Genomic DNA, 64,118 nt, shown 5'->3' with positions numbered 1-64,118 from the left:
TGGAGGAGGCCTTGGGCAGCTTGATCTAGTGGGTGGCATCCCTGTCCATGGCAGGGGTGTTGGAACTAGATGATCTTAGGGTTTCTTCCAACCCAAGCCATTCTATAATTCCATGATCTATAACCAGGAACTAACTTAGGAAAACAAACAAACAAACAAACAAAAAAACACTAAAGATTAAAAATTAAAAGATGTGAAAGAAATTACATAAAGGAATGAAGAGGAACATTTATTTATATATATATTAAAGAAACAGGCAAGCACAGAAATTAGAGGGAGTTTAGGGCAGAAAATAGGTGGTGTGGATGAAGTTCAAAGTTAAAGATTAGCCAAATTGTTTTAAGAAGAATATGGAAAAAAGATGAGAAGTTGAATTACTCTGTTAAGAAACAGATTTACTTCCAATGTAATCTGAGAAGTATTGTATACTTTAATTTTGCATTTCATTTAATTTTGTTTGCTTTGCAAAATTTCTCATATAAATTCAGCATCTCACCTGTTGGACATTTCTTCAGCCAACAATGGCTGGTAAGGTTGTGGCTGTTGAGATGTGATACTATTGCTATTACTCTGAGCTTTTCTCAGAGTAGGAATTTGTTCTGAAATGTATATCCAGGTGTCTTTCCATGTCATCAAACACCATCTGAAAAGGCGAAACACAATGACTAAAGTTTTAGGGAGAGTTTTTTTACAACAAGAATTAGGCAAAGCTGAAAATACCATACAAAGACAAGCAAAAAACTGATATGAATCAGGCAGATGCCATTCTTTATATGTAAACATATTTGGAAAACTGCTTTTCTGTTTCCTTCTTCACATTTTTTTTTTTCTTTTGGTGATGAACAGGTAAGGCAGGAAGGTCTGAATGAAGGGCAGATCCAGAGTTGTTATAGAAATTTACAGCAAGCACTTAGAACTACAGAGATAGTACGCTTTGAAGATATCTGGAAAAAATAATAAATCTTAAGTATCTGCTTTCCGTCTAAGGAAGATGAAGAAAAGTGACGAGTATCAATCAGGATAGAATGTTAACAATAAATGTGTTGAAGTTCTCAAATTTGGGGCTAAAACCTACAGCCTTCACCCACAGAATATCTTTTTAAAAGCCTGTCTCTTGACAGAGAACTGTAAACATTCTACTCCATTGTTTTTCATCTACAATAGCTATCCAGAAGAAAGTATAGACTGGAACGGTCTTACTGAGATGGAACAAATGTAAAATGAAAGGCATACATATTTATTTATTTATTTAATTAATTTTAATATCATAGCAGTTTTTCTTTCCTCTTTTGAAAGGATTGATTAGTCTTAAGATTGAACTATTCAGGCTCTGGAAGGGCAGATTCTTGTGCCATATTAATCATCTTGAAAGACTTTTCCAATGTAGATGATTCTATGACTATGTAAGTTAATAAAAAAATTTTTATCAACTGAGTGTTCAGTCCTGGCAGTATTTTAATACAAAACTTAGGATTGCAAGTAAATTAGATGACAAAAAGAAAAGAATATTCTTTGAGGAAAGTTGTCCAGAGAACTTTCAACCAAGAGAAAAATCTGTTCCCTTTTCTACTTTTTTTTTTTTGAGTGAAATTTGTTAGCCATGCACTTCTTCCTCTAACTTAAATCTTATCTCTTATCTCTTTGACCATTACCACTTGTTCTGCAAGTAGTTGGTTAAAACCCGGTTATTCTTTAAAAACACGATGGACGAAACCTATTTTAACAACCAAGGGAAGACTCAATCTTTACCAATATACAAGAGCAGGCAAAGGAGAGGGGATACCTGCATTTAACTTCCTCAAAATAGTTTAGTAGAACCATACAGTTGTTTTAATCTGTAGATCACAGAATAAGCTCTGATAGAAAATGCTAATGGAGTACTAAAGCAGGTCAAAATCCCAGTTCTTAACCTAAGAAACTTTCTAATGCTGGCTCCCAGTTAGATATTGCATTCCTTATAACAAGCAGTAAAACATCACCTCCAAAACTGTCATAATGCCTCAATTACATTGCATACAGACAATAAAATATTCTTAAAACTATATTAACATACGGTATTTCCTTTTTATGATCAACAGAGACATTGCAGTGTTCCATTTTCCCTCGACACAGTAGCAGAAATTCAGACTATTACTAGCTTCTGGTTAATATAATCTCTCCAGTTGTCTCTTTCCCTTACCTTTCTCAGGAGTTACTGTTATACTCTGCTATGCAAGATTTTATTTTAAGTATGGCATAGGTGTGTCTTATAACACATCATAGATCATAGAATCATAGAATGGCTTGGGTTGAAAGAAATCTTAAAGATCATCTAGTTCCAAACCCCCTGCCATGGACAGGAATGCCACCCAGTAGAACAGGTTGCCCAGTGTCTGGTGTCCAACAAGTGGTGACCACACCTGGTGACCATACATGGAAGTTTTGTACAAGGAAAGTTTTAAAAAGAAAAGATCCAAATACCACCAATCCAGAGAAATTTCAAACTTTTCAAACTTTTTTTTTTTAAATTACTCTTGATTTTGGTATTTAATCTGCACTGCTATAAGTAATAATTGAATTACTAGAAGTAATAATTGAAATAATTGCTAATTCTTCATAGGTATTAAACACAACTCAATGCATCATTTAAGGCATCTAAGGCCGGTATATACCAGGCAGTATATATCATTAAGCTTGACATTTTCAGTAATATTCACCAGCAGATTTCAAAAATACCTCAAATATACATGTGCATGGGATTATAAATCTTTGTTTTTGAAAAATGATAATAATAATGACTATTTAAATGCTACTTAGATTTCTTGTAAGGGCAAATAAAAACCAATATGAGAATAGTGGACATAAGGGATATAATAAACAATTATATCCCTTGTACAGTTAGTTTCAAGTTCTGATTGCTCATGAACACATTTTCCAGAGATGCTTATGTTAGTTTTATTTAATTTGGAAAAATAACAGAAGGATACAGAGCTTGTACTTTTACAGCAGACATATCAGTGTAACCATGTTACTACTGATACTAATTAAAGTATTTGGAAAGTGCTGTATTGTACTAATTAAAGTATTTGGAAAGTACTAAAAGAAATAGTTTCCTTCAATACACTGTTTCGTTATATTGCCCAGAAGGAACAAACTTTACTTTTCTTAGTCTTCTCTACACTTTACTTAATACTACCTAGGCAAACCAGCATTTCTTTATTTTTTCCTAAATCTTTTCTGGCAGTTTCTGTAGGCGTAGGTCTGGCCCTCTGGTTCACCATTCAGCAATGGCCCCTCCCAGGGAAGCTGGAAAGCAAACACAACTTTTATCTCTCTTTCATTGAGTTTGCTGGGCTGTGAAAGTAACTGTGGTTTAAAATGAAGAGTCTGTAAAGTATACTTCATTTAGTTTTCCGTTATATGTATTCTGATGGATTACACCCATTAGAAGTGTTGACTATTGTATTATTTTACAGTGTTCCAGGGAAAGATTAGAAAAGAAGATAACTGAAGCCCTGTACACACACTCTCGTAATTAAATTCAGTGGCAATATTTGGTAATAAATAAAGATGCTTCCTATTATATTGGAAGCTGAAGAAATTCCATATGGCTATTTGTCTCCTAGCTACAGTGGGGAATAAAGGAGTAAGAAACTTTTGGCCATCCTCAACTGATGTGCAGCCTTCAGACTGGAGTACAATAAAATAGGAGACCTCTTTGGAAATTGGGGACATAGCTCTGGTGAGGTAACACTGGAGAGGGAGATATGATTTTCTGGGAGAGAATGGGTGGAAAGAATGGACAGTGTTTTGAGAAGCTTAGAGGAATGAAAACATCCAGGAAACTGAGGCGAAAAACAAACAAACAAACAAACAAAAAACCTCTTGTGTGGGCAGGTTTAACCAGGGCAAACGTACATAGATTAAGCAAGGTGATAGGAAGCAGTGTATTCAAATGCAAGAATTAGGGGACAGGAAAACTTAGGGAAGAGAAAATAGGCCCTGCAGTTTTCACAGTGAAGCTTGTGAGAAATGCTTTCTGTTCTGGGGATAAATAGAATGGCAGGCATTATTTTGGAAGGAGGGAACAGGAGGTGGAGCCATAACCAGAGTTTAGTGGAGGCAGAAGGAGATTTTGTGATGATGAGCATCTGTTATTTACTGGCATTGGTCTTGACTTAATATGACTTAATATGACATGTATATGACATATATGACTTATGTTAACATGAGATAAGATACAGCCTTTCATAGGATTCTCCTGTACTATGGCACATTTTCTACTGCTAGATGAGGACATTATGAGGTTGTTAAATAAGACTTCACTGCTGATCATGTGAAAAGGTAAATGTATTCCAACATGTGGAAATAGGGTGAAACTTTTCAGGTTTCCAAGGAATCTTAGAAGAAAGCTGTGAAAGAAGGAACTCTGAATACTCTTCATTGATCTGGCAGTCAGGGAAAAGAATTATTTGTCACTGTGAATAATGGAACAAAATATGAAAATATGGTGGGGCTTTCAATATTGCAATCAAAAAGAGGATTAGCTTGATCAAACGTACTCTGAAGTGAACAAAAAAAAAAAAAGAAAAAAGAAAAAGAAAAGAAGAATAAATGAACGAATGGTAATGGGAAGGAAGGGCCTAGGCATTCATATAAAACAGAAGTCTGAAAAAAGTTGCAGTTGGAAATAAAAAAATACGGGTACAAGTGATTAAGACCAATGAGAAAAGTTTTCTGTATTAAATGCATGAGGAAACTGGAAATGCTTTTAGAATAGGTCCACTGTAGCTGGAGAAGTGGAAGTCTAGAACAAACAAGTGCTTCGTTTGCTAGTATCTTCCAGAGTGTAAGGATCTATGTTTTCTTCTGATGTGAATGCCTGATATCTAACCATTAGTTCTTCTTGAGAATATATGATTAAGCATCTGAGATTTTCTGTCTTTGAAAATGTTACAATTTATTTTCAAGTCATCTTTCAATCTTCATAAGTTTTATATATTAAACTTGTAAAAATTATCACTATGGCATTTTCCCAATCTTCAAATTATTTCTGTAACTCTTTTCTACACCCTTTAAATTTTTTCAACATTTTTTTTAAAACATAAACTCCGGAACTGACAGTTTTCTAGTATATGTCTCATCATGGTGATATACAGAGGTAAAGCCTGCTCTGTTTATCTAGCTGGAGAATGCTTTAGCCCATCCCACTGCAGCATTGTACTGAGAGTTGAAGTTGTTTGTCCACTGTGGACTATAAATCTTTTCAGAATTACTACTTCCTTGGATTTAGTCCTTCAGCATTCTTTATAGTCTATCTCCCTTGTCCACAGGGGTGGAATTCACTTGGCTTATCACTGCCAAGCTAATTATCCCAACCCAGCCTTGTTATGGCCCAAAGTAGACTTTAATTTAAACCCCTGTTGAAGACACTCTGTACAGCTGTGTGAGAGACAGAGAATAAGAACTCCTGGAAAGGGATTCATTTTACTCACTTGAATCAGCTAATTTAGGAATAAGATGAATTACTGAAAAAAATCTTGATGTCAACTGCACATATAAAACTCTTTTATATATGGGATACTAACTAATTGAATAGAATATCAACATAATAATCAGCAGAACTGCTAAAATATGCATTTTTCTCATTATTCAGGTATTGGAAGTCATTGCACACAATAACTCATATTTTGAAAATTCTCAGAATAACCTCAGAGGAGAATACAGTCATTAAGACTATAGAGAGAGTAAGATATTTTTTTTCTAGAAAAAAGTTTGACTTTTAGCTTTTTTTTTTTTGCCTTTTTTTTTTTTCAAATCTCACTTGAAAATAAGCCAATCTGTTATTACCAGTATTGAGGTATGCATCTACAAGACAATGTGTTTATATACAGTTTATATATTTATACAATAATATCAGATGGAGTTATCATGGATTGTGATGGTGACTATAAAATATTTAAAGGAAAGATTTTTTTGGTATTTAATCTAAAATGCAGGCTATTACAAGTATTCTGGATGGATCCATACAATATCAGTCATATCACATCAACACAGTAGAAGTACCTGCAATCAAGAATAGTCCCTGAGGTTCAAAAAACTTGAAGAAAAATGCATAGTTTAAAATAAGGAATATATTAGTGTGTGTCTAAAATTGACTGAATTTGGGAGAGTCTTATGAAGCTGAAAGCAGTGTTTTTCAATCCTTTATTTCCAATTTTTAATTAGGCATTTTTAATTTCTGTCTGATATTCTTATTTCCTCAGTGGCTGTATAAGAAAGAATGAATAGCCAGAAGAGCAAGAACTTAATTTGGACAGTGGCAGAGCATATATATCTTTGTAAATTTCATGCGTCTTTTCATGTCTGTTTTTCAAGACAGTTACAAGCAATATATAGACTTTCTTTAGCTAATTACAGAAGTCTTGTTAGTGACTTCTTGTGTATTGTTTTGGAGTTTTGTGGTCATATTTAAATAGAGGTATTCTCATACTGATCTTATTTCTGAATATTCTCTCATAAGGCCTTTAAACATCTTTCTTTTATATTACTCTGTTTCTACAAACTAGCTTGTGTAAATACTAATATTTCATAATCCTTATTTTTATGCATTACAGTTTATGTTTATGATGATATTTTTTTTAGTAAAATATAGACCTTTCCGTGTAATCAAGGTTTGTATTAGATAGAACAAACATTCTATTTGTTCACGTTTACTAAAACATACTACATTTTAATTATCAGGAAAGAAATATTCACCACTTATTCTGCAAGACTGCATATTAATTCCTGAAAACAAGTCTTAGCAGTTTTATTACAGTCCATTTCACATTACACATTGTATAGTATTTCAGTTTTCCCAGTTTAATTAGGGATGGTAATAAGTTTCTAATGCCCACTTAATTACTTGACCAGTTAACAATATGATTAATCAACTGTCTGTAATGCTCCACTACTTTACATAGACCCTTTTATAAAAGTCTCACTTAGCAAAGCAACTCGTAGAAGGGAATATCCCTGTCATAAGTTCTGTATATAAACTGCAGGAAAAAGAAAGCAAAGCCTTTACTGATCTGCTTGAAGAAGGACAGCCTTGGGGTAAAAAGTAATTAGACCTAGTGATAGATACTGAACCTTGGATGAGTGTATACAGTTTATTCTTGATGCTTACTACCTTTTAGAAATCTTGTAGTAGTAATGGTACAACTGTACTACTATGATGTTTTAAATTGTACAAGCTGCACAAGAGTTGTGTTCTATGAGTTGCCAGCTAGGGCCCATTTGAAATAGAAACCAAAATGATTTCATTTAATCTCTTCATAATTTCTGACAGAGCAATTAAAATAGAACACCACCATAGTGGCAGGACGCTTTTTACCTCCACAATCTCTATCTAACCTTCCTGCCTACTCCTGTTGCAGATGATACACATGCGTTGCTGAGATACCCAGGGCAAAAACGTTCTGAATCCTGTACCTCCTGGGAAGACATAAACAGGCATCCCTGAATCAAAGTATTTCCAGCTACACGTGGCTTCTGTTGCAGTTGCTTTTGGAGTATTTCAAAGACAAGGTGAAATGTGACTGGCTTCCAATGGTCCAGACTTTCTGAAATCAGCCCTGCTGTTCACTTGATGCCTTATAAAGCCATGGGATTCCTCCTGGAAATGGGTGTTGTTTCGTTCGTGTAAACTGGAGGTGATAGCAAGCGTGAGAAGCATGTCTTTTGAATATGTGCTATTAGTTAAAAATCATGTTTAAATTAGTGATTTGCTACTATTTAAAATCATTGAAATACCAATAGCAGTTCCCACAAAATCAGGGTTAGCCTGTTGCCCTCATGAGCTTTTCACAGGCATGCCCTGCATCTCAGTTGTGTTTTGCTTGACTGCTTTGTTTCCTTCTTCTGACTCCTAGAGTAGCCATAAATAACTCCTTTTAAAAGTCCTGAGCACACTGCTTTCGTGAAACACTGAGATGGAACTTTTCCTCTTCTGCCATCTACTCCCAGCTTTTAATGCTCTGATGAATATACAGAGAATTTGTTTTAAACTACAGATGGTTTTAGACATATGGTTTCAGTAACTGACAGCTTTTTCTACTACTCGTTCTTTTCCTTCCCTTTATGTTTTTTTTATTTTTTATTTTTTTAATTTTTATTTATTTATTTGCAACCCATCTTAACCAGCATAGTACCAAGTCTACACTTTCCTTCTGTTTCAGTAGGCTTTGACAGTCTTAATGGTAACATTTAATGTTATCAGGTATTCATGGTAGATTACTGAGAGGAATCACCTCATTAACAGCATCAGCCTTTTCTTAGCACATTTATATCTGTGTATGCGTGTGAGAAAGAAAGAGAGCAACTTATTTTTATTTTTTTTATTTTTATTTTAAATCACAGCATTATAAAAGATTTTGGATGTGCTGCAGCAAACTAACACATATGTCATAGAACTGTAGAATCATTTAGGTTGGAAAAGACCTTTAAGATCATCAATTACATCTACATAACACTACAAGTTCACTGCTAGACAATGTCCCTAAGCAACACATCCACGCACCTCTTAAATACCTCCAGGGTGGCAACTCCACCACCCATTCCAATGCCTAACCACCCTTTCCATAAAGAAATTTTTCCTGATATCCAATCTAAAGCTCCTCTGGTGCAGCTTGAGGCCATTGCCTCAAGCTATGTCACATGCTAACAATATCAAAAAGAAATAAAAAATTACTCTGTGTTCATGTGAATTGTACCACATTTAGGCACTGACAAGGAGGGATTATCTTCAACATCTGGAAGCTTATGGAAATAAAAGAAAGGTAAGACAGCAAATCTATCCCACAAGTTTTCTCTCTTTGATACCTGGTAAAATGTTTCATTTTATTTGCTGTAAATAACCATACTGTGAGTTAGTAGCAACAAGAAATAGCATTGTCTGCAGATAATTCTTTCCCATTACCGGGAAAAAAGATTATTTAGTATTTTTCCCTTCATGAAATATTCAGTCTTCTGGTAATTGGAAGAATTTAACTACAGTTTTCATAGATATGGGATCATAAAAGCAGTGAGAAAAACCTCCATAATTTTGATATGCTACTATATTGTATTAGAATTTGCTTATTGACAGTATTTCATGCATGGTTTAAGTACCATCACTACAAGACAGCAGTTCTGATTTGTGTCAGGACTGTAACCTCTGTACCCCAGCCACAGCTACTGAATAATGTATTAGGCACAGCAGGAGAATCTTATGTTTGTGACTTACTAGCCTGCAATTCAGTTTAGAGCACTAAGCCTAAGTCATTTTAATTATAGCTCACTGTCTCTTGCAGTTTTCAGGTGTTGAACTCCCATTGAATTAAGTCACCCTGATACTTTGAATTCATTCAGCTAGGGTAATTTTGCTGATTTGGACTTTTATGAAAAATCCATGTTTGCTCCTAAGGCATACGGATGCATTGGGGTTTTCATAGCCTGCTGCTACCTTTTCTTGGAAGCTGCAAAATATAGGACCAGTTCTGCCAGTAGCATTATGTAGAAGTGGAAGCAAAAAGGAAAAATGATAGGTTGAGCACAGTTGTTGTTTCTTGGGTCATGAGTCCAGGATCTGATATTTCTCCTAGAAGGAATTGCATGCACGAAAGAGAAAATATTACAGGTGGTGTATTCACATGTATCTCCTTGAACAGAATATAAGCCAGTTGTTTTTCTCTCTCCTTTGTCCTGAATTATTTCTGTGTAAATTCTGCAAGTCCCCAAAAAAGTAAGATTAGACTTGGAAGAAAATGGTATTTGTATAAATATTATGGCATAATAACATAAAATGTTTTAATGGAAGACAAAAGGTTTGCAGGGAGGGTAGAGTAGATTTTGTAAGGAGAGCAGTGGTGTATTGTATTATAGTAAGCTTAGAGACAAATAGTCAACAGACAAAAAAATCAGTAACAGAACCCCTATAAACTCAGAATCTAAAACAGCAGCATATATAGACTAGGGCTATTCCAGCAGTCATCTTGTTTGAATGATACTAGTGATCACCAAACATTTTGGAAAAGCAGTTCAAGAAATAAATAAATAAATAAATAAATTATAATGGTCATTCACAAAGATTTCCATATTACCATTCTGAAAGCAGTGAAGCAACAAAGCAAGGATAAAGAATACGGTTTGCAGGTAAGTAAAATCACATGAGCAAGGTTTTACAATCTAAATATATTAGAGATGGATTGCATTAAACAATTTTCATATAGGTCTGTGACTGAAAAATATGTCTCGGAAGGCTGGACAGGACTTCAGAAACAGGGTTGAGTTTTAAATATGGAGTCCTAGTTCTGTACCAGTTGTGAATTATTTCATTTTTCAGAAGAATCAACCCTTTATGGACATTTTAAAAAAGCTTGATAAAAATTCATATTCCTACAAAAGACATACAGTTTGTCTTCATCCCTGTTATTGAGGAGGGGACTTGCTGGAAATCTCATTCTCAAAACATCTCAGCAATTTCAATAGCATTCTCTAAGGCGGGGGAGAATAATTCTCCAAGGGAAGAAACAGCAGGTCTAGCATTGAGAAGGCAAGCAGCCAACCTGTTGATGAGTTTGTGTGAGGACAGTGTATACTTGCATCTAACACAAGGGGACTAATTAGCTCAAACAACCATATTTATCTTGGTCCATAATAGCTAGATATTTGTGTCAGGGGAAATGTTTTTTTCTGACTTGCAGGAGACAATAAATAATATTAATTAAACTGCTCTTGCTGCAGCCTGATCTAATAACTTCTACCAACTATTATTAAGTCCTTAGTCTGTGATCCTTAAATTATTTCCCTTGCTGGATCTATGTAATTTAACACACTATTTAAAACTACGCTGGGTACATGGTTGAGAGAATAGCTGCCCAACTAAACAGAGACAAAGGAATGATGTATACTAAATATAGGATTTCTGCCAGTTCATTTGGTCAGCTGTGGACATCAGTGTTTTTGAGAACAGGCAGAATAAAACATAAACATGCTTTAATAATGCACTAAAATGCTGTTAATAATTTGGGTAGTACATTAAAATATTACTAAACTCTTGAAGTTATAATCGTTGTTTATCTTTTACTGAATTATTTAAAATCTAATCTTTGAAAATGAAGCTGAATTGATCATCATATTCATTGTTTAGTGATTTCTAAGGGTAGCTTTTTGTTTGTTTTTCAGAATTCATTGCAACTCAGAAACCTTTTGAATTACATTTGTCTTCTGTAAAATACATTTCAAGAGTTATTTTTTCTTGATGAAGCAATCCATCATCAATACAATCTAATGGTATTTTTTCATTCATTTAGTTTTAGGCAGTATTTGATCATTAATGCTGTCTTGTGGCAATTTCTAAATGGTTAAAAGGCATATTCGTGTCAAGTAGAGTTTATCTGATCTTTGCATTTGAAATATCTGTCATAGCACTAACCTTGGGTTTGCACTTTTAGGCTGTACAGTTATATGCTGTATACAAAGCACTTGACAACATCACCTATGTCTTCCCTTTTGTCTGATCATTGTATTCGTTTATACATTTTCCATTTTATGTATCACTGACATATGAATGTTAAAATGATTGTGGCCTTTTTTTTCTGGATTACTAAAAGGATCATTATGCATTCAGTGTGACGGAAATTGCTTTCAGCCTAGGAGGTTTCAGCACATGATGATAAGCCATATTTTAAGGCCTAAACTGTATTCTTGATCCACAATATGCAAAATACACCATAGATTACACTGCTCTGTCTTCCACAGAAGCTGTTTTCAACTGTTCACAATGACTAGATGAAACGATGTCTGAATATAATGACAACATTAGATTCAGTTTTTTGATCTTTAACATTCATTGTCTTGGTCCATAGGGTTAATAAAGTATTAGTCACAGTAAAATATCTTGATGAGTATTCATATAACTGGAAATTCAATGAGAGTCTTGAATACTAGGAAGTGCCATCCATTTTCTTTTGAAATCATTGTTTAACAACTACATATGCTAGGTTTTAACTATAAAAAGATACCTTTTTCTTGAAAAGCAAAGTTTGAAAAAGAAATTGATGGATCTTAATACAACTGTGGTTTATTTTATTTAAGTTTTAGTCATTGTTTCAATTTAAATACTGTCTATCTTTAATCTGTTCTTTGAAGGGATATTTGTGAAATATCCTTGGAAAGATTTATTGTGCTAAAATATTAAGAAACTGAAGAGACAGACTGGAAGCAACTAAGTTTGTTGTATTAGCTTTTCAAGTCATCTGTCCATTCAATTTTACATTATATTACAAAAAAAAAAAAAAAACTCATTTTTTATACTCCACAGAATCTATTCGTTTGACCAAGTATGTCTTGACTTTTTGGTAATTGCTTTTGTTTAGCATAGAGTCATAGTTTTTTTGATTTCACATTATGCTCTGAATCCTCTTTCTGATAGACACTCACAAATCAGTAAGTTCTGTAGTTTTTTGTTTCTTTGTTTGTTTGTTTTTGTTTTTGATGGAGTTTGAATGGAAGGAGAATGAGAATGCTGTTGATTTTGAGTTTAACTTACTAACGCATTTTGCTCTCTGTGGAAATCTTGCTTGCTTGTAGGCAAGACCACCTTGTGGTTTGTTGCGAATTAGTTACTGTTTCTTGGAAGATGCACTGTGGCTCTCCAAGATTAAAAACATTTTAAGTGCCACATGTAGGTGTTCAAAGACATGCATGAGAAAAAAATCATTAAATATGATCCACTGTGAACTGTTTGGTAATGTACTCGACACGTTCCATGTCCCCCAAGATTTTCTAGCTGGCTTATTTGTGATGTGATGCTGACAATTAATTCCTTGAAACTAGCTGTGAGTTCTATGTATTTTCTTTGGTGAGGTGTGATATCTATATTTTGTGATCTCATGAAAATCAACAATTGTATACAATTTACCACATTACCAAATGAAAAAGAGATGACCCTTGTCCATGACACTGTAAAATAAATAAACTAATTAAAAAAAACAAAAAACCAAAACAAAATGAAAGAAAACAACAACAACAAAACCAAAACTATTACAGCTCTGGAATGGTGGCTGAAATGAAGGACACAAACACATTTAGTATGAACCAAGATGAATTTTGGAATGTAGAAATAAACAATTGCTCTTGTAATGCAGTTTATTTTTTATGGAAGAATTATCATTGTACAAAGCTGACAACTATCTTTAAAATACATGTCCTGGGTTATTGAATTACATGTTGGGAGCATATGCTCATGACATTTGTCTAGAATATGTATATTTTGCCATGTGGCCAAAATTAACTGCTTCAGGGGGAAAAAAAAAGGATTAAAAGCAAGAATTATAATTCTTTTTTTCTTCTTCTTCTTCTTCCTACCCCTCAACATTTTTAATGCACTCATCTAGAGAGCAGCTACACAAATAATTCATACAGCTTTTGTCATAAATGAAGTGGATGATGAATCACAAATGGTAGTGGGTTGCTGGAAGCAAACAGCAGAGCCTAGAATGAGTAAGAAAACTCCCAAAAAAATAAATAATAAGTAAAATTCCTAACATTTGTGAACATAGTAATTTATATGCTGATTCCCACTAAAGTGCATAATACCAGAATTGTGGTACTTATTGTATCCAAACCTAGGAGTCTAAGCTCTAAATTAAAGTTCTAAAGTCTAAGTTCTAGTCTAAGTTCTAAATTAAAGAGAAAAAAGTGGTTGGAGCAGATCTCATAAATGGAGATAGCTGAGTGTGAGGGGTAAGACAAGTCTCTCTAGATATGTTGTGCCTCTCTGTATCTTTGTTTTGCCTTCACAGAGCCTTTTTGTCACTAATCCCTGAATACGGAAATACTGGAAAAATGTGATCTCTGTTGAAGAAGGCAGAACTGCAAATTTGGAGGGAAATCTAAATGAAAAAAAAATGATAACATCGTCTGATTTTTAATAATATGCTGCTGCTTCTTTAGAAGAATCCTCAGTTGCTTAGTGTGACACAAATTTTATTACTTAGTAAGCTTAATAAGACTCCTCAAAACAGGTCTTTTTCTGTCTTCCACATACCCTTTCCCCAGTAATCAGAAAAGGTTTTTTTTTTTTTTTTTGATCAGACAAACTCTTAGTCATTGTTAAATGTATTCATTTTCATTTTCAGAAACCCTTTTTGTCTAGAGTCCCATAAGATAAAATGATATTTGAATCCTTTGGGTCAGAAGAGTGACATGTTTAAGCAGAAATTAAATCTTATAGGAGACCTAAGAGACCTTAAGTATCGTGATGAATCCTTCCCAAGGTGGGATATATAAATAAATACAAATTTCTGCTGTTCTTAAGAAAATGAAATCTGGCTTCATTTACATTGGAGAAATAAATTAATTCACTTTATATCTAATCATGATTGGTTTGTAAGTATTAGTTACTATTTGTTTATTGGTTGATTTTCCATGTGATTAAGAACTCTATAAGGTTCTTCTGGTCTACTTCTACTGCGGAGAGGGTGGGTGGCTGCTGGTGTGTTAAGATACAATATGGTGAGTTAAAATACACAATGACGAGCCTTTCAAAGCCTAAAGCATATCTAAGCTATGAAGTAAATTTAGATCTTATCCAAACAGTATAACTGCTTTTTCATTGCTTCTCAACCAATAACCACAACACAATAGAACAGTTGTATGCTGTATTGAATTAAAGACAGCCCAGTAGGTGAATCTACACACAAAATTTAATGAATTCATTCCCTTTTTGTAGCTCCTTTAAAACTTCAGTGATAACTCAAATGAACCTCCTCTTACTGTGTGATTTGGAAAATAACTATCCAGAGAGAAAGAAATTTAATGAATGTAGGTGACTGTGCTTCATGAAGTAGGTCATTCATGGACCTTTTTCTTTACATGGATTACATCATCCATATTTACAGATGAATAACTTCTATTACTACACAAAACTACAAAATTTGGGGAGTACAAAACTATCTGTTCTGTATTGGAAGAATTTTAAGAAACCTGTAAAAATTTTATTCATCTTTTAAGCATCTTTCAGGGATCTGATATAGTGGCATAAGACATTACATGAGAGGATTCAGCTACATGATAGGAATCTTCGAACAAAGCCCCTGGGTTTTAAAAGCTCCAAGACAGAAATGTAAAAAATGTTACTGGCTGTCTAGCTACTGGGTAATTTTAAACAGTAATTGAAAGAAGCAGAAATAACTAGGCCTAGTATATAGAGTGGGGGAAAAAAAAAAAAAAGAAAAAAAAAAAAAGGAAGTCCAGTCCTAGTGATGGATTTCATATTTTCCTTATAATTCAGTACCTTTCACCAGAATTATAAAATGTATAGAACATTATCGACCAGAGAGAGAAATAGAAATCTTGACTCTATAATGCTTTTTGTGATCAAAAATTTCTGTGTTAACTGTTGCTCACAATACCCAGGCTAAAATACTACATTTCAACGTACAGTCAACTTTCAGCTATCCATAGTCAATTTATCAAAGTTATGGCCGTGATGTAGGTGCAGAGGATGTTCACTGTCTAAAAAGCAGCAGCTTATAAGCAACTTCATGCTGTCTCCAAACAGCATGACTCCAGTGGTCCAGCTATGTTTCTACTGGGAAACACACGCAATAATATATGTTGTTAGACGTAAGAGGTTCCACGCAAAGCCAGCACAGAGAGCTATGAGATGCATTTCCAAAGGGGACCACTTTGTGGAAGTACCCCATTGTCTATATAGTGGTTGTGTTATATACACATGGTCTGGGTTCTTTTCAGCTTACTGACAGTCAGATATGTCCTGGAGGAGACACTTGTGCTTTTAAGAAACCTGTTATTATGCCCTTGAACTATGATTTTTGATCACCTGGGGTATCCCATATACGTCCAACCCCTTACCTCTCCAGATGCTGGATTTGATGATAAAATGTTTTTTAATGTATATTTGTATGTACACATTTACATATTGCACATAGGTATTTATATTTTGTGAATTACACAAACAGAGCAGCTGACACAGACAATGGCAGCCTTCATCCACGTCCACCAACTAACTCACTGGTGAGCATGCATTAATAGAATCATAGAATCACAGAATCATAGAGTGGTTTGGGTTGGAAAAGACCTTAAAGATAATCTAGTTCCAAACCTCTTGCCATGGGCAGGGACACCTCCCACTATAATATCATGTAGTATAATGTATTATATCATGGCGAGTACACAGACAGAATAAACAAATATGATCATGTATATTTTGGATTCATGACTGACTGCAGGAGGAAATAATTCTTAAAATGAGGATGTCAGTGTGTGACACAGTCCCATGTCAAGTTTGTCAACTTGTACAAAATGGTTCATCTACTTGGAACAGTTCTGCTGACACACACTCACAAACAGGCTATGAATAAAGGAATGGCCCCATTGTTCTTCTTAGTGTATAGCACAGGACTATGAAACATTTTGTTGCAATTGATTGGACTTGAAATATCTCTTCTGTCACTCCTACTATGCTGAAAACTGTGGATACATTGGAGAAAGAAAATACAGCATGAATGGCAGTAGTGAATAGAGCAGTTACAACATCACATCAAATAACAGATGCATTGCATAACTTGAAAATCATGTATGTATATATATATACATATATGAAATTCTGGGATTCATGAAGAGGTACTCATCTGAGATCAGACAGTGCTATTAAGCTGAGCAATCTTTTTAACATTAAGATAGACTCTCACCTTTGTACCGAGAGGGTTACATTGCTCAACATAGCAGAGTTTGTTTATTGTATTATATATTTTGAAGTTTGAAGCCAAATGTGGACTTCTGTGATATCTGACAGTTGTAAATAGGTCTACTTATGTATAAAAATGCTTAGACATTGGTTGTGTGAGTACTTATTACAAACATGAGCTAATTTTTGCATCTCTAGTACCAAGTTCAGCAATGTATGACCACATTTCAGTAACCATTGAAAATTCCCAGTTATTTTTTTATTCTCTGGATCTCTAAAACTAATAGGCACATTTAAATAACATATCTTTCATGTGAATTGTTTCTACATGAGAGGTTAAATCACTTGGCCTATGCAGCACTGGACTATCTGGTTTCTCCAGGTAGCTTCCAGTGCTAAATTTTTGCAAGTTGTTAATAATTTTAGCTGTGGTGTGGCAATTTCCATGTCTTGCAAGCCCTTATCTGCTGGAAACCAGATATATAAAAGATAAGTAAAAAATGAAAATCCTATAATATCTATTAATGATACTTACTATTTCTTTTGTACACAGGCACCAGCAATCCTTATACAGGTTATCATTGCAATGCACATGAGGTAAATACTACTGTGTTAGAGGCATCCATGTTGATACTGTGTTCAGATTCTTTGTTCCATTTCATGTCCTGAATTTAAAAGGTGAGCTGAAGATGTGCTATATGGCACAGCTATTGGGGTAGGATTACTACTGCTAAATGAGAAGGCTCTCAGCATTTCTGTAGAGTCCTTTTCTGGTGAGTCATTTAGCAAAGAAGATGTAAATACTAAATAGAGCTCACATACACGAAATCTATGTTTAAACAAAAATGTTTTGTCTAATGAAGAAATAACATCCTTTTTTGGAAGTACGGCTTTGCTGCTTTGTTTTATATACAATTAAAAATAAATAAATTGTATTTATTCTCACATTTAAAATTGTTATGCTTGTATTGGAAATTATATCCCAAAATTGTTAAATGATTGGCAATAATGCTATTTATTTTCTGTTACATTTTGAGTCTTGCCAAACACGAAATTATTTTTTCTTAAAAAAAAAAAAAAAAAAAAAAGAGCCTTATGACATTGGTTCATCACTGACATACAGCAGGTACCTTCTTGTATTTCTAAAATTAACTGCTCTGAAACACTTGATTGCAGTTCACATGGGAGACATAGTTTGCCCTCTATTTGTTAACATCTCTTTTCACAAAACAATAGACTTTTAAAACCACAGATTTTTTCTAGCTACATTTCTTATAAGCACATTCGATATAAGATTTAGTTTTCAGTTCTTCCTGTATTAATTATTCTTGTTGAAAATAAGAATGTAGAAATCTATGGCTTTTTTTTTTGTTCTTAGTAAGTTTGTTTTGTTCCTTACTAATCTCCACTGCTTCCAGTTGTTGAAGAATTTTCTTACGTATTTCTGGAATCACACCTTCCTGAATAAGTGAGCCACAGACTTACTATCTGAAAATCACCTTGTATTGTAGAGATTGTATGTTTGTTTGTTTGTTTGTCAAAAAACTCACCTTTTGTTAATCTCATTTCCAAACTGAGAAATTATAGACGAAGTAATTGAAGAGAATAAATTAGTAATAGGAAAGTCCATGAATCATAGTAGTTCATTTAGTCTGCCACAACACCAAACTTTTTCTGGAAATTTATTTATTTTGTGCCTCTCTACATTTGTCAAGTTTCTGTATACTTTCTTCTTCTTCTTCTTCTTCTTCTTCTTCTTCCTCTTCTTCTTCTCCATTTTTTTTTTAAAGTCTACCCACAATTGTTCTAAGACAGTATCCTGATGAGTCTTTCAGTAGGTTTCTTTAGTTTTACTTAAATCTAACAGAGGAGTAGAGTAGATCTGTGTTTGGTAATTCTGCATCTGTTACTCCCAATTATTTAACAGACCCAGATAATTTTGGCATCTGTAAGCTTCAGCTGTTTCTTAAGAACTTGTTATAACAGGTGACTGAAATAACTCAAAGCAGGAAATTTAATAAGGGAGTTATATTTATCATTTCTTCCTGACATGTTTTAGAGCAAGGAGTGTTGATACTGAAGGACTATGGACTCACACTGGCCCTCATCTAGTCTTGTATCACAGAAGTATATGGCTGAAGGTTGATGAAGAAGTCAATCATCTAGTCCACTGCTCTACCTCAAAATAAGATCAATTATATTTATGCAAACCTTGGTAGAGACTTACTCAGTCTATTCTGAGTAACCTAGTTGTTTCTGATAGACCTCCTATTCCATTCTCAACCTGCACCATCAGAATGTCTCCCCCAGTTCTGAAAGTTCTCCTTATTGTGGTTGAAGATCATTGTTTCTTAATTAGGATATGGAGAATAAGTTGTACTTCTCTTTGCTGCAGCTACTTAGTGTTTCAAGACTACAGTTGTATGCTCCCCAGTCTTCACGTTTTTACATTAACCAACCCCCAGCTTTTCTCACATATCATGTTACTTTAAACATCCACTCGGTCTCTCTGATCTTTTCTGCAGCTTCTCCACTAGTGTCATAATCTTCTTGAATTGATGTACCCCAAACTAGAAACTGTACTGCAACTCAGGCCATACCACCACTGCATATAGAGGAAGAACTACTTCACATTTTACAGGCAGTGTTCTTGTCTATTTCTTAATCTCTAATTGCAAACATTTGCAAGTTCTTCCCAGAACAGATAAACATATCTCTTTGCAGAAGCTGAGAAGTGATCTGCCTACAGTGTACTGTCACTCTCTACCTCTGACTGTCAGTTTGCTGACCATAGATTTAGTTCATTTTATAATTGGATCAACATTGTAAGGCTTCAGTATTCTCTTTAATCCTATGTTTTGGATCTGGAGAGAGGGTGTTTCGTTAAACTTGCTGAAGCAAAGCAAGAAGTGCTTCTCCTTCTTCCACCAGGTAATACATTCTACTATCAGGAACTCCAGAGTGTAATTATCTGTAAATCATTGTTTGCCCATGTTGATTTTTTTTTATTTTATTTAACTTTCAGCATTTAACTAGGTTTACATTAAACAAGTAATTGTATGCAAACACAAAAATATTCATAGTATTTCTTCATAAGCATTTTGATAAACAAATATTTATTTGCTACAGCAAGCATTGCAGATAATTGTCATACATATTCACAGGTATGAGCTTCTTACAATCATTTTATAAAGCTTATTTTTTTCATTGAGGCATGATAAGGAGGAATGAAAGGAGCAAAAACTGCAAATAGCAGAACATTTTATGTCAAATTATTGACATAGGGAATAATACTGTTATTCCAGTTCTCATTCAGAGGTGATGCGAATAACTGCACTCACAAATCTGTGATACAAAAAACCATACATGTTATAAGGACTATAGCAATGAAGTGTAAAAATCAAATAATGTCCCAGAGCTTGATAATCCCCAAAGAGGCAAGGATTCAAAAACTTTGTCTGATCTATTATTTAAAGTGAATTAATCAATCAATCCTTCTGGTTAATTTTTTTCACTTGCTTAATTCATATAACAATGATTATTACAAGCAATTTTTTAATAAACAGTGTTGTTATTTACAGTGTCATTTATACATCACTTCGGCTTCCATAATAGTTAGAGAAATCTAGTTCTTTATCAGCTTATCAATGCCTTACCACCTACTGAAATGAATTTCAGAAATATGATATACCGCAAACAACTTCTTCAAAGTGCAGAAAAAAAAAAAAAAAGTACATTCTATAAGCTGAATTCTTCACAGTGACCCAGAACTATATCTCTTCTCTGGAATTATAGCATATGTCATTTACAAAATGTCACAGCAGAAGATCTTCAGGAATACATAATGTTCCTACCATTTTAGGTAGTTGTTAGCTACAGCCTTAAATATATTTTTATTCTTTTATTTTATTATTTTATTTTATTTATTTTATTATTTTATTTTATTTTATTTTATTTTATTTTATTTTATTTTATTTTATTTTATTTTATTTTATTATGTATAATTGACAGCTGGTATTAAGGACATTCAGCTTCACAAAAACATAAAAAAAACCTCTGTCTTTTCTCTGGGATTCATGAGACAGAATGTCACTGACATCCACATATGTTTACAACACAACACTAATAGGTAATAATGAACAAGTAGCTGTACACTATGTGTCGGTACTTTTAAAAAATCACATTTGAACATGTTTAAACTGTATTAACTGTTTAAATTGTTTTAAAATTAATCAGATTGCACATTCATTTTCTCCTCTGGGGTCCCATTGCAACCAACAGAAATCTGTACTATCTTTTTTCATTATGACTATTCAAAAGTTGCATCTTACTTTTGTTTCCTTACCTCAGCTAACACGACAGATGAGCAGACTGTCATTCCCAATATGAATACTATTGCAACATATCCAACATATTAGCATAGGTAGCTTTAAAAGCTGATTGCTGGAATTTGTTTCACCAATTATTTGAAGGACATGTTGTAGAAATAAACCAAACCAAACACAAAGTTAATAATATCCTAAAGCCTGTATTTGTTGAATTTATACCCTACTTGTCATGCATCTTTTTATTAGCTAGGGATGAAGACATCAAATTTTTCACTGATAAAATATTCATTTGAAATTAATCATGGAACTTCCACTGCCTTCAAGGGGGTTTGGATTTGTCTTTAGTTTTGAGTATGGTGATGAAAGACTGCCAGCAGAGTTCTTCATTGTAGACCACATTGTTGACACTCTCTTATCATCCTACAATTAGAAATAAGTTTTGCTAACTTAGATTTACTGTTCTGGAGACATTTGCTACTCCGATCTGAAAACCTGAATGGGTTTGTGATTCCATACATGTAAATATTCATGAACACAGAAGGTGTGAGCTGAAATAGCAGTATGAATGACATATAACTGGCTTTCTTTTTTTTCTTCTTCCCCTAGTGTGACTAAAATGCAGAAATACCTGAAATACTGTTTTGATAATACTCTATTTGGAGCAGAGGTAATGTTTAAGCAAGTGGATTATTACTATTTTTACTTTCTTCTGTCGAGTTACTTGGAAGATAACTAGCTAGCACAAGAGAAGCTGCAGTTCTGCTAAAGCAATAAAAAATCTTTTGCACTTTTTCATCTGAGAATCTAAAAAGTTATTTACAAATGTTAATAAAATGAGTCTTTTAACACGGAAGTAACACTAGCTTTATTATCCCACTTTATAAGCAGGGAATATTGAGGTGATAAGGTCACACAAGATTTTGGGCAGAATCCTGAGTGAAAGCCCATATACTATGGCTGTTCTTTATCCACAGTATCATCAGTAACAGAGCTGCAGCAACTGTTTTAAACTAGAAACATTTTTTTTTCCCTCTCTCTAAAGGCTTTCCTTCTCCATACCTTCCATTTTAACAAATGTGTTCATTATCTGGAATTATGTCATGAATGATATATGTGAAGTTTTGCAGGCCAGATGTCCTTAGGTTTTTCAAGCTAAGTCAGTGCTACTTCATGCTTCTGGCATGTATATTTCTGTATTGATGTGGCAGTTCAGATTTTAAGCTTCAGATTACTAGAAAGTGTAAGCTAAGTGATAATAATAATAATAATAATAACCTCTAGCAAATTAGTTATAGACTATTTAATTTTGCTGTATATTTGTAGCAAAGCTACTAGAAAATAAAAGGAATTACTCTACGAGACTAATTTTGTGAAGACTTACTTAAACCCACCTCTCTTTAAAGGAACATTTATATAACACCTTAGGCGTGTCTGTAAGTCCCACTCATGAACAGCAATACTTTTTTTTAAAGCAGTAACCAAACTAATATTGCCTTCAGCAAAAAGAGGATTTTAGCATGAATACTACATTCCATGTGAGAGGGAAGCTCTAGATTAATTTCTCCTTTCTACCTCTTGCCACTAAATTATTTAAATATTTATATGAAATAAACTGCAGAAGACACAGCATTAGGCTTCTTAGCTTTGAGTGGAAGTATAAAATCACCCCCTGCCAACAGTGAGTGGACAGAAGACAGATTTTGACATTCCTCCAGAAAAAGTGTACAACTGCTATGCAGGGGACAGAATAACAACAGGTCCTCCTGCCTGAATTTGTGCAACGCATTGTTTAGGAAGAGTTTTCAGAATACAAACAGTAGCCTCAGCCCCAGAGATGCCAAAAATCTCTGCACTGTGAACCCTGCCAGGGCATAAATTTCTAGTTGCCTGCATTCATACAGATTTATATAGCAGTACTTTTGCTATACCAGCATCTGGGAAAATTAATTATGGGAATAGGGGCGGCTCACTTGTTTGTATGCAGTTAAGGTGTTACAAAAGAGGGGTTTTGTGGGGGGAAGCAGAGATAAATCAAGCTCAAAGGGGTGGTTGTGTCTAACATTACAGAAACTTTATGAAATGACAGCTCTTACTGAGGCTTATCACACTCTGTTCTTACTTCCTGAACCGTCTAGTGGGTATTTGAGTTGCAAGCTTTTGGGAAACTCCAAAGTTTTGTAGAGTAGCTACAGCACCACAAAATCTTGAACATAATGCAAACAAGAAAAAGTTCCTTTCATTGTTTGCAACAGCTTTTTATTTATTTATTTATTTATTTATTTATTTCCAATAGGCACCCACTCAACTTTTTATTAAGTTTCTGCACAATCTGAATATGAGTGCCAACCACTGAGAGGGAAGTGTTGGGTTTAGAATAAATTAAAAATGTTGTCAATCTTCAAAACTTGCCAAGCATCAGAAATACCTACAGTTTTTTTTTAAACACAGCTGAGGTACCAGAAGTATCTTGTAGATATCTAGGCATGAATATCATTTAAAATATACCTTTTACTTGTCAAAAAATCAATCACACACTAGTGTGATTGCTAGCAATGGCTAAAGAAATTCTTGTATTTTGACATCAAGCACAACAGTCAGTAACATGTAAGCTACAGATTTGTAAAGTTGTAATGGGTTGTCAAATGTATGGTATCATTCCTGCATCAGCAGATAAAATCCACAAAAATGTGAAAATTGCCTAAAATAAATCTATTAGATATACAACACTTTTCCTTAGTGGAAAAGATTTCTGACATTAAAGACCTATCACTTTTGTCCTGCAGCGAGAGAAACAAAACCACTGGCAAACAGGATTTTGATCACCTTGTCTGGAATATGGGAGTTCTCCATTTCCTAATTTACCTTACAAATATGCTAAGGTGTACAGCCTCTCTTTATAGCTTTATATGCGATTTCTTTCTTCATAACCTACAACACTGTTCCATTCCCTATAGTTTATGTTTTTCTGCTAGTTACAGTGAAAATCCCCTGCAGGAATATCTAACATGTTTTGGCAGAAACAGGAATAGTGTTTCCAATCTAGGCATGTTCTTGTTCTTGTTGCTGTAAATATATAACTTCCCGTCAGCAGATGAAGTGTTAGGAACACAGGAGGCTCAGACATCTTGCTCCACATTTCATCATTACTATTTGTCATGTGGTGGAGTGGCAAGTCATTGTAATGGTGATGACAGAACTGCCCAGGTTGTAGCTGCCAGTATCATGTCCAGTATGATATGAATCTCAAAAAAATTAGCTGCAGGAGTCTAGCAGTTCTGTAATGAATATGTACATACCCTAAGCCTTTCCAATGAATTTGTACATACATTCTTAGCAACAGAAGACACATTTCTGATCCATCTGCCAAAATTCAGCCATGCTTTTCAAAAAGAAGCAACAATATTTCCTCTCAGCTGATAAGATCAATATTTTTAACACGGCTGAAGGATGGCTGTTCTTATACCTTGTTCTTCGAAGTTACTCAGAAGTTTTATATAAAATCTCAAAAACAAAACAAAACAAACAACAACAACAAAACTCTTTGGGAAAGACATTCTGCATATAAAAGTGAAGTCTTCCTAAGCAACTGTACAATAGTGATTTTGTCAGCCTACATTTGTGGTGCTAGAGTTACTGCATAGAAAAGATTTCATTTCCAACGTCACTGCATACTCTGTGACCTCCTTTCTACCTTTATCAGGGTGTTTTTATGTCTTCAGATTCAGTAGGTATGCTTTCATATTTGGAAAGTTACTTTGGTGCTAGGAAATGTATTACTTCAAATGTATTATGTTATGTTTTCATATTTAATTTTGTTTCTCTTACTGAGAAGAGCAGAGATCATAAATTTTATTCTCTGTTGTCTGACAGATATTCCCAAAATTTTAACTGCTGAGGATTAAATAGAACAAATACAGTCAGTTAACCCTATCTCTTTATTAATATGGACTTTTTCCCAGCCCATTTTTTCCACTGGTAATGAAAAGTAAATCTTTACTTAAAAACAATAGAAATTTAAAAAATGTATTTCTCTGGACAAACTCACATGAGAAAATACAATACATTTTTAAAACCACAGAACATACAGACTATTTTCTATTGAATGCACAGCTGGCATAACATCTTGTGTGTTAAAGGTATAGTAAGACTCATGAAACGAAAATCATCTGAGATATAAGAAGCATATTTTCAATCAAACAGTAAGAAAAATTATTATAAGAGAATTTGAATGATAATCTGTCCAGGTGCTGATCCTGGTTTTAGTGCTCTTCCATTTTTTAAGGTATCTATTTCCACTGGGTGTTACTTTTTAACTGCTGCAAAATACATGATTGCAATTAATGTATTTTTAGAAATATGTAGGATTCTGTTGTTGTTTTTGAAAGTGGAACACTCAAATGGAAAATAGTATTTCTAGAATGCAGTTGAAAAAATATATATGTTGTATATTTTTGCTAATTGTCGAGCCATATAAGGTTTTATCAAAAATACCTTCTTTGACTCAGCCTTTAGTAGCATGACTAGCCTTTGGGAATCCCTGGTTCCAGAGACCAGAGAGAACGGCTGGAGCAAGGAAGATATAAACTTTATGTGAATAAGATCAGGTCAGGGAATACTTAAGAAAACTGGACACACAGGAGTGCATGGGTCCTGCTGGGATGCATCCATGAGAGCTGAGGGAGCTGGCTGATGTCATTGTAAGGCCACCTCAATAATCCTTGATTGACTGCTCCCTTGGTGACTGGAGGAAGTGCCTGATGAGAGCAAATGCACTCCTAAAATCAAGAAGGGCAAGAAGGAAGACCTGGGTACTTACAGGCCTGTCAGTCCCACTTTGATCACTGTGAAGGTGATGGAGCAGCTAACAGGAAACCACCTGAAGCATGAATGGCAAGAAAATCACCAGGAGGAATCAGCACGTATTCAAGGGAAAAACAATCTGATAAACTTTCACAATGAAAGACCAGCCTGACGGATGAAGAGAGAGCAGGGAATGTCATCTACCTGGACTTTAGTAAGGCCTTTGACACTGTCCCCCATTAGATCCCCTCACAGACTAGGTGCTGATGTGTGAACTGGATGGGCAGGCAGTGAGGTGAATTGAAAACTAGCTGAATAGCAGGGCCCAAAGGGTTGTGATCACTGATGTCACATCTAAATTGAGGCCAATAACTAATGGTGTAACCCAGGGGTTAATACCTAGTCTGGTCCTGTTTAACATCTTCATTAATGATCTGAACAATGGGCAGTGTACCCACAGAAAATCTGCAGATGACACAAAACTGTAAGGAGAAGATGATACTCTGGAGGGTCATGCTTTCATCCAGAGCGACCTTGGCAGTCTGGAGAAATGAAGTTCAAAAAGCAGAAGTGCTAAGTCCTGCACCTGAGGAGAAAAAACTCAAGGCACCAACACATGCTGGGGGTCACCCAGCTGGAAAGCATCCTGACAGAAAAGGACCTGGGGATTGTCCTTTTGAACATGAGCTAGCTGTTGTACATGACCCAGAAATGTGTACTTGCAGTGAAGAAGGCTAATGGTATCCTGGCTTGCATTAGGCAAGCTCTGCCAGGAGGTCAAGGGACAAGATCCTTCCCCTCTACTCAGTACTGGCGAGTCCACACCTAGATTAATGTGTCCAGTTCTGGGCTCCTTGGTACGAGACATGGACATGGAAAGTGTCCAATGAAGGGCCACAAAGATGTTAAAGGGAATGGAGCATCTCTCCAGTGAGAGAAGGAAGGGGCAGCTGGGACTGCTCAGCCTGAAAAAGGAGAAGGGTCACGGGGAATCTTATCAATGTATACAATTACCTGAAGGGACGGTATAAAGAAGATAAGAACCAGGGTCTTTTCAGTGGTGTCCAGTGACAGGAAAAGAGGCAATGGGCAAAAGCTGGAACACAGGAGGGATGCTCTGAACATCAAGAAACACTTCTTTACTGTGCAGTTTATGGAGCAATGGAACAGGTTATCCAGAGAGGTTGTGAAATGTCCCTCCTTGGAGATAATCAAAAGCTGTCTGGACATGGCCTTCAGCAATGGGCTCTAGGTATCTCTGCTTGAACAGGCGATGACCTTCAGTGGTCCTTTTCAATATAAACCATTCTGTGGTTCTGCGATTCTGTGATTTTTGATGTCACCCTGGTAGTACTGAAGGACCAGGGTGAAGTCATCTTCACAATACTCTTTAGGTCAAGCAATTGCCTGCTTGTTATGGCTGGTTAACCGAAACAAAGAAGTTCAGAGATCAGATCTACTTTTTCAAACACAGAATAGCTACAGTAATGGGCAGGTTTGGCTGAAGGTCCAAGAATCTTGCATGACTAGTTAAATTGTTAATATTTTTAGAAGCACTGTGTGGATGAACACTTACTTATTCTATGCTGCTGTTAAAGAGAAGACTATGCAAAGGCAAAATAATCTCACTGAATAGCACTTCTTTTATTATCAAAGCCTACCCAGTTACTGGTTCAGTTATTAATAACAACTTCCAGTAAATGTTTTAAACATTATACATATATATATTCATTACATTTTATAAATCAATGAATATAATGAATGTAATATATGTATTCATTATGTTATATATAATGAATACGTATATATATTCATTATGCTATAATGAATATATTTATTTATTTATTTATTATATTGCCTGATCTTGTTTTGCTGTCAGTATTGTTGGTATTCCTTGCTGTGTTACTGTAACAAAACAGCTTTATAGTCATCCATCATTGCTGTTGATCCCGTTCAAAACATATGAAATGTCTCTGTGAAAGCCTGAGAACTCTGTGTGAATGTATTGGGTTTACGTTGCAAGGTTTTGGTAGCAGGAGGCTGCAGGAGTGGCCTCTGTGAGAAGGATCCAGAAGCTGCCCCATGTTACATACGGGCCAGTTTCAAACAGCTCCAAAATGGACTCGCCGCTGCCCAGAGATGAGCTAATAAGCCATGTTGTTTGTGCCTTTGGGAGAGCAGATTTAAGAAAGGGGAAAAGAATGCCGGGCAACAGCAGCTGGGAGAGAGGAGTGAGAAACAGCCCTGCAGCCCCCCAGGTGAGTGCAGCAGGAGGGCAGGAGGTGCTCCAGGCAGGCAGCAGCAGTTCCCCTGCGGCCTGTGCAGGGAGAGGCCCCTGGTGGAGCAGGCTGTCCCCCTGCAGCCCATGGGTCCCACACGGAGCAGATCTCCACGCTGCAGCCCGTGGAGGAGCCCCCGGTGGAGCAGGTGGATGTGGCCTGGAGGAGGCTGCGGCCCATGGAGAGCCCCCGCAGGAGCAGGCCCCGGGCCGGAGCTGCAGCCCGTGGAGAGGAGCCCACGCAGGAGCAGGGGGTCTGGGGGGAGCTGCCGGCCACCCGGGGGGGACCCGTGCTGGAGCAGTTTGCTCCTGGGGGATGGATGGACCCCGCGGTACGGAGCCATGTGGGAGCAGTTCTTGAAGAGCTGCTGCCTGTGGGCAGCCCCCGAAGGCTCAGTTCGGGAAGGAGGCATCCCGTGGGAGGGACCCCACGGGGAGCAGGGGCAGAGAGTGACCGTGAGGGAGCGGTGGAGATAAAACACTATAGACTGACTGAAGCCCCCATTCCCTGTTCCCCAGCGCTGTTTGGGGGGAGGAGGCAGAAGAGGGTGGATGGGGGGAAGGTGTTTTGTTTGTTTGTTTGTTTGTTTGTTTCTCCCTCCTCTAGTTTGTTAGTAATACGTAATTATTTTTCTCTAATTCTTTCTTTGAGCCCTTTTCATCATACTTTCTCCCCCTTTCTTTTTGAGGAAGGTGAGTGAGAGAGTGGTTGTGGTGGAGCTCAGCTGCCCAGCTGAGTAAAACCACCAGAGTGAACAAACAGATTATATTTCCTTTAGGTACCACTTAGCACATGTATTTGTATATTCTGGAAACAGCTTTTTTTTTTTTTTTTTTTTTTTTTTAAGTTTCTGTTAAAGAAAGAAGGTGAGAGAGACACTTCTTACTCTTTTGAATTTTTCTCTGGTGATCCTGTATTTCTCAGCACTAAATGGCAATTAAAACCTTCTTACCCGTGTAACTGACTGATCATAATGCTTCCTAGATTATTATTCACATTATGTGCTGTCTCTCTATTAACCTACAGACAGAAGGACAGTCTGGCTCTTACCAGTAGTCACATCTGAATTAGTGGGTAGCAGCTGGAAAACTAGATTTCCAGGGCTGTGCTCATTGTGACAAATAATGAGTACTGTTCTTGTAATCTTTTCAATTTTTTGATATGTTTTTATGAAATATTTGAATATTCAGCAAAGTGCCTGCTGTATTCTATACACAATATTGATCTTTACTGAGGCTTTTTAGACTTGACTGGATATTCCAATGCTCCTTAATTCCTGCTGGAAGTACAGCTGTGGGATAACGTAGCTCCTAGTTTTGTGGCACACCTTACAGGTTTAGCAGAAAGAGTTGCAGATATGCTGCAGGGTTCCTGTTTCTCTGTGGCAAACTCCTTCCAAGAGAGAAGCAGCTTTGTTCAATTAGGACTTTGGAAACCTAGCTTCATTATGTCTTTAGTCTTTGGTATACAGTTAGTAGCTGGTATATCTTTAGCATTTTAGCATTAGGTTGGATACTAATTTAAACGCCTTTGTTTATGTGAGTTTGTTTGTCATGGTTTGACCCCAGCAGGCAGCTTAGCCCCACACAGATGTTTACTGACTCCTCCCCACTGGTAAAAGTGAGAAAACTCACAGCTTGAGATACAGACAGTTTAACAGGTAAAGTTAAAACAACACACACAACCAATGCAAAACAAGGAATCCATTTGCTGCTTCCCATTGGCAGGCAGGTGTCAGCCACTCCCAGGGCTCATCATGCGTAACAGTTTATTTGGAAGACAAACACAATCACTCCATCCCTGCTTCATCCTTCTTTATCCCAGCTTTTTATGCTGACCATGACATCACATGATACGGGACATCCCTCTGGCCAGTCTGGGCCAGCTGTCCTGGTTGTGTCCCCTCCCAGCTCCTGGTGCACCCCCAGCCTCTCGCTGGCAGGGCAGCACCAGAAATTGAAAAGTTGTCTATGGGCTCTATGTGATCACTGTTCTGCAACAACTAAACACACTCGTGTTATCAGCATTATTCTCATCCTAAATCCAAACATAGCACCATACCAGCTACTGTGAAGAAAATTAACTCTATCCCAGCTAAAATCAGTACACACACACAATTAGTGACGATGTTATATTCCATTAGGACTTTCCCCAGTCCAGGCTGCCTGGGTACTAAACACAAAATTTTATCTTTGTTTCTAGTTAACTTGCTTTCCAGATGTCCCCTACACCATGTGTTTACTTGGTACTATGCTCTAGGAGTGGTTGCCTTTGTATTTTTTGTTTGTTTGTTTGTTTGTTTTTTCCCTCTGTTCTTCCCCTATTAATGTCTTTATCTTGACCCACAAGTTATCTTACTTCTTCTCTTCCTGTTCTCTCTCCTTACATGCTGTGGGGGTGTGGAGCAAGCATCTCTCTGTGTGCTTAGCTGCTGGCCAGGGTCAATCCACCAAGAGCTGAAAATATACGAATAGTCATTAATATGTGAATGCACATATGTGTGTGTGCAATCTGTAAAAATCACAATCTTTGGCTCATTACTACTAGAGGCTCTTTACAGGGAGGAATCATAATACATTTGTAACAGAGAACAAAGGGATTGAATTAGAATCCCTGGACATATCAATGCATCTTTCTCTGCCACTGAGAGGCATTTGACAAAAAATGGTGCTGATATTTCTAAAATCTAAGATGGGCCTCTCGCATATATACCCTGTCTAGCATCTTGAATTTATTTATGCAATGCAAGAGCTTATTTGCTGGAAATAAGTACAAAGTAAAGAACCAAAGAAACCAGACATTATTATTTCCAGGTGTGTGTGGATTAATTCCTGTAGGCAAATGATTTTTGACCTTTAGTAAATCTGATTAAATTAAAATGAAAATTCTACCTTCATCTTCATTGAACAAACTCAGCCGTTTTTATGTGCAATTTTCTGAATAAAGTTTAGTAATAGGTCAGACAAAGTCTGTTCCACCATTATGCAGATCTTATTTTAAATAATATTTTTACGTTATGTTTTTATCTCTAAATTTAATAAAAGGTTAAAATAATACATTAAAATACTGCGTAGTTGAAATCAGTCTATTAATATAGCTAGTTATTAAGAAAAAGTAGATCCACAAAAATGGAAAACCTCTATCCTACTTAATGGAGGTTGTCTTTTGCATTATATGGGGAGATTTTTCCTGAAAAGCCTCAGACCTGTTGTGGATCAGAGACAGAACATAAGTGTCCACTGCTATGAGCAGAGGGCAAGTCTAAGACACAACTGCACTTTGCCTGCAGTCCTTTAAAATGCACACTGGAGAAGTTACCAGACTACTGCTGTGATTGGTTACTTCACAGTGTTGCAATGACATTGAAAACTTTGCCTAAAGTAACAAGAGGCAGTGGAGAACACTATTTCTGATGATCTAGAGGGGAAAAGGGTAAAAGGGTAAGGAGAGGGTACAGAAAATAGATAGGAGTGACAGAACTGGAAACCAAAGCACATATTTGGAAATAGTTTTTTCATACATTGACAGAGACAGAACTATGCTACGAATCGAGGCTAATTACACAAAATAGACAAGTGACTTCTGAACAAAAATAGATTGAAAACAAGACTTTTACATGTTCTTGACAAGTGAAAATTTTATCTAAAGCTCTATCTCAGTAAAACTTCAAAATACTTCACTTCTTTTTTAGTAAATAAGGTTACATAGGACTGAGTGAGCAAAAGTATTTCAGTCAGCAGTGCTGCTGATTTGGTTGTACAGCATTCAGAGACAGCTTATTCCATTTATTTTAAGTTTTCACTTGCTACTGAACTATCAAAGTGTTCAGTGGCTCATGTTGTCTTGGGGGAATTTCAGGTATGGTAGGCAGAAGAACCACACTGCTCAGTAGCATGAAATACAGAATTGTTTAGTAACTGAGATGGACGCAGTGGATGAATAACAATTTCTGTTTGAAGGTATCTAGATACATACATGCTCTGTAGAAGTGACATTCACACTAGCCAAGGCCTCCAATACAGCTGTGCCCAGCAATGTGAACTGGCGTAACAGGATGCTTGCACCTTTTTTCTCCTTGTTTAAATTCAGTGTTACCTGAATCACTACCACTTTCTGATCTCCCACCCCCAAAAAATCTAAAACTCTTCTGAGCTTTGTGTTTCTCTCCAGCACATACCTAATTCTTTAAGAACAGAACAGATGTGGCCTCTCCCATAACAACTGCCTGCGCCTTATTTGTGTTCCCAAAAGATACCAGATTAATCTAATGAGAAGAGCAGAGCAGATATAATCAACATCTTTTTTTTTCCTTTTTTTTTTTTTTTTCTGAATGAGACATTTGAGCAGACTTTACTCTGTGACATACATATAAAAGCTGGATTATATTTGTAGCTTTCTTATCATTCATTATCCTTGTTATTTTTTGTCTTATTCATTGATTCTCCTCTTCATTTCTGGCAGGTAAGCTTCTATATGCACATTTAAAACAGGTCAAATATTTTTCCAAAATTGCTTTACCAGATAAGTGATGCTTCATCATCATTGATGGGGATAAGGCAGGAGAACAAAAGAGCTGGAAAATGGCTATTGTAATGGTCTTGAGACTTTGCATCTGAAGAGAATTTCCTTTCCTATTCTGAATTCTCTCTGAGCTTTGCTTTCAAAAGGCAGGCTGTCTTTGCCATCAGAGCCATGAGAATAACATTTCCAGCAGGAGTCAAAATTGAGTGCCAAGGGTCTGCCTGAGTTCAAGCAGGCCTATTGTTGCTATCATGGCTAAGTATCCCAGTTACTGTAGTTGACGGAGCACAGCAGAGTCATACAGCTAGTCCTTGATCAGTGTTGTTGTTGACTCCCTAACATTGGATAATGGGTATCTGTTTACAGATAACTCACCCTGGGAGAATCTTTGGCCCATGCTGTCAATGCAGACCAAACTGTCCAGGCAGGAGCCACAGCAAGGTGTCTTGACTTTGTTAACACTTAGTTCTCTCCAAAAGGTGTTACAGACCAATAAAACATTAAAGATCCATCAGCAATTTCAAGTCTCAATGTACAGGTCAGGCAATAAGAGCAAGTTCTGATTTCACCCAGGTGTTTTATACTTCATCTTGACTAGAAGGAAAAGCAGGTTACAGATTCATTTGTGCTGAGCAAGCTGCTTCATCTGTTCTGATGGTCTTTGAAAACTCCTTAGTGGATAAGTAAGGTCATGATTGTTGTGTCAGTTCCAAGGAATGATGCTAACAGGATAAGTCAAGAGTTTGGAGAAGTCCTTCTTTTCTCATCTGTCTCTCCAATGATTCTCTGAGACACTCCTGCCTTTCAGTTCTGTCTTTCAAAGAAAAAATACCTTTACTCTTTTTTTCACTAGAGAGCTATTCAGTGATCTCTCCCAATGGTGGCAGTGAAATAATTTAATGACAATGGTAATAGCTTCAGACAGATTTTTCCACTGGAGACAGTGTTACATTAAGTGAAGAATTCCAGCAATACAGTGGAAAAGAGCATAAAGCAGATGAATAAAATAGCCATTAGTAACTGTGAAGCACTGATGATTTTACAGCAAATAATAAAATCCCTAGTGGTTATAGCATGCTGGAAATTTGGACATAGTGGACAAGATTTTTCTTCATTGATAACTATGATATATTCCAGCAATTATTTAATTGCTTAAGATTAAGCAATTGATTAAGATTGCTTAAGCAAAGGAAAAATAATTAAGCACATAAAACTATAATCCAAAAATACAATCTGCTTGAGAGAAAAATGAAGTAATTTTACCATTGCAACAAAAAAAGTTGAAAAAGTCAAAATTTGCATTGAAATATTTTCAAAATGCATGTCAAATTATTTCCTTGACTCACTCCCGATGTGTTTCTGTATTGATATATCCTGCATTTTATTTAAAGTGGGAAAATACATAATATTTTATGTCAGCATGAGATTTTTTCCCTTTTCCATTTGTCACTGAAGATTCTTACAAGTAAATAACAATATCTCAGTAATATCTTGTGTAAAGAAAAAAAAAATCAATAGCAGTTATAGTCGTCTACTTACAAGCCATAGGAACCTTGAAGCTATAACCTGACCATGTTTCAGGACTGAAACAAATTTTCTTTCAGTTAAATTGCAAAGAGGTTAATCTATCTGTTATTCTAGCCAGATTACTCAAAATATCCCCTCAGTGTATTCTTTAAATCTACTTACAGTTTTTCTCAAGATTATTTCAGACAACCTTTTAGACAACTGTAGAACTAGGCAAGCATGTGAAGGAAGGTAACTTTACATCTCCTGAATGGTGCAAAAGACCACTAACTTATTACTGACCTGAGGTGAGACATTCCTTGGCAGTATGCAGTTCTATGTGGTGATACTACCTGAAGTCTAAAAAGCCACGTGGCTGTATTAGTGCAGTGCAGAAAATCTTCCTGGGCTGTTTAGCTCCCCAGACTTTTGTTTTAGCTTTATCTCTGTCACTGCTAGCTCAAGGTTTCAGCAAGGCACCCCATTATGCACTGCAGATATTCTATGATATCTGATATTCTGTTGCAAGATTCTCCCATTAATCTTCTTCCAACTTTCTATTGAAAATTGTGTATGTAGTTCTTACGTAAATGTGTATGTAGTTATGTAAAAACAAGTATAAGAAAGTTGTTGATTGATGTTAAAAATGTGGAGGAGATAGCTGAAGAGAAAACAAAAAGTAATCTGGAATATAGACTTGTGTAGTTTGAAAGTGTTCTACAAATGACCTGCTGAGCCCTCTTTAATTTTTTCACTCACAAATATCTGTGTATTCCCCTTTTTTGCATATTATTTATAGGCAAAGTGGAAAGATACATTTCACTGCATGCCTAATTTGTCAGTATTTGGAGACACTTAGTCTTACTTCAATACTTTTTAAAGAAAATAAAAAATAAAAATTAAAATAAAAATTAAAAAAAAGAAAAATTAAAAATTAAAAAAAAAAGAAAAAATTTCAGATGATGTCTTCTAGCAAGCATATTTATGACCTGCTTCCAAAAGCAGTTCAAAGATTAAATTTAATGGAAATGTGCTGAAGAAATTTTGTTGTCATAAGAGAGGTCACATATTAATCCTGTTGCCCATGCAGAGCTACGGAGACGTTAGTGAATCTTCATACAGTCGACTATGGGTGTTGTATCTGATTTTTGTTTTAGCTCTGAGCGGCTTTACCTTTCAGGTTCAATATATATTTTTGATAACACTTACATGCCATAGGTCTTATTTATATTTTAGATACTTATTTCGGTTTCATTTTCCTGTTAGTTATTATTTAAAAGCATTTTATAACATACAATTATAATAATTATTTTATATATCATGTTATCAATGTTAACTTGGATCTTCTCTAGAGGACCAAAACGAAATGCTAATAGATTCAATAATAAAGCATTTTTCTCAGATTTTTTTAATGCAAGATTTATTATGACACATAGATGAAATTTGACATCAAGAGAATGCTCAAGTAGAGTACTAAATAAAGGCAGTATTCAAAGCCAATCACGGTAAATTTCAGAAAAGCAATTCACAAAAGGCAATTCTGATGGATAATTGTGTGATAGAAAAGGAAAAGCCTTGTATAAGATTTTTTTTTTACAAACTGAGACAGTAATTGATATGAATAATCTGCTGTTTGTAAAACAAAGACCTGTGGAAACATTGCTCTCTGAGACAGTTGTCAGTTGCACATAGAGCATTAAGCTAAAGCAACCAGGTGTTACCATAGGACCAAACGGTGGATCCTAAGAAATGTCATATGTTATAGTATTGACACAGGAAGCAAAATATCCCGGTTCATATTGCTACCTAGCCTAATAAATAAATAAATAAATAAATAAATAAATAAATAAATAAATAAATAATGGTTACCCTTATTCAGTGCTCCAGAGAAGCAGGCCAGAGGTTCAAGTTTCCCTTTCAGATAGAACTAGATTCTAGTACTAGAATCTAATAAATGCACAGAAATAAAAATTTTGAAGAAAGAGAGAAATTAGGAAAATATTGATTCTGTCCTAGAACATTGACAGAGGGATTTTTGTTCCTGTTTCTCAAGCTTTTTTTCACTTTTAGCCATTGCATAAACTAATGTACACATTCTAGAGAGTTGGCTCTGGAAGCCCATTTCTTCCTCCTCTCAGCTGACTGCCATCAACACTATGACTATGCAAAGACTTCTCCTGTCTCAATTTTCATAATCCCAAAACCTTGGCTTGCCACAGATAGCTAAAGATGAAGGGGATGTATTCAGTCAGAACAACTCCAACCAGGTTTAGGGAGGTATGAGCAACAGTTTGGTCAATTCCCTGTAGTGTAAGAGTTACTGGTTCGGTCTCCTTGGACGGGGCTCAATACTGAGATATTCCAATTCCTAACAGAGCCCTCTGGTTTCTCATTTGTAAACTGAGAGAGAGCTATTTTCACCTGTCCATACCCTCAGCCACCTAGAAAAGTTGCAAAAGGAAACTTCCACTGGGAAACTGGACTGTATTCCGTATCAACTGGTCCTGAACATTTCCCAGTGGTTTCCTGCACCACAGTGGGAAAGACTGATTCTAGTACCCTGGACTGTCTTGTATAATCAGCAGGTAAAAGTTGTGTGGCTTCAGTGGATTGGATCACATTTTGCACATCTCCTGCTACTTTCATCATCATGGATAAGTTTGTGCTCCTCCAGACTTAGAGCCTAAAATTTCAATGATAAGTGCCCCGAATCAGTATTTAGATTAGATAAATTAGACACAATTCTGAACTATTAGTATTACATAATCTAGTATGTTGCAGAAATAATAGTGACATCACTAGTTGGTTAAGGTAGTCCTAAGCCACTGTAGAGACCATTATAGATATCTAAGAAGAATAAAGAAGGGAATACTTTTTTCCAACATTTTTATCAAATTCCTTTCTGAGTAGCATCAGTATAATATAATTTCCGTCATAGCTGGTGCTTAGACAAAATTCTGATTATATTTAGGGTCATGTGGTTTTAACATGTCAGTTAAAGATGGAAGCAGAAGCAACAAATGCTATGCACTGTATAGGGTGTGTTTCCTCCTCATTCATACTGTTAGTTTTACTCGCTGCGCACCATAGTGGAAGTAGTAGTGTGCATTTAGTTGAGTTAATAGGGGTGAAAGCATTCTGTGTGTGGCATGCTGTATTCTCCATAATGTTGCTTGTATTTATTTCATCGGTCATAAAATACTGTTAGCAGGCTTATATGGTTAAAACTAATGAGTCACTGATTCTCATCCAAGAAACCAATTAGCATGATGTGTTTTCTTCCAGTCTGCTGTTGTGATAAATTAATTAATATCTTCCACACCACAGGTCAGTAAAATTGTTACTAATATGTATCTGGCATTTAAGGAAATTTGTTCATCCAAATTATACTACCTTTTATTTCTGGCTTTCTAACATCACTTTAATAATATATAGCCACATCTCCTTAATGGACTTCTCTGTGCTGCAAGTATAAGCATTCATGATAATGAAAACCAAAAGAGAGAGAAAAGCAAACCTTCCAGTATTAATTCGTATTAACTAATACCCATTTTTTTCTGTTTTATTTCAAATTGCTGTTCTGAAAGATATAAACAATGGTAGAAGGTGTATTGCTTCCCAAGTGAAAATGTGATCAGTTGTGAAGTCAAAAATATGTTACATATAAAGTATGAAAAAAGAATAAAAACGAAGATTGTAAATACCAGTAGGCAAAATAAGCAGAAGATACTGTTAGATGATGATGATAGTAATAATAGTAACAGTAATAATAATAGTAATAATAATAATAATTACAATAATGGATGTCTCTGGCAGGTATTACGGACCACTCTTTAAAGATACTTGTATCTTTATGTATGACTCAGTATAGATGTGACAGTTGTATGCCCAGTGGGATAAGGGTAACAAGTGTCAGTACATCAGCACCGCTGGATATTCTCCCATTCCAAAGGACATGTCAGTAAAGGCAGAAGAAAGAATCTTTTCCTTGGCTTTTCAGGCTTGTTCATTAAAGATTTTCTGCTCCATGTGAAGGAAAAAAAAAAAAAATTTGGGTATCTTCAGGTCAAAATTTGACTTATTTAAATTAAAGTTCGTTGCTTCTATGAAATCTTTAGGCTTGAGAGTAGTTACTGGGGAAGAATAATCTATAAGCCTTTTTCTTCTAAAGTCACGGCCAAGCTTGGGTAAGGCATGACTTGAAGCAGAAGACAGAAGATCTTGAGGTGATAGGTAGGTATCAAACATCCATGTGGATACCTTCTAGGATGGAACAGTGATTAGATAATCAAAGAGATTTCTTTAGTGGAAAGAGGCAAGGATAAAATGAATAAAGGAACTGAAGATGCAGCAATCATTATTTTTGCTTCTTTAACTCTTGATGTATGCTTAGTACATGTCTCTTGGATTCCCAACCTTTCATACTCCATGTTGCTTTCAGACAGTCAAATAGTGTTAGCAAACAGAATGGCTTTTTGCTATCTTTATCTCATGTACAGGTTGTTACCCTTTTGCTGTCATGCCGATTCCTTAAGACTATCTTTGTGGTCTTTCTATGGTCTATCTTTATGGAATGCATGCAGCCCTGTCTTGGGGTGAATGAAGAGAGAGTTGAGAGCTTATGGGTAAGGATTAAAGGGCAGGCTACCATGCTTGTTGTGGGTGTTTGCTAATGGCCACATGATCAGGAACAGGAGGTAGATAAAGCCTTCTTCAGACAGCTCCAAATAACGTCTCAGTCACAAGCCCTGGTTCCCATGGAGGACTTCACCTACCCTGATATCTGCTGGGAAGACCGCACAGAAAGACACAAACAGTCCAGAAGGTTCCTGCAGTGTATTGATGACAACTTTTTGACACAGGTGGTGGAGAAGCCACCAAGAAGAAGTGTGCTGCTGGACCTTGTATTAACAAATGAGAAGGGACTGGTTAGAGATGTGAGGGTTGGGGGCAGCCTTCGCTGCAGTGACAGTGATATAGTGGAGTTCAGGATCTTGTGAGGAGGAAGCAGGGCAAAAAGTAGGATTGCAACTCTAGACTACAGGAGAGCAAATTTGGCCTCTTCAGGGATCTACCTGGAAGAATCTTATGTGTTATGGCCCTAGAAGAAAGGGAGGTCCAAGACAGCTGATCAGTATTCAAGCATCACTTCCTCCAAGCTCAAGATCGGTGCATCCCTATGAGTAAGAAGGCAAGCAAAGCGGCAGGAGACCTGCGTGGATGAACAGGGAGCTCCTAGTGTAGTTCAGACAGAAGAATTAAGTTTACAGCATGTGGAAAAAAGAGACAGGCCACTTGGGAGGAATATAGGGACACTGTCAGAGTATGCAGGGATGTGATAAGGAAGGCCAAGGCCCATTTGGAATTAAATCTGGCAAGGGAGGTCAAGGACAACAAGAAGAGCTTCTTCAAACACATGAGTTGAAAAAGGAAGACTGGGAAAAATGTAGTCCTGCTGCTGAATGGGGCGGGTGCCCTAGTGACAAAGGATACAAAGAAGGCAGATTTGCTGAATGCCTTTTTGTGTCAGTCTTTACTGCAAAGATCAGCCCTCAGGAATCTCAGACTCCAGAGACGAGAAGAAGTCTGGAGAAAGAAGGATTTTCCATTGGTCAAAGAGGATCGGGTCAGAGATCATTTAAACAAATTCAACATCCACAAATCCACAGGCCCCAATGGAATGCACCCATAGGTGCTGAGGGAGCTGGCCAGTGTTATTGCTAGGCCACTCTCCATCATCTTTGAAAGGTTGTGGAGCACAGGAGAGGTGCCTGAGTACTGGAAGAAAGCCAATGTCACTCCAGTCTCCAAAAAGGGCGAGAAGGAGGACCCAGGCAACTATAGGCCAGTCAGCCTCACCTCCATCCCTGGAAAGCTGATGGAACAGCTCATCCTGGAGGTCATCTCCAGGCATGTGGAGGAAAAGAAGGTGATCAGGAATAGTCAGCATGGATTCACCAAGGGGAAATCATGCTTAACCAATTTGATAGCCTTCTCTGATGCGATGATTAGCTGGGTAGATGAGGGGAGAGTTGTGGATGTGGTCTACCTTGACTTCAGCAAGGCTTTCGACGCTGTCTCCCATAACATCCTCATAGACAAGCTCAGGAAGTGCGGCCTAGATGAGTAGATGGTGAGGTGGATTGGCAGTCAGCTGGATGGTAGATGTCAGAGGGTTGTGCTCAGCGCTGCAGTCTATTTGGAAGCCTGTAGCTAGCGGTGTCCCCTAGGGGTCAGTACTGGGTCCAGTCTTGTTCAGCTTATCATCAATGACTTGGAGGATGGAATAGAGTGCGCTATCAGCAAGTTTGCTGATGACACAGAGCTGGGGAGAGTGGCTGATACCCCAGAGCACTGCGCTGCCATTCAGAGAGACCTCGACAGGCTGGAGAGATGGGCTGAGAGGAACGCCATGAAGTTCAACAAAGGCAACTGCAGGGCCCTGCACGTAGGGAGGAATAACCCCAAGCACCAGTACAGACTGGGGGCTGACCTGCTGGAGTGCAGCTCTGCCAAGAGAGACCTGGGAGTCCTGGAGGACAGTCATCTGACCATGAGCCAGCAATGTGCCCTTGTGGCCAAGAAGGCCAACGGTATCCTGGGCTGCATTCAGAAGAGTGTTGCCAGCAGATCAAGGGAGGTGATCCTCCTCCTCTACTCAGCCCTGGTGAGGCCACACCTGGAGTATTGTGTCCAGTTCTGGGCTCCCCAGTACAAGAGGGACATGGAAATACTGGAGCGAGTCCAGAGGAGGGCTACTAAGATGATAAGAGGACCGTAGCACCTGTCGTACGAGGACAGGCTGAGAGAGCTGGGTCTGTTTAGCCTGGAGAAGAGAAGACTGAGGGGAGACCTCATCAATGTGTATAAGTATCTGAAGGGAGGGTGTCAAGGGGATGGAACCAGATTCTTTTCAGTTGTGTCCAGCGAGAGGACGAGAGGCAACAGGCACAAACTGAAACACAGGAAGTTCTGGCTGAATATGAGAGGGCACTTCTTTACTGTGCAGGTAACAGAGCACTGAAACAAGTTGCCCAGAGAGGCTGTGGAGTCTCCTTCTCTGGAGATATTCAAAACCCGCCTGGAAGCCATCTTGTGCAATGTGCTCTAGGTGATCCTGCTCAGCAAGGGCGTTGGACTAGATGATCTTCAGAGGTCACTTCCAACCTTGTCCATTCTCTGATTCTGTCTAGGGTACACACCCAGAGAGGCAACATGCCTGCTTTGTAGTATAGATGTGTTCAGCACTAATGCTTTGGAATCTGTACGCAATTCCTACAGATTTCCAGGGACAGTTTAGATTGGATGTCAGGAAGAATTTCTTTATAAAGAGGGTGGTTAGACATTGGAAAGGGCTGTCCAGGGAAATGGTGGAATTTCTGTCCTGGAGGTGCTTAAGAAATGTGTGGACATGGCACTTAGGGACATGGTTTAGTGATGGACTTGCAAGTGTTAGGTTGATATTTGAACTTGATGATCTTGAGGGTCTTCTCCAATCTATATGAGTCTATGATTCTGTAATCTCCCATAGCACAATAATTTTGAAAAAGACTCATAGAGACCTATAAAAATGTTTCAATATAGTTAATAGTTGTTCATTGTCTTGCAGTATGCATGTTATATTGAACAGATAGAGCCTAATCACTGAGCTGAAAAAGCCAGGGAAAGTAATAAACACCTCCTAAATATATATATGTGTGTGTGTGTATATATATATATATATATATATATATATATAAAGAGTTCTAAGCAGTAACACACATATCTTGTGCTTCAAAAATCTCATTTCAACAACTGCAGTTGCTTATTACCTTCCAAAAAAACAGTATAGCGTAATTCAGTCAGAGCATCTCAGGAACAATTAACTTGGTGTTTTTCTGAGAGTAGATAATTTGGCATCTCATGTGGCACAGAAAAGTGAAAGCAAATTTCCATCCACCCACTACATATGGCCTTTTACCCAAAAAAGATACCTTGCAGTAAATCACATTGCCCACCACTACAATACAGTAACTTCTCAGACATAATGAAACAGACGTATAAGAACATTCATCAAATATTTCATGACAGTTCAGAACCAGAAGTATAAAACTTCTGTGTGCTACTGAATTATAAATGAACGAGATTTACATAGTATGTGAGTATCCAACTAAAAGATGTTAAGGAATAACAACTCACTGTACAAAAACTGCCACTGAAATTGAAGTGGCTATAAAAACTTTCTTGCAACTGATTTTGCAACTCATCTGAAAAGCTTCTCAGGTCAGTGACACTTCATGTTGGAAAGCTGCTTTTCCACTGTTTGAATCTGGACGCTGTCAGGGAATAAAATAAAGTAACAATGCACTGCAGTTTTAGTGCAGGTTGTTATGTTGCTCTGTGACTTTTATGTTTTTTAGATAAATCCCACTTGCTCATTATGATGGACTCCAGATCAAGTCTATGGTTATAATTGTGCTATAATTTCTTGTGAGAATAAGCTGAGCAGGATATGGCTCATGGAGTACCCCTTTCTAATTGCATTCTCTTTCATGCTAAACAAAGATTTTCAGGAAATGGAAGAGGGCATTCCAAATGGAAGTACACCTGTCATGTGTCCTTCTCTCTTTTCTTCTAGTCAATCCATTATGTAAGAACATCATCACTGTGAGAATATATATATTTCTTAGTGTTTTCACAGTTGTTAGTCAAAGCATTATTGAAAGCATTTGTAAGAAATCTGTCTTATGGTTTGTTCATGCTGTTTGTACAATGATAGCTGAACTTAATGCATCATCTATTTCTTTCACAGTAATATCTTCCTATTTTCAAATTGGCTATATATTTTTTTTTTTGTGCTACATCTTCCCCCTCTATCTATAAACAGACATACAACAATCCAGTTCTTCTTCTGAATTCTAAATAAATTCTGTTTTAATGGTTTCTATCACTCTACTTACATTTTCTAAATGTATACTCTCTCCTCCCCCCACCCAAAACAAACAAACAAATAACAAAAAAAAATGCTTAAAAACACACTCTCAGCTTTAATTGAAAAGCAAAATAAGTGTAAAGATAGCTTGTGTTTGTGCTGGCTTAGGATATCTGTGTGGCTGATCATTTTTGATTATAGTGTAGTTTGATTTAGTGTAGTTTTAGTGATTTCATCTCTTACTCATCTGAGGTAACTGGGAGTTTGGTGGTATTCAGGAAAGCCTAACCACCTTTGACTGATTGATTGTTCACTGGCAGCCAAGCTATAGGAGCCACACTGGTATGATAGCTGTTGTTTACTTTAGAGGACTTCTCCAGAGGTGTGGGTAGCTGTGTATGCTTTGTCAATTCTAGTGAGGTAATCTGCTCAAAAATTTACATTTAAAAATATATGTTTTATTATTATTATTATTTACCTCACATAAATATGGATTAATGCAATTTGATTCTTACATGTGTTCAAATGGTAATCTATGTTTCTTCATACCTTATTCAGCTGTGGTCCACAATCAGATACATACTTTAAAATGATTGTATGGTATTACGTGTGTTCCAGTGAGGGCTTTAGTCTTGGTTTTACCATCTCAAGCAACAAACAGCTACTGAAGGAAGTAAGCTGCTTGCATTTCAAGTTATATTTGGAGAAAAGGTATTCATTTATCATACACGAAGTGGTCAGTCTCACTTTAGCTAACAGTAACAGACTAAAGTAAGCAACTAAGACAATGACAAGTCCTTTTTAAGTATCTAGAAACTCTTAAAGGAACTCTGTTTCCCCTGCTGTGACTACCAGCATGTGGAACGCAGAAAGAATACAGAACAGCACCTTGTAGTATTTCTTTTTACCTATATATATGCCTTTATTATAATAATTATAAAGAAAGCTCCTGAAACACCCTCCTCCCCGCTTTTTAAGAGACAACCATATCCTGGAAAAACAACATAATGGGCCTGCTCTGAAAATCTAACTAAAAAGAATTACTTCTGGCTGGAGATGTTATGTGCTTGGTTTTAACAGAGTGGATCTGAGGTAATGAGCCCCACAGTGGAGCAGGGAATCACAGTGCACAGGGTGGTTCCCGGGAAGGCCCAGGAGGGCACAGAGACCTCCACGGGCTGGTAGAAATCATGAGAGTGTCTGAGGAGGTGTGGACAGGGCCAGGAGTAGTGGCAGCCATCCCCTGTCCCCATCAAAGGCAGCCCTGGGGAGCATGGCAATCAGGGTGTGGGGAGTCCACTGGGGTGTGGTGGCTGGTGTTGGAGGGTGCCTTTCCAGGGAAGGCCTCGCAGTAGCCAAGTGGGAGGCTGGAAGTAGACCTAACTAAGCAACCAGGTACCGTTCTGTGGCCATCTGCAATGACCAGGGGCACTCATCCTACCTGACACTTGAGGCAGAATGGTGGCTGCTCATCTGAGAGCACAGGCTGTAGCTCCAGCTGGGGTTCTGCACCAACTGCCCCAGTGGTGGCCAATGCCTCCACCCAGATCAAGCTGCTGAAAGGAGAGGCTGCGATGCAGATCTCAGGCTACAGGAAGTGCCTAGACCTTTCTGCTGTGGCAGGGACAGGCAGCAGACATTCCCGCAAAAGGTGCACCAAGGTGGAGGACCTCCTGCAGCAGATGGGAGCAGCCTCGCCTTCATAAGCCCAGGTCCTCATGAAGGACTTCCTCTACCCCGATATCCTGTGGGAGAAGAACACAGCACGGCATAAGCAATCCAACAGGCTCCTGGAGTGCATTGATACCTTCCTCTCTGAGTGATAGGGAGCTAACATTGAGAGGTGCTATGATGGACCTCATTCTCACCAACAAGGAGGGGCTGGTGGTGATTGTGAAATTCAAGGGCAGCCTTAGCTAAACTAGAAGAGGGCTGATTTAGATGGTTTATTAGGAAGAAATTCTTCACTCAGAGGGTGGTGAGGCACAGGAACAGGTTGCCCAGAGAAGCTGTGGATGCCCCAACCATGGAGGCGTTCAACACCAGGTTCGATAGGGCTTTGAGCAACTTCGTAAGGTGGGTGGTGTCCCTGCTCAAGGTAGAAGGGTTGGAAATAGATGATTTTAAGGCCCCTTTCAACCCAAACCATTTTATGATTCTCTTGTAAGAAATGTTAACATTTGCAGTAGTTCCCTCCAGATAACCTCTGCCTAATGATATGACTTACCTTTTCCATAGCTAACATTCAAATACATGCACCAGTGCTATCTAGGTGTAAACCTATATGCATAAAATGTGACACTTCTTTCTTTATCTGCATGCTTGTGTTACACAAGAAATGAGTTCAGAATTTACAGAAATGATCTCTATAGAAATAACTGATGGGAAATGTAAGTTGTCTGAACTACTTTTTAAATTTTTATTGTTATATTGCTGATTAATTTATTAAATGTCCAGAGAGTGCTCTGTGAATAATGTGAATAATGAAAACAACCCTTCTATTAATTATGAAAAAAAAAAAATTGCTTGTACATTTTGTACATTATTTATTTTTTATCTAATAATTAGCATGTATTTTTGGAGGATGTTGGTAAAATGTAAAGAACAAAGGGGGATTAAATCAGATACAATTTTAAGCACTCAGTTTGATTCATTAGAAAGAAAATCTCTTCACCTCAGTGTTTGTGATCTGATTCTCTAACTCTGTTCTTAAATGCTGACCTATGTTCAGATGCTACAGGTAGTGTCTTGCAACTTCGCACAGAAATGAAAGAAGGGAAGAAATGTTATGCTTTCTACTCAGATCAGCATATTTTATGGAATTAGAGTCACTCGCTGGTCAGTTCAATGCCAGAGAAGAGGCTTTGTTGACTGGATGCATTTTGATGGTTCCCGTTCTACAGTTTAAATTAGTCTCCATATCAGTAATGAAGACAGTTAGTCTGGCCAGGGAGGAAGTGCACAAAGATCCCAGTTAGGAATTGAAAAACAGCACTGCAGTTTCATCATCTTCTGTGTACAGTATATTCTAGATTACTTTATGATAGACCTTGACAGTAGATCTCATTATGCTTCTTTTCTAGACTTCATGAAACACTGACAAAATTGCTTCCATGTTTAATATTTTTTCAGTAATAGCTATAAATACGGCTTGGTTCCTACTGGCAATGAGGCAAAACAGTAGCCCATCATCAATGACATATCACAAAGAAAGACGATCTCAGGAGGCATCATATTCAGAGACTGCACGCTAAAATAATTTTCTAGTGTTTTTTCTTATTAAAGAAGATCATTCACACAGAATTGCTGAAGAGCTTACATTGTTTCCTGTTCTGAGTGCAGTAAGTAATTAAGAGATCAGTTCATGGGCCTCTGAAACTGTCTTCTGCCTCCAAGCAGAGGGTATGTTGTTTTTTTTCTTTTTTTTTCTTTTGCACGTTGAGTCTCTGAACCCTTTGCAGTACTTGATTCTTACTGTTATCACATACGGCTGAAAAGTTGTCTGAAAAATCACTAAAAACTGCAGTTTCTAAATTATTGTGCAGTAGAAATGATTGTAGCAGACCTCATGCCTTTTTCTATGACAGAAGAAGTAGGATTTCCAAGCATATAGCCTTAGCTTTCAAATACTATCATAAGATTTTTTTCACAGAACAGTCAAAGGAAAAGGTCTGAAAATGTGTTTCAAAGAGTCAAGTAGTCACTAAAATAAACAGAGAATACAATGGTTCATTTCAGTACTTGTATGGGCTCCAGCTCACTATAAAATATACTATATGGCTTCATTGTGCACTAGATCTCTGTCTCCATTTATTTTATATTTATTATTTTGTATCACTGAAGAGATACACCAACCTCTTTAGTTGTTTTGCTATACTCTGAAATCAATGCACGGTGCAGACTGATGCATACTAAAATTGGAAACAAAAGGCTAATCACCAATGTCATACCTTTTAAACAGAAAATAGACCTGAGTTATTTTACAAAGTCAATCAAAGCAGCTAATGATAATTGACATGATGCCAGGACAGTATTCACTGAAGCTTAATCTGCTTTGGTCAGTTTGTAGAAGTACAGAAGCCAAATACCATGGGATTATTACTCTGTTTAGTGTAACTTTGGGTCAGAACAACATTAACTTTCAATGGAAAACAGAACATTGGAAATATCCTCAGGCCTTTTAGAAGTTTCTTGAAAACTTCTCTGTGTTGTTGTGATCCAATAAGCAACCAATAACCTGAAGGCTTGTACTTCTGATGCAGTAGATGTTCCCACTAGAATTTGTGCTCTGATGTACTGATCTAAATTCTTTTATTACTTAATACTTACTGTTTTAACACACACTTTATTATAGTGATGGCTGTGGATAGCATTTCATACCACCCCATTGGTTCAAAACGTGTTATTCCAGGAATCCAGTCAGTGAATGGTGAAGTAGTTCTGGATCATACTAGAACTTTGCTAAATTCTTTGCTAAAGGTATCCATACTCACATATTTTATGCACATACACCCACCAGTACACATGAATATCATATAAATCTTTTTGACAGTGTTTCTAGCATGTTGCAGGCTGATAAAGCAATGGGGAAAATTTTGCTGTGTACTTCCTTTCATCCATCTTTAGCAATGTATTTTTCTTTCCACTGTTAACAGCCACGAATCTCAGAGGGATTCTCAGCTGCTTTCCTGGTCAAGGCCACATGTAAACAGTTCATCAGCATCAGTGAGATCTCCAGATTTCTTCCTGGAAATATATATGTTAAAAAAAAAAAAAAAAACAAAGCTAGTTGTTGAGGAGTCAGTCATGTACTATACAGTCTCTGTTTTTCCCAGTTAGGGATAATATATTTTTATTGTTTACTATAATCTATCATGGAAAGCTATGAAACTATCTGGTTAGTAGTAAATGCTGATTATAAAATTTCTTCTTTTGCTGTTCATACATTTAGTAAGGTAACTGTTTGCTTTGGAGACCTTCACATTCAGTAGTAATCATTTTCTGATCTTTTTCTTTTGCTGTGGATATGATTCAGTGAATTGTAGCTATGCTGAGTAAACCTTGAGAGTACTTAGGATGTTGGATATAGGATTAGTCCAGGAGTTCCTATTGTTTGGCACCTGGAATGGGAGTCTAAGGTGCCTGCTGACCCAAAATGTTTGTCAGAAAAGCAAGTCACTTCTTTTTCTATATTCCATTTTCTCCAACTCTGAATTGGAAATAATAACATTCATCTTTAATATAAGCAATGCTAATTTTGATATATTATTATGAATTTGTGTGTATTTAGACCTTTTTTTCCATGCAAGTTATACTAATTATACTTCATGAAAATGAATCCAGTTATAATCACAAGTACAAACTTAATAGTTTGTTCTGTTTTCTCTATGTTCCTGTCGTAATTCAAAGTAACCATCACCCCCTGTTCGTGTGCATTTCTGGCTATTTTATATAACCAGAGCAGCAAAAACAGCTGCATTGCATCTGTGAATCTTCTGCATTATTAAGTTTACTTTTTTTTTTTTTTTTTTTGGGGGGGGGGATTACAGTGGTTTTCTGTGATGCTCCTCTGGGTGAACTTTGAATTTAAGAGCCCCCAGATATCTTTGTATAGTTATTTGTATAGTATCCATCATCATATATTTATTTTTATGTCTGGTTTATGCTATGTAGCAATTTCAAACAAAATGTTTAAACATGTTCACAGTGGGAAATAACTCTACATATTTTGCTTTGTCCATTGCTTACAGATACCATTGTGATTTCTCAATGGACTACTGAATTAGTCTCACAGATTTTTTGCTTAAAGCATCCAAGAAAGAAGTAGTAATAATAGCTTATATTAGTTGCTTGTGCCTCAGCTAGTCTCATGGCAGGCATATCATGGATGCCTGTTTATATTTTCTGCATGCCCTCAAAACATGGGTGATAGATATATTTAAGAACTCTGTAAGTAAATACCAACAGCAAAAGCATTACATACTCTTCAAATTGAATTTAGCCTGTCATATTGCCTGTTGGTACAAAAAAAGACACCATACAATTACACCCACACAAGCTTTTAGGGTGAAATGGCAGGATTTTGCTTAAGGGTTATGATGACACTCAATTAGCCTGTAAAAAAAAAAAAAAAAAAAAAAAGGATATACAAATAATTTGGCAAAGAAAACTCCTGTATTTTGTTGTTGGAAAGTCTCGCAAATAATTAAAAAAAAAAAAAAAAAGACTTGAAACTGAGGTGCCAATTCTACTTTTGGATCTTGTGAATACTGGAGAAATTGGGATGGAGAATTTTCAGCTGATGAGAGATTTTCATTTTCAGCTGATGTGTGGGTATTGTTGAAGATTTATTTGTTTCCCTGTTCTGCTGGTCAGGATGTCAAAATGCATCTCTGGATGGTATGATACACTTGAAGGGCAAGTTCTTTGCATTTTCTCCTGATAGTACATCAGTTACTATAGGCAGCTTTGTTCTGTTGGAACCCTCAACCCCCCCACCCCCCACCTCTCTCCCACACAGAGTTTTGTAGTATATATCTAGGAGCAGATTTAGTTACTTTAATATTTTCATGGGCATATCTGTACGGTTTCAATATGCAGCAGCTAGGCATATGGACATACTACATGTTCCACTTCCCAAACCCCAGCAGCTTGGGAAATCAGTATTACATCATAAACAAACAGACAAACAAGCAAACAAACAAGCAAAAAGAAGAAAAAATCAAGCAGTTGTTCTGCTTACTTTATTATACCTATAATGCGTTATCTGTCTGAATTTTAATTTTCTCTTTTCAAAGGCTGTGAGTTTGCTGAAGCTTGCACAGGCAATCTATTTTTCCTACTGAATATGCCTAACGTAGCATCAGCATGATCATTTTTCAGTACTTTGAGATCTGCACACCACTCCCACCAATAGACCTGAATGCAAAGAAGTTTCACTCAGCTTATAAAGATGTCGTCTAGACCAGTGACACTGACACTTCTCAGCGTGAATTCCAGATAATTCAGTAGTTATTGAAAACAAAGCCATCTCACTGCCTGAAGATAAAAAAAGAGGTACTTTCCCTTATCAGAAAAAAATCACAAGTTTCAGCACTGTCATGAATTAGATGTTGATATGACATAAATCAAAGGGAACGTCTTTATGATGCTAAGCTTGTACATCAGATCAGTAAGCAATGTCAAATGAATTCTTCAGTCTGTTTTGTTTATTTATTTATTTATTTATTTGTATTCTCAGCCTTTCTTTTCCCTGCATAGCTTTCTATCTTGCAGTGGTAAGAGCCACACACTATTCAAGCTAAATTTGTACAATTACTTATACTGGAACTTTCCATGCTCCCAACAGATAGGGTTGGACAAGTCACTTTAGTGTTTCCCGGCTCAGTGCTGTACACTTGTCTTGTTTTCTTGACTGCTGTAGTGTGTTTGTGATGGTGCTTTATTACTTTGTTTCTGTATGTTTTTCTCCCTCCTCTTTCAGCCTCCAGTGTGTTGCAGTGACAAGAGATTTGAATGAATATCTTTTATTTGATAAAGTCAAGCCAAAAATGTATAATAATTTGGCTTCTATGTAGCAGCAAGGGTAAGAAAACGGATTGTACTTTTTTTTTTTTTTTCCCAATGGATTAAATGCTTCCATATGCTACCATCCAATGAAACATGGAAGATAATGACAACATTATTTTAAGATGAAAATTAAAAAATATCTCCACTTTGGACAAACACACTGGCAAAAACACATTGATGGCAACTGGTGGAGTACTCTTGAGATGCTGTCATAACCCCAAAACAAAACAAAACAAAACAAATTACATGTAATCATTCAAATTACTTTGAATTATTTCTTGTTTATAAGTGGTTAAAGTGTTCCTTTTCTTTTATCATTTATACTGAAAAGTAGCTGTGCTTAGAAATTAATTAGACCTTACCTCTACTGGAAAATCTACAGTTGCCTTTTTGTTAGATGATGAGGTAGCCTCCTTTTCAATGAAATCTGGCCCACTTTACACTGTAATATTGCAAATAATAAATCATGAGGTACTATGGACAGAAGGAATTTTGACGAGGCAAAAGATATTTTATTAGTCTTTATACTTTGTTAGTTACATCTTTCTGAGTAGCATCTATTTGTGAGGTGTACCTTACAAATTCATTGAGATATGTGTTCACAGTAATGTGTGCACCAATGACTTAATCACTCAAACGTCAATCAGAAATATAATTCTCTGTAGCAAAACACAAAATGTGCACATCTGGGACAAGGAAAGACTAAAGTGCCTTAAATACAGAACAATATGGGGTCATGAATCCTAGGGGCGACCTAGTTCCCTCACATTTTCTGCTGCTCTTTTTCTTTTTTCTTTTTTTTTTTCCATTTCTCTCCTTTTCTGCAGAGGAACTTTTAAGAGAAACCTCCTGCGTCTTTGGCAGTTTAACATAGCATCAGGTGCTGTTTAGAGGTGTACCCTAATTATTGGAAGATGAGCTAGGAACTTACTTAAATTCAGAAGCCATTTGTTCCTAACACATAAAATAATGTGGTATTTAGACACTGGGAAACCACATGAAGCATAGGAGGCCCCAATATAGCACAATGGAGAGTTTGTGATATTTTCCACTGATACATGACCATAAACAGTGTTGAAGAATTCTGAGAAAAGATTACATATGTTCCCAACAGGCAGGAGTCACTGTAGCTCCTCACATTTCTGTGGATAGGAGTAAGCATTTCCAAATGCTAGACAGAGGTACTATAACTAAAACCTTTTCTAGAGGCAGAAGTTTCTGTATTTAATCTTTCTCATATGAGTTTTTGGCAGCATCTCCAAAAAGACCTTTCAATATTCTCTCTCCCACTTCAGATTTTCATCCTTCTGCATTCCTACTGCCTGGTAGGTGAATGTATTGAGTGTAGGTGGCAAGGTTGTGGTAATGAGGATGCTGCAGGGGTAGCCTCTCTCAGAAGAGGCCAGGGTCTGCTCTATGCTGGACACAGACCAAATGCAGAACACAGCCAAGCCCATCAGCAAAGCTGATGGTGCCTCTGGGTAAACATATTTAAGACAGGGCAAAACACAGCACAGGAGAGGAGTGAGGAATGTGAGAAACCATGTGAGAAACAGCCCTGCAGACACAAAGATCAGTGAGGGACAAAGGGCAGGACATGCTGTAGGCGCTGGAGCAGAAGTTCCTCTGCAGCCTGTGGAGTGGACCATGGTGGAGCAGGCATTCCCTGTGGCCTGTGGAGAAAACCTGCTGGAGCAGATATTGACACTGCAGCACATGAAGGTCCCCACACCAGAGCAGATGGATAGGTCCTGAAAGAAGCTGCGGCTCACAGAGGAGACTGACACTGGTCAGAGGAAAAGCGTGAGGAGGAGGGAGCAACAGGGAATAGTTGAAGACCGGCCAGAACCCCCACATTTCCCATCGCCCTTGTGCCACCTGCGTGGGCAGGTAGAAGAGTTGGCAACGAAGGAAAGAAGTTGAGGTTGGGAAAAAAGTGGGAGGGTGGTTGGATTTATGTTTTTCTTTAGCTATTGTCTTTGTTTCTTACTGATTTCTATCCAAATCTATTTTATTTGGCAATAAATTAACTTAATGTTCTCTAGGTTGAGTCTGTTTTGTCTGTAATGGCAATTGGTAAGTAATCATGCTATTTTTATCTCAACTCATGTACTTATTTTTTTACCCCATCCTGTTGAGAAAGGGAAGTGTGAGAGCAGCTGAGTGGGTGTATGGCAGCTAGCCAAGGTCAACCCACCACATACCAGGCAATGTCAAGTTTGACCCAGTTTATTTCGCAATCTTTGCTTAGTTTCCCAGCCAAAGAAATATGATTGAATAACTTAGGAATGAAAGATGGCAGGTTTTCAAATGAATATGTGCCTAAAACCATACATTTAAGCTTCTACTTCATTTTGTACAATATTTATGTGTGTGTATATATTTAGACAGCCTGGGCAAGATTTAAGTTATGGACTAGTACAGAAGATGATAAGAGTTATAACATGATTACTAACCCGTAGACTGTTCAAATGAGCACTTGTTTATAGCATTGATATAGCAATAGTGAATTATTTCTTGTTTTTCAAAACTATTATTTTTATGTTTAATGCTATGCAATCACATCTTAGGTTTTGAAAAAAATCACATGCTTTCTTCTGGAACAGAATTACTGAAAGTGAAGGGTTATGAATGACACCTTCCTTTGCACTTGTAGAAGTCAATTACTTTAAATGGTTTCAGTGGTTCTGCAGAAATGTCACTGATTGGTGCTCCAGTTGTGCAAATAATCCTGTTGTTGCATAGAAAATGTGGCTCACTTTTTCATAATTGCCTTATATTGACTATGGTAGTTCCCAAGTATAGAAGCAAGGGAAAAGTGTATCAGTTCTCAAGAATTAAAATCATTTTACTTAACTATATAGAAATTAGCTGCCTAGCTTGATCTAGTTAGTGGGTTTCCTTTGTACTCAAAAGACAGACACGTCCAGAAGGTAGTTAAACTGTTTATCGTAGATTCTTATTTTAGGATGGTCTCAAACATCCTCTTCATGTAAAGGATTTAAAAATATTATATATATATGCATTTGTTGGTAAGTGGCTATGGTGTTTTTCAAAATCTCCCTAGACATAGAAATACACTGAAAAATCTGTGCCTAATATCTAATATATATTAGGCAAAGAAAACTATGCAAATATTCTGTTTATATATGGTGGTTTTCGTAAATCTGTTGGAACACAACTGTTAGCAGAGAGAATGACTGTTTGTTGCCACACCAAAAATCACTTGTCACCAATTAGTCGCTCCTCATGGCTGGTTTATTCCACCAGTGCTCATCTCAGAGTAATTCTTCTGCAGTCACTACCAATAATTTTCTGCTGTGACAGACCATTATCCTTGTATTTACTGACATGCTGCAATAGTGAGTGAGTGGGGGAAGAGGGCACTATGTAAGTGCATCCTGCGTGTAGGTGGACGTATTTATTCTAGTTTTATTTTTTGCAGTTTCATACGTGTGTGAGCAAATCAGTATGCATGAAAACAAGTAGGGCAAGCAGATGCTAAACTTGAGAAATACACCTATTAACACTCAAAAGAGAGAGGACAAGAGGTGAATCTAATTGCAGTTTTATACAAGATTTAAGCAAGATACATGCGTATTCCCTATTTAGGAAAGAAAAAGCAATAAGGTATTTGAATTGAACAGAGGACACCAGTTTTACTGGAAACGAATAGTATCATGGATTTTGAGGAGCCATTCATTCCCTAAGCTCCCAAATCCCTTTTTATGGCCTCCTTAGTTTTAAATTACTATGATGAGACATAATGCCAAACTTTCAGACTTTTTCCCCCTCCATATTTTATGTCAGTCTTTATGCTTTGTCTCATTGCATGCCCAAGAAACTTAGATTTGAAAATAAAGTCAGTTTTGAAAACAGTATTGAGTCTTCAAAGCCTCTTACAGACAAGTTTTCAAGTGTCTTTGGACACTTGAGGGGCTGACTATATGATTGAGTTGCTGGGATTTAATTGCGGAGGGAGCTAGAGCACAGTAGCTCCTCCAGGTATAAATGCTGACATTGTGGTAGATGGAAAGCAACTTATTACTCAGGGGGTAGTGGGACAGCCCAAACCATACTCATTACTGTCAATGTGAAGGGGCAGTGGCTCTGTGAAGCCAAATGATCTAGGAGAAAAACAAACAAACAAACAAAACCACAGAAATAAATCCAAGTATCTCATAGACTTTTAAAAGCACTTTTAGTGTTTGATTTGCATGGTGGTTTTGCCCTTTGAAAAGAGATTTTACATGTTTGGATTTTTTTTTAAGCATTTACTTCTAGGACATGGTTGTTGTACTTAAGTGTGATGGCACTAAAAATGCTTTACTTTAGAGATGCAGTACCAGAAAAAATAATGGCAATGTAGGTGAGTTATGAATCTATGGGCTTTCTTTTCTCAGTCATAACTGCCTGATTACATGATCTTACTCTGATGTAAATATGAAGTAATGTATCCCTTTTATTTTCTTTCCCATCTTTATTTTCAGTTTCAATAAGATAAATGTTTACATGTGGGCAGACGCTAAATGTACACGTGTATAAATCTGAAAATGTATGTATAAATGTATAGATCTGAAACAATATGCAATACAGAGAAGCTAATTCAGCATTTTCCATTTTCCATAGAATGCAGGTACAAAGAACATCTAATGGAAGACAAAGGGGAATTACACAGATAAATACCTTTTTCTAATGCATAATTCAATTTTATTAATTCACTTTCCACAAGATAGTGTCAAATAAGAAGTAGATATTTATAGGGTAATAAGGACATCTAAAAATTTATTGGGTAGGGAAGGTAACAAGGATTTTGGTAGAAAACCATCAGGTGACTAGAAATAACTGCCATAAAAATACAGCCGATGCTGTAATTCCAAAGATTGTTCTACAAGCATCTTTTTAGTTTGCTATGCAAAGCTGGCAGCACCAGAAACAGATCTAAACAGATGCTTGGACTACTCATGCTGTGTGTTCTGTAACTCCTATGTTGGGGTTTTTGTTTGTTTGTTTAGCAGATTCATCTTGTCATAATCAAACCGCTGAATTTTAAGGTGATAAGATTTGTTACAGCCACCTACATTGCCCACTCACAATATTAGGGTTATACTTGTAAGAAGCACTTTGGCAGTGGGGAACACACAGTCTATTAGTAGCAGCCCTATGTTGTGATTTTCCTTTCCCTGTGAGAAAGCAGACTTACTTCTTTGATGCTGACTGACATTTTTGCTAGGTATTTATTTATTTATTTATCAAAAAAAAAAAGAAAAGAAAGACAATAAAAAAGGTCGAGTGATTTTCTGATTGTCTGGGATTTTTCTCTTGATGAAATATGACACTTCAATTTTGTTCAGACCCAGGAGACATAGAAATTGAAAAACAAACACGTGGATTTAGTTCCATTGAAGACTTATTGTTCTAAAAATCTTCTCTGCAGAACTGTAAGAATGCCAGCATTTCAGAACTACACCACTAACTGTAAAGTTCATATTCCTGTAGTAACTAACTAACATATGTTTTCAACAAAATTTCTTCTTCTCTTCTTCCCCTTCCTGCTCAAAAAGACATAAGATAGTGTAAAACAGCAAAATTCTCCTGCTTTTTTCTCCTGGGATAATGTGGCAAATTGTCACATAACGACATTGTAACACTAACAGGGTTCATTTAACAACACTTGTAGTTAATCTAGTCCATAATTTTAACAATGCATGAGCATTCTAAATCAAAGTGCATGAAGATTCAGACCACCATTTTTCCGGAGAGACAATGAAAAGTTCAAGTATAAGTTAGCATTCCAGATTGTCTTTGCAGTACAGCAGTATTAATGTCCAACCTAGGCAAAGTGTTCCCAAGTTCACCATAGGTTTCAGCAGCAACTTGTGCTTTTTCTGATACCCTGGAATACGTTACCCTGGAATCTCAGCCACATGTAAAATGCCAGCAAAAGCATGGCATTTCAGTGTAGCTGAGGACTTTTGGCAGTGAAACTATGGAGATCATGAATCAAACTACTACAAACCATATCTGAGGTGATTACAATTCTACACTGTACAGCAAAGAAACTGAGTGGTTTTTGTCACAGAGACAGAAAAAGCGATATTTTGTTCCTAATGCTTTAAATCAAAGAGAATTTAGAGTATATCCATCCACTAATATGAAGAAAAAAAAAACTTGTTAGTCATTGATTTATATTACTACACAAAATTATTTTTCTATTGCAAAAAATATCAAAATTAATCTGGCATCAACTTCATCATCTCATACTATGATTTTGCTGAGCTCTTCTGCCCTCTGCTGATTCAACAGTCATTCCTGATAAAAGACAGATATTTATCCAAGAAGAATGATCTACCACATGAAATGTTACCACCCAATTTGGCTACTAGGACTAGGGTCTGTGTTCACCTGGTTGAGGACCGCACGGCTAGATGTGTTAGAAAATGCTGAACTCTTTGGTTGGCCAATTTTGGCATCTCAATTAGGGCAGCTCCTGCAGAAATCTGGAGACAGGGTGAAATGAGAATTACTGCATAAGCTCCAGGGAGCTGGCAAGCAGGTAAGCTTTACCCAGCACAGCTGCACTACAGTACCTCTCTATGGCATGTCAGGAAAGGACAGAGCTGTTAAGTGAGACATCAATGTATTTGTTCTCAAAAGAATCTATATTCCTTTGTGCTTTATCTCTTAAGTACACTTGATTTAGAAATGTTTTTGTTAAGATTTTATCTGTTGGTTTTTTTTCTTCATTGTTACACCACCTTTAAGATGTATACCTTCATTGTTATATATGCCCTTAAGATTTAAATTTTAAAATCAGATTCCTGGCAATTTGCAGATGCTGGTATCTGCAGGGAAATAATATGATTGCCCCTGCGTTTACTCTGTGATTTTCCTGCTGTCACAAAGGCGAGAGTTTCTAAAGTACCAATGATGCAATTAAACTCAAGCAACCTTTGGTCACGTGAAATTCAGCATTTGGATATCTGAGTAGTGGTGCTAGAATCCAGGAAGTGGAGTTTAACACGGTTCATTATATAATAACAGCTAAACTAAAATTAATTGGGACTGAGCTTGCAGTGCCTAAATTCCTGATTCCTGAGTGACAAAAGACCAAGATCTGTTCTACAGCAGAGCAATGGCAAACATCAAGGCAAAACTTATGCTGTGAACTTGAACAATGAGATCACAGGAAGAATATATATGTATATTTCAAATTTTCATTTTCTAGCTGGAAAAAAAAAGTAAGGTAATTTAAGGTATATTCTGAAGTCAAGTCTGTGAAATAAACAGGCATTTATGAATATTTTCCCACATACCTCAGTTCCTAAAAAGTAAGAAAATCAAGCATGTGTTCTTGGTACCCACTACTTGCCTTTATCAGAGACAAAACAGTTATAGTCTGATATTTGCTCTACAAGGTACAGACAATACATAGATTATTCATTTTTACTATTTTTGTTAACTGAAAGCAGAAACATCAAGCATCTGTTCTGTTTGGTTTTAGTTATGTAAGTAAATTTATCCCATAGTATAGTGCAGATGTGGTAGCTTGCTTTCTCCCATGTTATTTTTTTTATGATGTTTTGAGATGTCAAGTGATATCTGATTTACCTTCCTTTCAGATGTCAAGTGATACCTGGTTTAAGTTGCAGTTATTATCGATATTATAATTGTCACATCTTGCAACAATACCTTTCCTACATCCCAGTCAAATCTTTATCTTAACATGGATGGGTTGTTTTGTATTCAATGACAGGTTATGATTATTTTTCTGTTCTGTCTCTCTTCTTAGACAGGTATTGAAAAGCAGTTCTTGTGATCTTTGGATAGTGTTGGCCTGCTCAGCACTGCATTTGTGACAGATGGTGGTTATTGCTCCTGAATAAGAGTTCAGCATAAAAGGTAGCTTATTTCATTTTTTTCAGTAGGATTGTGAGAACTCTTTTAATGGGCAGAGTTTAGAGAAATATTGCTGAATGAAGTATAGATGAAGGACAGTGAAGTAAAAACATTTTTTTTCTTGGCATTCTTGTTCAGTGTTTATAAGGGGTTAATGGTGTTTCTCTTGGGTAGATTACTTTCTGACAGCTTCCTGAAAGACAATGAACAAGGGTTTAGTACTAATTGACTTCCCTTCTGGTTGTTTGAAGATCTTGACTTCTGGCTATGAATACTGTTCTCTTAGATAGTGGTTAGGATTACTTGTCTTCATTTTCAAGATTTGCTTTCTCTTTTCATCCATTAGTTATTGCATTTACTTGACATAAACCCTGATACAGCCCACAGATTACAAGATCTGTTCCCACAGATCAAGTTGTTTCCCTTCTGGGACTTAAATGAAGCTTTTTCATAGAGGTAGAGCTGCCAAATGTAGTTTAATGTGTGTGTGTGTGTAATAAAATATCCATAATATTTTAAAATAATGAGATTGCTTAAAAAAAAAAAAAGTAAAGGTTGCTAAAGAAAGATTTAAACATCTCCCTCTCCAACTTCTTTTCTACTATTGTATGGTGATTGTGCTGTAGTTAAAACAGTTCTACAGAGGAAATCATTATAGGTACAGCACCTTCACTTAAACTTGCCACTAACACAAAAATCAGTATTTTCATCTATTTTTTTTAAAGGTGTTCTCTGTTATTTCCCAAGAAGTGCTAACATGGTATTCATGTGAGGCAGAAGGCACTCATTGACAGCACTCCCTTTCAAATCACAGGTGGACCATAATCACATTGGTGTGCCAGCTCTCAAGGCAGAGAAAGGCCTTTGGGTGATGTAAAACTGTTGTCATAACTAACGAAAATATCTGTCTTAGTATAAGCAGGAGATCAGCTGAGATAAAATACTGAGTGCTGCATGCATGCAGTGTAGACAGACTCAAAGTCTGTGCTGCAGTGTAGTGCAGAGAAGCCCCAGGTAGATTTGAACGGTTTAGCATATTTTCCAACAGCCTTCCAACTCCCCAGTGTTATCTCCAGCTTACCTCCAGCTTAAGTTTGCATTGCTTCTGGTACCTAATGACTGCATCTGAAGCCTGTTCAGATATCCTTCACAACCAGACAATGTGCAATGTATGCCTCCTCATTTAAATTATACTCAAGTGCTGTTTTCGCTCCTAAGGCTAATGACAGCAGCAATAAATTCTCTTCATCTCTTTCCCTTCTACCATCTTTTACCAGCCTCTGCAGTCTCTGACAGATATTTCTAGAAAACTTTTAGAGGACCAGCAAGCTTTATGCTGAAACTGGCAAGCTTTTTCTACTATCAGTAATGCTATAGCCCCAGCTAGTTCTGTTGAAGTCCCAACTTCAGAGAGTGAGAAGTTCTGGAGGACAAAAATGACCTCCATTTCATAATTTGTTTAGAAAACGATATTGAACTACTTACAGAGACAAAAACCATTAGTGACATCTACCCTTCTTTATCCGAGAAGATTGCTGCAAAAGCATTTCTTAGAGTTTCTGTAATCTCCTTTACCTCTGAAAAGCATAAAAGAATTAATCAGTCTTTCAGACCTTGAAGGATAGCATAAAGGAATTTAAGGCTTTACTTCTGTTCAGAGAATAAATCTGGCTTAGATGCTGCCAGGTGAGCATTTAAGAGTCTGACTGATATGAAAAAATGGTAATGCATTACAATTTTTAAAGTACAGAATTAGTCACTGTATCATCTCCTAAGCAGGCAGCCCTGCTTGGGAAGATATAGCAGAGGTGAAGAAACTCAAGAAATTATGGCTATGTTTATGTACTTTAAATAGGGCAAGGGAGAGTTCCCAGGCAATGGAACACAAACCTGTCTACTTTTAAACTGCTCTAACAATCCCTGTCGTTATTTATTCCTTTATTTATTCTGGGCTCATATCAGGAGGGCTTTGCCCTCATCTTTCTGCAAGTGTTTTAGAAGTTAGTGTGGGGTAGGAGTCCATTTTTAGTAGGCAGCTGTGACACTCATCTTATTAAAGAGAGTTTAATGATGCAGCAAGTTTTTCAGTGCTAGCTGGCCTCTGCTAAGAAATGGTCTTGTGGTTAGCTTACTAATACAGCTAATGAGTCTCCAGCATATCCTTGAATATCTAGCAGCAGAGCACAGATGGGACTCTTACTGCACCTTCTAAGATATTTGCAAGAGAGTACAACAGTGCAAAATGTTATTCCTAGGGGAGAATTGTCCCTGGAATTGCAGAAATATCTACAATCACAGAAAGGAAATTGCACCTCTTTCTGTCACTGATTTGAACTAAATAAACAGTTCTTGAAAATTGGTCTGGTGGCTTGGTGTCTCTGGGTGCAAAACTTCGGCACAACCACAAGGAATTGTTCACAGATGAATTACATTCACCTTTTTACACTGGATACAGGGCTGTAGACAGGGAAAAGTCCTTTGTGTACAAATGTGTTTGGTTTGGGTGCATTTGAGAGTTCAGATACGCCTGAGTCCTTTAATAGAGGTGAGGCCAGAGATGATGGCAGAAAGAGAAGAACCAAAATACCTCAACATAACTTGCCAAGCAGAGAAGCAGACTGCTGGTGGCTGGTGCTAGAAATTTAAGCTTGAAATTTAAACATGGTAAGAGGGAATGGACATAGCCAGGTAGCCAGATTTGATTAAAGATTATCTTACTTTTTTAATAAGAGAAAGCCGTACCTGGACAACTTGATGGATGTAGTTACAGCTGATGGAAGACTAGGAGGGATGTTGTTGAAAGTACAGCCTAGACAGAATAAGTATTTATTTTGTAATTACTTTTTTTTTTTCCCTGCAGCATTTTATTTTCAGAACCTGGCGATCATTATAGTGGGTTTGGACTATCATGTGGGGAAACTAAGGCAAGGTGGATGAATCATTACAGTTCCAGAGACACTGCAATAGCTACAGATGAGTCTTCTAAACTGGAGATGGGTTTGTTACTACCCTGCTACTGAGCAGCAATATCCAGTGCTGTATTTAGTATTCCTGACAGTGCCTACTTGAAAATGTACGCAAAACTTTGTGCATGGCCTTTTTGGACTAGAATTTATGTTTTCTTTAGATGATTGAAGTTTGTTCACAGGATTTATAGGTGCATTTTTACATATGTATCCCTCAGTATGTTTCCCAGTTGCATCTTCTCAATAATGGAATAGCACGCCCTGCTGTGCTGTTGAATACAATTATTTTCTCCTGTTTTCTGATTTTGAAATTGAGTTCAGCAACATAGAGCTGTATTACTCTTTGTGTGCACTAGTTAATCCATGGTAGAAAACCAAGAAGTCTTCTTTTCTTTTATTTGTACATATTTAAAAAATATTACATTGGCCCCCACTTGTGTGCCTTCCAATTTGTAGTGTATTTAACATTACTATGCATAAGTGTACTGCTGTTCTGTTGTGTTTTTTTTTCTCTCTTTTTTTTTTTCTTCCATTTCTTGCTGTTCTTGTAAAGCTGAGATTCTCAAGGATGTTTGATATTGTGGTTAGTGACAGATAAATAAATAGTCTTTGGAGGATCTGGGCATAGCTAATTTTCCTGAAGCAATGCAGAAGTTTGTGACACAGGAAGGAAATCAGCATTCCCAAAGCCTATATAAGACTTTAGCTTGGTTATACCAATAATGCTAAATAATTAGATACTATTAATATTTGTGAAAAGGTGGTGGTGGGAGCAAAGCTGAAGTTTGTTTTTTTGGTTTTTTGGTTTTTTTTTTAATATATATTCGTTCTGGGTCTTCAGTGAGGTAATCCTAGGCTAGCGCTGCATTGTGGTGTTTTCACCCAGCTGGGCAGCTGAGCTCCACCACAACCACTCTCTCACTCCCCCTCCTCAAATGGAAAGAGGAAGAAAATACAACGAAAAGGGCTCAAGGGTTGAGATGAGGACAAAGAGATCACTTGACAATTATCATCATGGGCAAAACAGACTCAGCATAGGGAGATTAATATAATTTATTGTGTATTGCTATCAAGCTAGAGCAGTGAGAAACAAACAAACAAAAATACTAAAAACACCTTCACCACAACCACGTTCTTTTCCCTCCTTCCCTGAGCAGTGGGGGCTGTGGTTAGTCCCTGACGCTTCACCTCCACCGCTCCTTCACGGTCACTCTCTGCCCTTGCTCTGCGTGGGGTCCCTCCCACGGGATGCCTCCTTCCGAACTGAGCCTGCGGGGGCTGCCCGGAGGCAGCAGCTCTTCAAGAACAGCTCTCACATGGCTCTGTACCACGGGGTCCATCCATCCCCCAGGAGCAAACGGGTGGGCGGCAGCTCCCCCCAGACCCCCTGCTCCTGCGTGGGCTCCTGTCCACGGGCTGCAGCTCCGGCCCGGGGCCTGCTCCTGCGGGGGCTCTCCATGGGCCGCAGCCGCCTCCTCCAGGCCACATCCACCTGCTCCACCGGGGGCTCCTCCACGGGGGGGCTGCAGCGTGGAGATCTGCTCCGTGTGGGACCCATGGGCTGCAGGGGGACAGCCTGCTCCACCAGGGGCCTCTCCCTGCACAGGCCGCAGGGGAACTGCTGCTGCCTGCCTGGAGCACCTCCTGCCCTCCTGCTGCACTCACCTGGGGGGCTGCAGGGCTGTTTCTCACTCCTCTCTCCCAGCTGCTGTTGCCCGGCATTCTTTTCCCCTTTCTTAAATCTGCTATCCCAGAGGCACAAACAACATGGCTTATTGGCTCATCTCTGGGCAGCAGCGAGTCCGTTTTGGAGCTGTCTGAAACTGGCCCGTATGTAACATGGGGCAGCTTCTGGATCCTTCTCACAAAGGCCACTCCTGCAGCCTCCCGCTACCAAAACCTTGCCACATAAACTCAATACATGCATTTAGCTGCTTAAATCCTGCTAGTTTCAGTACACAGTCAGAATTAAGTTCGGACCTCAGATGTTTTCTAAATGATGGTCTCTTCAGTTAGTAACAGTGTTGTTAACAGTGCTGTTACCACTTACTGATTGATTAATGGTCTTAAAACTGGAAGAGAAATAAAGAAAAACCATCAGTAGCTAAACAAAACTCTCTGTCCTAAAATAGGATATGTGCAAATGCATTTATTAATTTGTACAGAAAATCTCATCCTTGTGAAATGGAATTTGTTTCTAATCATGATCATGGAAAACAGAAAAAGAGAAAATCTCATTAGAATGAAATCTGAGTTCTGTTACACACAAAAAGATGTGTGTTCAGGATCAGAATTTGTCAAGAAATTTCTATAATCCAAATATAATTTGTAAGTCTGACAAATAAGAAATATTTACAAATATATAGTTATCTTAGGAAACCACAGGTAAAAATGGCCTTTGCAGTTTTAAATTATTTTTCACATATTAAAAAACCAGACTAGTCAGTGAAAGATCTGAGTTAAAAAAATTGACACGCTACACCTCTCTTGAATACTATAACAAGCAGGTCGATGATTAAGATACTCATCTAGAATATGGAGATTTAGGGTAAAATGTCATTTTAAAACAAATAAACAACAAAAACAAACACCACTGAAACCAGGGATGCTCTGACCCCAGGA

At 37.1% G+C, this 64,118-nt stretch overlaps 1 long non-coding RNA gene across 1 annotated transcript; it reads left to right on the top strand.

The window, feature by feature from the left end:
* The first annotated feature begins 27,915 nt into the window (after positions 1 to 27,915).
* LOC310890307 lies at positions 27,916 to 63,886 on the top strand. Its single transcript, XR_014577168.1, has 3 exons — positions 27,916 to 28,103; positions 58,424 to 58,533; positions 61,391 to 63,886. It is a non-coding gene; the product is annotated as an uncharacterized lncRNA (long non-coding RNA).
* The last annotated feature ends 232 nt before the right edge of the window (positions 63,887 to 64,118 follow it).

Source organism: Anser anser (genome assembly GCF_964211835.1).
Source record: "Anser anser genome assembly, chromosome: Z".
Classification (NCBI taxonomy): domain Eukaryota; kingdom Metazoa; phylum Chordata; class Aves; order Anseriformes; family Anatidae; genus Anser; species Anser anser.
This window is presented reverse-complemented; position numbering and strand designations above follow the sequence as displayed.